The 58,442-nt window shown below is 47.5% G+C and overlaps 2 protein-coding genes and 1 pseudogene across 2 annotated transcripts; 1 reads left to right on the plus strand and 2 right to left on the minus strand.

Moving 5' to 3' along the window:
• Positions 1-532: 532 nt before the first annotated feature.
• Positions 533-22,651, minus strand: LOC149362647 (solute carrier family 2, facilitated glucose transporter member 8-like). The gene is made up of 3 exons (XM_089573141.1): positions 22,517-22,651; positions 20,844-21,026; positions 533-3,487 (listed from the first exon to the last, which is right to left on the minus strand). The coding sequence occupies exons 1-3, from the start codon at positions 22,631-22,633 to the stop codon at positions 3,077-3,079; spliced, it is 711 nt and encodes a 236-aa protein (XP_089429267.1). The 5' UTR covers positions 22,634-22,651; the 3' UTR covers positions 533-3,076.
• Positions 22,652-24,051: 1,400 nt separating this feature from the next.
• LOC149362648 (solute carrier family 2, facilitated glucose transporter member 8-like) lies at positions 24,052-31,528 on the minus strand. The gene is made up of 3 exons (XM_089568351.1): positions 31,155-31,528; positions 29,183-29,444; positions 24,052-24,324 (listed from the first exon to the last, which is right to left on the minus strand). Exons 1-3 carry the CDS (start codon positions 31,526-31,528, stop codon positions 24,052-24,054), a joined length of 909 nt encoding a protein of 302 aa, XP_089424477.1.
• Positions 31,529-47,723: 16,195 nt separating this feature from the next.
• Positions 47,724-49,394, plus strand: LOC149362649 (uncharacterized; annotated as a pseudogene).
• The last annotated feature ends 9,048 nt before the right edge of the window (positions 49,395-58,442 follow it).

The following is a 58,442-nucleotide window of genomic DNA, read 5'->3' on the forward strand; positions in this document are numbered from 1 at the left end:
GACCTTGTCCTCCCGTCTGTGCTATATACAACACGCAAGATCTCTGCTCATTTTACGCCTAAACAACTTAACGACTTAAACAATACACTGTAGACAAGTCATAATTTTTATTTTTAGCTGTTGCTGCACTTGTTTTATGTAACTCAGTTTTTCTCATAATTCCCGGCAAACGCAGAGAGAACGGCCGAATGCATTAGTGATAGCATCCAGTGCTATCTTTATCTATTACAAAAGTTACGCTCTCATGTGTTTACGTTAAAATAAAAATGATAGGAGTAACGTTAAGGGACAGGAAGAGGGCACAGTGGGTTAGAGAATAAACGCGGGTTAATGACATCCTAGTCGAAACCAAGAGGAAGAAATTACCAGAAGGCTTCGCTTGGTTAAGCATGGCTGATTGCGAAAGCAATAACACCTGGGTGCGCTTGGTTCTGCTGGTAGTTCGACATGGTTTCCCGTACAGTGAAACTCTGGCCACGACTTGGTTTTGCTAATATGGTTACTCGTATGGATTCACTCTGGACACAACATGGGTCTACTGTAAATGTACTTTATTTATTCCGATGAACACGCTTTGGTGATCCGTAAAGAAATGGCTTTTGGTCTGTACCCGCACCAGCAGCAAGCCGGCGTGCTCGCCATTCTGCAACATACGCACGTTGCTTCGACAACCGTTGTTCCCTTCGTCTGTTTCTTCGGCACGGCGCCGTCGCTTGGCCGCGGCACACCGTTCCAGCATCGCCTTGTACGCATCCTCCGCATAGCACAGCACTGCGAGGAGTACAGCCGCAGCCCCGTTTTATCCGTCTAGCGAGCGCCCTCACTCGGCAGCTGCGCCGGAGCGAAGGATGAGCCTCCATCGATGAGACGAGTTGGGCCCCCAGCTCTCCTTGACGTCACGCTGTCACGTGGTAGCGCGCCGCAGCTCCGCCGGAGCGAAGGATGAGGCTCCATCGATGAGACGAGTTGGGCCCCCAGCTTTCCTCTTGTCGTGACGTCACGCGGTCACGTGGTAGCGCGCCGCAGCTACGCCGGAGCGAAGGATGAACTTCCATCGATGGCAGAAAAGTGCAAGCAGTATTGCTTTCGCAATAAAATGGGCTTGGGCAGGGCATGCAGTGCGAAGGCAAGTTAATCGCTGGTCCTTAAGGGTAACGGAGTGGATTCCAAGAGAAGGCAAGCGCGGCAGGGGGCGACAGAATGTTAGGTGGGCGGATGAGATTAAGAGTTTGTGAGGACATGGTGGGCGCAGCTGGCGAAGGACAGGGTTAACTGCAGAGACGTGGGAGAGGCTTTTGCCCTGCAGTGGGCGTAGTCGTGATGATGTAAGTTTAGGTTGTCCGTTTTCTTGTTTCCCCTTTGTTCATTTCTTCTAGATGTTCTTGCTCAAACTAGGTCTTTTATAAAACTAGTCTTCTTTGTATCTGTATTCACAAGGAACGTGTATATTTGCTTTTCATTCTGCGCAGCATGCATGTATATTTCTTATAGCTGGTATCGCGTTCATATTAGGTCATTTTATTTTTTTCTCATCTAACCTAGGCGTCAAAATTGCTCCAACAAATCGGGTGACTGGACCTAGTGAAGCTGTAGTTCAGCAGCTTCTTGCCTCGTTCACGATTCCTGAGCTGTGTATGCATAAGTTAATATTTAGTACGTGGCGGTTGCTTCTAGAGACCGGCCACGCGATGGCCTCGAGAAAAGAGATACTTGCTCATTAAGCTGAATCTGGGAACTGATCTTCCACCAAGGCTGCCGGCACCCATGTAGCAGCATCTCAAGATATTTCTAAGAGTGAAATCTACTACCAACGAGTGAAGTACAGTTGCACGTAGCCACCATAACATGCACCACTATTCCCTAGTGATGAGCTTAAGTCTACGGAGACCTATTACAGCCTTTTAGGCGTACTTATTCTTTACGATGATTCAAAGTGTGGACATTTCTCAAATATGTTTTGGTCGAATATTGTGTGCAAAGCTACTTGGTGAGTTAGTTATATGGGGTTTTATGGTGCATAAGCAACTATGGCTATCATGCGCCAAACACAAGGTTAGATGATGTTATGTCAACAAAGCTACTTGGAGTAGTCCTTTTGTTTCTGCAAAACTGCAAAGTCACCATCTGTACCTAATCAAGGGCTTATGCCACCTTAAATGCATACTCCACTAATGACATTCGAACAGTGACGACGGCCGGTACAGGACTCCTCTACAAGTTAGCGCTCCAAAAGTTTTCAGTAGAATAAAACACGCGGGGCATCACAGCACGCTTCATACTCGCTTTAATTCTCATTGCCATGCGGTCTTGATAACTTGCACGTCTGACCACAGTGTATTCGTAAGAGGGCAACCGCCAACGCTACTTTCCAGAAGACGCTACGCATCTTTCCGTGAAGACGTCGACTTTACACAAACGGTAATGCTAAACACAGAAGTAATGTTTTCGACTGCTTCCTATGCATCTGAAACGCGAATACTGAAAACTAGCTACTCCCACAATACAGAACGCATTTATTCTAATCACAAAAAAGGCACTGGTAAGGAATTTCAAAAGCAGAAGGCGTGTGAGGAAGACCACATAGGACGGCGGCCGCAGGCTTCCTGTCATGCGCGAAACCAGCCAGGTCAGTCACAGATAAAACTAAAAAGTTTGACTTCAACTCGTCTGTGCATAGGCGGAGAAAAACAGAATGAAGAAAGAGTGACAGACGTGGTAAATAGAGGCGGCGTCTTTGAAACACTGATCACAGCATTCGTCACCACGCGAGCGCGACATCGCACTCGTACAGCAAAAAGACGTGCTGGTTGCTGGTGGTTTATAATTGTACGGCGAGGGACGGAACATAGACGAAGACAATAAAAAATGGCCCAGTTTATGAACATCGATCATAAGATAGTTTTTCAGCGGCACTCTTCACTGTGCAAGAGCCTTCCGATTTAGTGCCCACGGTCTAACTGTGAAACACGCTGCCATAGCCACCGCTGTCTTCCCCTTCATCATCAGTGTTCCGCTCAGTTTGCGCCTTAGAGTCTGCTTTCACCTATGGAGCAGTTCGCCGTGGGCTCGGACTTCTCTAATGCTTGCTTCCACTTTGTTCTTTCTGCTCGCCGCGGGTCGAGTCCTTGCGCCGCGGTGATGAGCGCGAGGCGGCCGAATGTCGAGCGTCCGACGACCTCCTTGATTTCTGCCCTTGCCCGGAGACGAGGATGAACTCCAGACTGACGCGGCGCGTATCCGGGAGCTTGTTGACAGCGATGACGCCTCCGCCAAAGGCAATGGCGCTGGAAAGGAGTATGAGCATCGCTAGCCGCGCCGTCGTGGTTCCGAAGATGCTGAACATGCTCGTGATGGCCAACGCCGATGCCCAGTGGAAGGCGCACACGCTGCCGAACTCGAAGCCCTTCCCGCGCAGCGGTGACAACTCGGCAGCGAGGCACCAGGGAGCGGGACCGAGTCCGGCGGAGAAGCCGACGATGAAGACCATCTGCGACCGGCCATGCACGTAGCACCGTCAGTGCACAAAAATATTTCCATAATAGACACTGAACACCACGTACTACATACTTGTACTGCCAAGAGTTGCTGAGTAACCATAAAAGAGCGGGATTTCCCTTATAAAAATGGTCTATAGACTTTCTATAGACTTTTTATAGACTCTATAGCCATCCTATAGACTTTCATTTTTGTCTATAGACAGTCTATAGAAAATCTATAGACAAAAGTCTATAGCTGCTTCAATTTCCTTTTGTCTATAGACGGTCTATAGACTCTCTATAGACTAAGGTCTATAGCTGCTTCAATTTCCTTTTGTCTATAGACGGTCTATAGACTCTCTATAGACTAAGGTCTATAGCTGCTTCAATTTCCTTTTGTCTATAGACGGTCTATAGACTCTCTATAGACTAAGGTCTATAGCTGCTTCAATTTCCTTTTGTCTATAGACGGTCTATAGACTCTCTATAGACTAAGGTCTATAGCTGTCTCAATTTCCTTTTGTCTATAGACGGTCTATAGACTCTCTATAGACTGAAGTCTATAACTACCTCCATTTCCTTTTGTCTATAGACTGTCTATAGACACTTTATAGACTAAAGTCTATAGCTGGCTCAATTTCCTTTTGTCTGTAGATGGTCTATAGACTCTCTATAGACTAAGGTCTATAGCTGTCTCAATTTTCTTTTGTCTATAGACGTTCTATAGACTCTCTATAGACTGAAGTCTATAATTACCTCCATTTCCTTTCGTCTATAGACGGTCTATAGACTCGCTATAGCCTAAGGTCTATAGCTGCCCAATTTCCTCTTGTCTATAGACTCTCTATAGACTAATGTCTATAACTGCTTCAATTTCCTTTCGTCTAAAGACGGTCTATAGACTCGCTATAGACTAAGGTCTATAGCTGCCTCAATTTTCTTTTGTCTATAGACTGTCTATAGACTAAAGTCTACAACTGCTTCAATTTCCTTTTGTCTATAGACGGTCTATAGACTCTGTATAGACTAAGGTCTATAGCTGCCACAATTTCTTTTCGTCTATAGACGGACTATAGACTCTCTGTAGACCAAGGTCTATAGCTGCCTCAATTTCTTTTTGTCTATAGACTGTCTATTGACTAAGGTCTATAGATGCCTCAATTCGCTTTCGTCTATAGACGGTCTATAGACTCTCTAGACTACGGTCTATAGCTGCTTCAATTTCCTTTCGTCTATAGACGATCTATAGACTCTCTATAGACAACAGTCTACAACTACCTCAATTTCCTTTCTTCTATAGACTGTACACTATAGGTAGTCTACTGTCTATAGACCAGTCTATAACAATCCTAATTTTATCTAACAATGTTCGATACACTGACTTTCGACTAAGTCCAGAACAATGTCGATTTCTTTTTGCACTGCATGCTGAGGGGACCTGCATCTGGTGACCGCAGCTATGTCGGGAGTCCTCCACCTCCTTCGCTATTACGGAAATTAAAAAGTATTGCGTGAGGACATTACAACACCCTCCTGTATATTGTTTTCAGGAGCCTTGACAAGCTCCTTTTCGTTATACCGTGACGTATATTGTCAATATATTTAAATATTTAATGCTAACAAGTAAGCCGAGGAAAGGCAGCCGTTCTTGAAGTAAGGGCGCCCGTAAACTGTTCTAAATCGAACGAATACGCTGTCCCTTAAATGAATCGCTCGACTCAATTCCATTCCATCTTTCGATCGTTACTGTCCAACGCGCTGAAATCAGAAACATTTCATCAACTGTTCTACATTTCTCTTTAAAACGTCCTGAAAATAAAGGGGGAAAGACGGGTGTGAGAATTCAAGGAAGCGCCCATCCCTTAGAAACACCTTAGAATAGTCTCAAAGAGCCTGGTCCTCTGTGCGATTAACATATCTGCCATTTATACCTTTGCAGTTTGTATTCACATGAATAAGTGCTGCGACGCAATAATCACAAAGCCAGTATTTTTTTCGTTCCTACCCTTGCACCTGTTGCTTCGGTGCCTATGGCACGCTGATGTCACGCAGATCAGTTTTCTAAACACGAACACATGCAAAAACGACGTTATGCTATGCAACTTCATAATTATTATTTGAGAATTGTACCACACACTATTCGGTGGGAGATGCGGCGCGTATACGGACAAGAAGTTAGATTTCGGTTTTGTTTTCACGAAAACAATAAAATTTTTATAGGGTAAGCGAAGAATTTAAGCTTATAAACCAATTGCCTTCTGTGGTCGTGGATATCCGATCAAGCTGCACACGGCAAGAGTGCGAGCAATAAAGATACGACCGTGAAATGGGTTTCTGTTTCACGTTTTACCATTTTACCGCGAGACGAAGGAAAATCATTCGGGCTGCAAACAACCCTGTGCGTGGCTGCAGCAATGGCGTTAGCGTGTTTCTGGCGGGTTGCGTTTTCTTCAAAATCCAGCTTCATCGTCCTCCTACGGTAAGTCTACACGTTTATATTTTATTCATTTGGTCTCCTAAACCACTCTAAGCAGAGCTGTGTGTGGAGAACAGATTTTGCGCGCAGTGACAAACGTCCTATCTTCGTTTCTAAGGCGGAAGCCATCGGGTTCTCGACTAATGCCGCTTATCTCTGTGCCGCTGTCTTTACTAACGCGCGGAAAGGCAGTCTGTGCGATGCCCTTGATGATAAGCCGCTCCTCGCGGGCTGTCTACTAGATTTTTCGTGTTTCAAGGTAGATGCGCGGCCAGAAATGTCGTTTAGCCTGTGAATGACGGCCGAAATGGAACTGTGCGTTAGTTAGCGCCGTGTGAGCCGACAACGTACTTACTTACACTCTCGTTCTGTGGTGGATTACATTTATTTTCTAATCATTGTGTTATCGCCTGTCTGGACCATGGAGTGCTGTTCTTTTTGAGGTGTGCATTGCTTGCTACGTATGGACGCTCGCTCGGTGCGCGTCGTGGACGCCGACGTTTCAGCAAAGGTGTATTGTAACGCTATAGACTGGAGCGCGAGACTTTTGTCAAAGTTGTAGTCAAGCGGCGCTGGGGGAATGCTTGTAGTGTGATGGGTAAATAAAATTCGTTGCCTGCGCGAATGGCCGGCGTGCTAAAATACCGCCAAGAACCCACGAGCTCCATCCCATCTCCCCTTCGTTGCACACGTATGGATTCGTCCGTGTCTGTCATCGGAGCCGTTGGCCGCCGCCGCTGGCTTGCGGGCACTTCATATTAAAGCTGGGTAAAGGTCGGCTCGACAAGAGGTGGCTTACATTTCGTTCCGAGTGGTTCGTTCATGAATCCCGCTCACGCGTGCACAGATTTCTCGAATACCAATTGCGCTAGAGGCAAAGTATGTGCTTCTGATTTAAGACTTCTACGTTACGAAAGCGCCGATGTGACTCGCCGCTTATTTACGCCTAAAATTAAATTAAGCTCTCGTGTTATTATAGCTGCGCCTTTTGAAGGCGTTAATTGTTTCATTGAAATACTTCCTACTTTGAGCACGTTCAATGCTTTCGCTGATTTTTCTAGCAGCGTTGGGTTAGGCTACCTCCCTGCAAGAAACACACCTCTTTACTTCGTTGTTGGGGCTGCACTTGAAGGAAAAACTAAGTGAATTTCCGTCGCTATTTTATCGTGACAATAATTTGTTGTCTCAACCTCGCGACTGCTTTTGAAACGGCGCAGCTGCAGCCTCTGTGTACTGTATAGTTTTCTGAATAATGAGCGCGGCATGGAAGCGCTGCAACCCGTTTGTTTCTAAGAGTGCGCGCAGATGTATGAGTATGCTGTTCCGTCTTTGTGCTTCAAGCTATAGGCGCAAATCTGTGGTGAACTGGTTGCTTCTGCCTGCTGGTTATGTATAGCTTGTGCCCGTTTGAGTATCGGCTTACGTACACCCGGCGAAATCTTTAACTGGCTCTGAGAGGGAGAAAGGAATTTTAATGAGGGAAAGGTGGAGAGGTCGGCCGGTGGTAACATGGCCCTGGCCTGCTACTCCACACTGGTGTTGCATCGCTAACTGCACCTTGTAAAAAGGTGCCTTTTGGCTACACTGCTGGCCTATTCATATTGTAATTTGACGCGTGAGATGGCATTTCATAGTTTCTTTTTGTTAATATAATGTTTGAGTGGAGTACTTGCGTGTTTACATCAAAGTTATCAGAAATATTCATCGTCTGCCACTACGAAGAGCCGAAACAAGTGGAATACGCAGCAGTGATTCTGGTGGCGCATTTGCACTTAATCTGGGTGAACGACTTGTCCGCCATGAAAGGAGTGGTACCTTACCCAGAGGATGAGGTCATGTGGACCAGATCCATTGCTGCGTATGCCGCTTGTTTCAGCTGTTCGTAGTGGCAGACGAATGTTTCTGATAACGTTGATCTAAACACGCAAGTACTACACTCAAACATTATATGAACAAAAAGGAACCATGAAATGACATTTCACTCGTGAAATTGCAGCATGAATATGCCAGCAGTGTAGCCGAAAGGCGCCTTTTTTACCAGGTGCATTTAGCGATGCAACACCCGAGCCAGTTAAAAATTTGGCCAGGTGTACCAGGCTTCACGCAGGGTATTTTGAAGCGCTTCTTCTATAGCAGTTATAAGAATATATGCTGCAATATTCTCCTTTTTGGATCCCTGTGTAAGCTGCACTGAATCTGTATTTTATGGAGGTGGCATTCTTAGCAGCTACTTGCGAGTCAATGCAGATATGTGGCACAATTGTTCGAAGTCTTCTATTACAAATAATGTAAAACGATTGCCATACAGAGATCAGTATTGGCTGTAACAGTATTGCCATACAGAAATCAGTATCAGTACTGGATTCCGAGTAGAGTGCTCCACGGATTATGGGTCTTTGTTACAATGTTTTATGACGACACTTATAATCTGTCGTGTATTTACTGAAATGATTGAGCCGGCGTGTTAGCTCAGTGGCTATCATGTTCGCCTGGCGACCTGAAAGATGCAGGTTCGAATCCGGCCTAGGCGGTCGCATTTTAATAGAGGCAAAATGCTAAAGGCCTGTGTGCTCTGCACAGGTGGCCGAAATTATTCCGCAGCCTTTCACTTCAGCGTCTCGTAGCCTGTGTCGCCTTGGGTCTTTGAACCCCATAAAACCAAACCAAAAGATCAAGATTGCCTTTCTAGAATGGCATAGCCAGGATATCCCTTGCATTGTAAAGCACATGTGTAGAGATGGAATGGGAATTTTTTTTCAGTTCCTCTGTTATTTTTTCCTTTGTGCTGTACAGGTGAATATGCCCAGATGATTGACTGCAGACAAGAGGCTGCAAGAATGCTTCTGAGGAAACTAGCTGGACTGTTACTTTCAACATTTATGTTACTGTGGTGCATTGTTATGGTCCATGTAATGCATATTCCCAGCCTGGATAGCTTGGAAATAAAACTAACTTTGTAAGTATATTGATTGTGTTATTTGTGAACTCTGTCTGGTGACCGTTTTCAACGGTTGTAGACTGTCTATAGGCAGTTTATAGATAATGGTCTACTAATAGTTTAGTAGACAGAGGTCTATAGACCGTCTATAGACAATGATCTATAGCACTGCCAGGCCACACACCTATGGAATGTCTATAGACAGTCTATAGACATATGTCTACTGGACCAGTAGACTTTTGTCTGTAGACTGTCTATAGACAGTAATCTACAGGAAGTCTATGGACATAAGTCTATAGGTCGTCTATAGTCCGTCTATAGACAAGTGTCTAAAGACAACTCTATAGGAAATGTATGACCATAAGTCTATAGATCGTCTATAGACTGTCTATAGACCTCTGTCTATAGACTTCCTATAGACCTATAGACTTTCAGTAGACATTTGTCTATAGACTGTCTATAGACAAAAGTCTACTAAAAGTGTATGGCCATAAATCTATAGACTGTCTATAGACCAGTCTAAAGGATTTGTCTATAGACAGTCTATAGACTTCATAGACTAAAGTCTATAGACAGTCTATGGACTTTCTATAGAAATTTTTATAAGGGTTATTAAGTGAAGCGATTGTGTTCATCGTTAATTTTGAAAAGTGCCTCAACAGTGCACGTAAAAAACAAAAACTCAATGTATTTCTCAATGACTTTGCTACGGTTTTTGTTCGCTTAGTGTTATACCTTGAAATTGCTAACAGTGATCACCAAATTACTTTCAGTTCTGTATGCTTACTGTACCAATATATGACGGAAGCCAACAACCGCCGATACCAAGGGGCATACTTGTTTTTTTTATATGTGATGCTCATCACTGGGAGATAATAAGGTAGCAATTTCAAGTTAATCGATTAGAAAGCATTAGAAAAAACAACCTGCCGTCAGTGGGATCCGAACCCCCGACCACCGAATTCGCCACCCGGTGCCCTGCCAACTGAGCTAGGGTGACAGCTGTTCAAGCTTCTACTTTCGGAGATATTTACGTGTAGTGTAACTTAACCTTGAGTGCTCACCAGCGCCACCCTCGTCCATAGTGGCGGACGTAGGTATTACCGCGAGTGCCAAGTGAAACGTGACCGAACGGTAAGGGCGGAAGCTGTGCAATAGCCCTCTTGTACAACCGGCTTGTACTGTGAAACATCAAAACAAGTTCACACGGTGCAGGACGCGGGTTGTTAACCAGATTGTTAAATTGGCCAAGCTGGTCGATGTTTTAATAAGCGCGCCAGCGAGCACTGCCGGAATCTGCGAAATAACGAAGGAAGCTTCCTAATGGATCACTGAAAAGCCTGCAGGGATTGCCGTCCGGAGTTCGGGAAAATTATTTTTGTGAGGAGTGGGAAGGACAGATTTGAGAGAGAGGTAGTCGAGGCCTTTTACATCAGGAAAGAAGGGAGCCCTTATAAAAATTTCTATAGAAAGTCCATAGACTGTCTATAGACTTTAGTCTATGAAGTCTATAGTCTGTCTATAGACAAATCCTTTAGACTGGTCTATAGACAGTCTATAGATTTATGGCCATACACTTTTAGTAGACTTTTGTCTATAGACAGTCTATAGACAAATGTCTACTGAAAGTCTATAGATCTATAGGAAGTCTATAGACACAGGTCTATAGACAGTCTATAGACGATCTATAGACTTATGGTCATACATTTCCTATAGAGTTGTCTATAGACCGTCTATAGACACTTGTCTATAGACGACCTATAGACCTATGGCCATAGACTTCCTGTAGATTACTGTCTATAGACAGTCTACAGACAAGTCTGCTGGTCCAGTAGAAATATGTCTATAGACTGTCTATAAACATTCCACAGGTGTGTGGCCTGGCAGTGCATAGACCATTGTCTATAGACAGTCTATAGACCTCTGTCTACTAAACTATTAGTAGACCATTATCTATAAACTGCCTATAGACAGTCTACAACCGTTGAAAAAGGTCAGCAGAGAGAGTTCACAAATGACACAATCAATATACTTACAAATTTAGTTTTATTTCCAAGCTATCCAGGCTGGGAATATGCAATACATGGACCATAAGAATGCACCACAGTAACATAAATGTTGAAAGTAACAGTCCGGCTAGTTTCCTCAGAAGCATTCTTGCGGCCTGTTGTATGCAGTCAATCATCCGGGCATGTTCACCTGTACAGCACAAAGGAAAAAAATTACAGAGGAACTGAAAAAAAATTACCATTCCATCTCTACACGTGCTTTACAATGCAAGGCATATCCTGGCTATGCCATTCTAGAAAGGCAATCTTGATCTTTTGGTTTGGTTTTATGCGGTTCAAAGACCCAAGGCGACACAGGCTACGAGACGCTGAAGTGAAAGGCTGCGGAATAATTTCGGCCTCCTATGCAGAGTACAGAGGCCTTTAGCATTTTGCCTCTATTAAAATGGGACCACCTAGGCCGGAATCGAACCTGCATCTTTCAGGTCGCCAGACGAACATGATAGCCACTGAGCTATTATGCCGGCGCATTCATTTCAGTAAATACACGACAGATTATAAGTGTCTTCATAAAACATTGTGACAAAGACCCATAATCCCTGGAGCACTCTACTCTGAATCCAGTCCTGATACTGATTTCTGTATGGCAATCCTTTTACATTATTTGTAACAGAATACTTCGAACAATTGTGCCACATATCTGCATTGACTCGCAAGGAGCTGTTAAGAATGCCACCCCCATAAAATACAGATTCAGTGCACCTTACACAGGGATCCAAAAAGGAGAATATTGCAGCATTTATTCTTATAACCGCTATAGAAGAAGCGCTTCAAAATACCCTGCGTGAAGCCTGGTATACCCGGCCAAATTTTTGACTGGCTTGGGTGTTGCATCGCTAAATGCACCTTGTAAAAAACGTGCCTTTCGGCTACACTGATTGCATATTCATGCTGTAATTTGACGAGTGAAATGTCATTTCGTGGTTCCTTTTTGTTCATATAATGTTTAATGCAGTACTTGCGTGTTTAGATCAACGTTATCAGAAATATTCGTCTGCCACTACGAACAGCCGAAACAAGCGGCAGACGCAGCAATGAATCTGGTCCATATGGCCTCATCCTCTGGGTAAACTACCACTCCTTTCATGGCGGACAAGTCGTTTACCCAGAGTAAGTGCAAATGCGCCACCAGAAACATTCCTGCGTATCTCGCTTGTTTCGGCTGTTCGTAGCGGCAGACGATGAATATTTCTGATAACTTTGATCTAAACACGCAAGTACTCCACTCAAACGTTATATTAACAGAAAGAAACTATGAAATGCCATCTCACGTGTCAAATTACAACATGAATATGCCAGCAGTGTAGCCAAAAGGCACCTTTTTTACAAGGTGCATTTATCGATGCAACCCCAGAGCCAGTTAAAGATTTGGTCGGGTGTACGTAAGCCGATACTCAAACGGGCACAAGCTATACAAAACCAGCAGGCAGAAGCAACCAGTTGACCACAGATTTGCGCCTATAACTTGAAGCACAGAGATGGAACAGCATACTCATACATCTGCGCGCTCTTAGAAACAAGCGGGTTGCAGCGCTTCCATGCCGCGCTCATTATTCAGAAAACTCATACAGCACACAGAGGCTGCAGCTACGCCGTTTCAAAAGCAGTCGCGAGTTTTAGACAACAAATTACTGTCACGATAAAATACGGTCTGAAATTCACTTAGTTTTTCCTTCAAGTGCAGACCCAACAGCGCAGTAAATAGGTGTGTTTCTTGAATTGAGGTAGCCTAACCCAACGCTGCTAGAAAAATCAACTAAAGCATTGAACGCGCTCAAAGTAGGAAGTATTTCAATGAAACAAGTAACACCTTCAACAGGCGCAGCTATAATAACACGAGAGCTTAATTTAATTTTAGGCGCAAATAAGCGGCGAATTACATCGGCGCTTTCGTAGCGTAGCAGTCTGAAATCAGAAACACATACTATGCCTCTCGCGCAAATGGTATTCTAGAAATCTGTGCAAGCGTGAGCGGGATTCATGAACGAACCACTCGGAACGAAATGTAAGCCACCTCTTGTCGAGCCGACCTTTACCCAGCTTTCAAAATGAAGTGCCCGCAGGCCAGCGGCGGCGGCCAACGGCTCTAATGACAGACGTGGAGGAATCCGTACGTGTGCAACGAAGGGGAGACGGGATGGAGCTCGTGGGTTCTTCGCGGTGTTTGAGCACTCGCGCCGGCAATGAATTTTATACCATCACACTATAAGCATTCCTCCAGCGCCGCTTGTCTACAACTTTGACAAACGTCAAGCGCTCCAGTCTGTAGCGTTACAAGACACCTTTGCTGAAACGTCGGCGTCCACGACGCGCACCGAGCGAGCGTCCATACGTAGCAAGAAATGCACACCTCAAAAAGAACAGCACTCCAAGGTCCACACAGGCGATAATACAAAGATTAGAAAATAAATGTAATCCACCACAGAACGAGAGTGTATGTAAGTACGTTTTCGGAGGTGCAAAGTAAATTGAGCTCACACGGCCATGGGCGTCCGGAGGGGGGGGCAAGGGGGGGCGGCTGCACCCCCCTGGAAAATCACTCACTCGAACCGTGAGTGATGGCCGCACGCCAGGGGCGGTGGTGCGCTCAGTCAAAAGGGTAAAAGCAGCCCCGCATGGTCACATCTGCGAAATGCCGCGTCCGGGCGTGCATCGTTCCGCCGTTTTCAAACCACGCCATCGTTAGCTCTACTGAAGGGCGACCTGTTCCAGACATACAGCGGCACCGGCGAGCATGTGTTTCGAGCCGCCTTGAGATGGGTGTCTGTTTCTTTGATCTCTAGAGAGATAGCGACACGGAGGCAGACAGTGCACGGGGCATCTTGTTTTCGCCTATCGTTACGCCGGTCACCGATGAATTCTTAAGGAGGGAAGGTAAAATCAGCCGTGTCCACCCCCGCTTTGTCGGGCTGCTCAGGGGCAAGCGGGCGATGAGTTGGCGCCGCCGCCGCTCGCTGTCTCCTCCGATCCACGGGTAGCGCAGTTCGGTAGAAGCGCCGCTTTCAGAATCTCCGGCAAAGGGGATTAGCTGCTTTTGTTCACGGCGACGCAGTCTCCCGAGGCGCCCCCACACCAGCGTTCTTTGCGTCTTCTGCGAAAACCAGCGCCTTTGGTCAACGCAGCCCGATGGCGCCTGCCTGGCTCGCCTGTCACCTCTGGCTGGGCCTCAAATCACAACAGCGCCCATGTACTGTGCGTGTCAGTGCATGGTAAAGAGACCCAGGTGGTCGACATTACCCGGAACTCTGTACTACTCCATCCCTCATAGCCTGACTCGTTTTGGGGCTCTGAACCCCATAAAAACACAAAAACAAATTTTCCGACTGGAGTGGCGAGTGTCCCTTCCCCTCGGAAGTTGGGCGGCGTTCCTTTCACCCCCAAAGTGCGCATTCGGGGATACTGCGGCAAGTAAGCCCTTGCACGTGTGCGCGCCTCTGTGTTTGTGCTTGGGTGTTTTTAGTGGCCGGTTGTCAGCGAAGCTGAGAACAACCAAGACAGCGGACGAGAAAACGACGAGCGGAGAGCAGTGTGTGTGCGGTTGCTCGACTGTGCGGATGCGCAAGCAAGATGGAGCGAGGTGTATGAAGCTGCGAGCGTGCATTTATCTTGTAAATAAGTTTTCGTTGTATATATAGTCATCTTTTGTTTTCAACGTACGCGTTCAACAGTTTTTCCAATCAATGTGTATGATGAGTGTGCACCGAGAGCGTGTAATGAAGCACAGAAGTGAATTTATCACACGTGTAATTACGCAATTCGCCCAGAAAAATCCGAGGCGCCTACAGTTGCTGTTCAAGGAAGACTGACTGAGTGACTGTAGTTGCGTGTTTGTGAACATATTGTGCTGTGTGCTGGTCATCAATCCGGGTGAGTCGAGAACCCGTATGCAGCAAGACTGAGCACTCTTCTCCACGAAGTGATATAGCATCTTTTTGCATTTTTATTAATTTTAGTTGTTTCTTCGTTGATAAACTCCAATGTACCTCTCCTAGCCGCGCTTTAATTTGCTGTTTGTAATTTTTCTTTCATGTGTGCATTTTGTTTAATTTTTATTTATATATAAATAAATAAATTTACTCCGCAAATAGCGCCTTTCTGCTACGAACATACCCCCCCCCCCCCCCGGGGCACCAACGGGGCCCCCCCCCTGCAAAAAATTCTGCGGACGCCCTGCACACGGCGCTAACTAACGCACAGTTCCATTTCGGCAGTCATTCACAGGCTAAACGACATTTCTGGCCGCGCAACTATACTTGAAACACGAAAAATCTAGTAGACAGCTCGCGAGGAGCGGCTTATCAAGGGCATCGCACAGACTGCCTTTCCGCGCGTTAGTAAAGACAGCGGCACAGAGATAAGCGGCATTAGTCGAGAACCCGACGGCTTCCGCCTTAGAAACGAAGATAGGACGTTTGTAACTGCGCACATAATCTGTTCTGCACACACAGCTCTGCTTAGAGTGGTTTAGGAGACCAAATGAATAAAATATAAACGTATAGACTTACCGTAAGCGGACGATGAAGCTGGATTTTGAAGAAAACGTAATCCGCGAAAAAAACGCCGACGCCACCGACCATCCATGCCACCGACGCAGCCACGCACAGGGTCGTTTGCAGCCCGAATGATTTTCCGCCGTCTCGCGGTAAAACGGTAAAACGTGAAACAGAAACCCATTTCACTGTCGTATCTTTATCGCTCGCACTCTTGCCGTGTGCAGCTTGATCTGATATCCAAGACTGCAGAAGGCAATTGGTTTATAAGCGTAAATTCTTCGCTTACCCTCTAAAAACCTTATTGTTTTCGTGAAAACAGAACCGAAATCTAACTGCTTGACCGTATACGCGCTGCATCTCCCACCGAATAGTATGTGGTACAATTATCACATAATAATTATAATGTTTCATAGAATAACGTCTTTTTAGCGTGTGTTCGTGTTTAGAAAACTGATATGCTCGACATCAGCGTCTCATCGGCTCCGAAGCAACAGGCGTAAGGGTAGGAACGAAAAAATACTGGCTTTGTGATTGTTGCGTCGGTGCACTTGTGATTGTTGCGTCGGTGAATAGAAACTGCAAAGGTATAAATGGGAGATGCTAATCGCACAAAGGACCAGGCTCTTTGAGACTATTCTGAGGTGTTTCTAAGGGATGGGCGCTTCCTTGAATTCTCACACCCGTCTTTCTCTCTTTATTTTCAGCACGTTTTAAAGAGAAATGTAGAAGCGTTGATGAAATGTTTCTGATTTCAGCGCGTTGGACAGTAGCAATCGAAAGATGGAATGGAATTGTGTCGAGCGATTCCTTTAAGGGACAGCGTATTCATTCGATGTAGTACAGTTTGCGGCGCCCTTACTCCAAGAACGGCTGCCTTTCCTCGGCTTACTTGTTAGCATTAAATATTTAATTGTATTGACAATATACGTCACGATATAACGAAATGGAGCTTGTCAAGGCTCCTGAAGACTATATACAGGAGGGTGTTGTAATGTCCTCACGCAATACTTCCTTAATTTCCGTAATAGCGAAGGAGGTGGAGGACACCAGACATAGTTGCGGTCACCAGATGCAGGTCCCCACAGCATGCAGTGCAAAAATAAATTGACATTGTTCTATACTTAGTCGAAAGTCAGTGTATCGAACATTGTTAGATATAATTAGGATTGTCATAGACTGGTCTATAGACAGCAGACTATCTATAGTGTACAGTGTATAGACGAAAGGAAATTGAGGTAGTTGTAGACTGTAGCCTATAGGGAGTCTATAGACCGGCTATAGACGAAAGGAAATTGAAGCAGCTATAGACCGTAGTCTATATAGAGTCTATAGACCGTCTACAGACGAAAGCAAATTGAGGCAGCTATAGACCTCAGTCAATAGACAGTCTATAGACCATCTATAGACGAAAGAAAATTGAGCCAGCTATAGACTTTGGTCTATAGAACGTCTATACACAAAAAGAAATTGAGGCAACTATAGACCTTGGTCTATAGAGAGTCTATAGACCGTCTATAGACAAAAGGAAATTGTGGCAGCTATAGACCTTAGTCTATAGCGAGTCTATAGACCGTCTATAGACGAAAGGAAATTGAAGCAGTTATAGACTTTCGTCTATAGAGAGTCTATAGACAAAAGGAAATTGAGGCAGCTATAGACCTTAGGCTATAGCGACTCTATGGACCGTCTATAGACGAAAGGAAATGAAGGTAGTTATAGACTTCAGTCTATAGGGAGTCTATAGACCGTCTATAGACGAACGGAAATTGAGACAGCTATAGACCTTAGTCTATAGATAGTCTATAGACCGTCTATAGACAAAAGGAAATTGAGCCAGCTATAGACTTTAGTCTACAGAGTGTCTATAGACCGTCTATAGACGAAAGGAAATTGAGGTAGTTATAGACTTAAGTCTATAGAGAATCTATAGGCCGTCTATAGACTAAAGGAAATTGAGGCAGCTATAGACTTTAGTCTATAGAGAGTCTATAGACAGTCTATAGACAAAAGGAAATTGAGACAGCTATAGACTTTAGTCTATAGATTTTCTATAGACTGTCTATAGACTAAAGTAAAAGTCTATAGGATGTCTATAGAGTCTATAAAAAGTCTATAGACAGTCTATAGACCATTTATATAAGGGAGCAGATGCGTCAGCAAGCCATCTATTACGCTTAGCAACGAGGAGTACACCTTTCTAGAAAGTTTTGTGTAGGCTGTTCGTTTTGTTTTGTTGTGCACGCTCTTCCCTTTGGCATTGGGTGCAGTTTTTTGACTATGTGCGGTTGTTTGCGCGGATTCATGTTCTCGTTTTTACACCTTTGACGCTGACCTTGGTCTGAGCTCCGCGTTCATCCTTTTTCATGTTTCTGGTTGTTCATCGGTTATCATTGATATCGCTGCTGGTTGTTCGTTTCCAATTTTTTCTCGTTTTTATACCTTTGACGCTGACTTTGGTCTGAGCTCCGCGTTCATCCTTTTTCATGTTTCTGGTTGGTCATCGGTTATCATTGATATCGCTGCTGGTTGTTCGTTTCCAATTTTTTCTCGTTTTTATACCTTTGACGCTGACTTTGGTCTCAGCTCCGCGTTCATCCTTTTTCATGTTTCTGGTTGGTCATCGGTTATCATTGATATCGCTGCTGGTTGTTCGTTTCCAATTTTTTCTCGTTTTTATACCTTTGACGCTGACTTTGGTCTCAGCTCCGCGTTCATCCTTTTTCATGTTTCTGGTTGTTCATCGGTTATCATTGATATCGCTGCTGGTTGTTCGTTTCCAATTTTTTCTCGTTTTTATACCTTTGACGCTGACTTTGGTCTGAGCTCCGCGTTCATCCTTTTTCATGTTTCTGGTTGGTCATCGGTTATCATTGATATCGCTGCTGGTTGTTCGTTTCCAATTTTTTCTCGTTTTTATACCTTTGACGCTGACTTTGGTCTGAGCTCCGCGTTCATCCTTTTTCATGTTTCTGGTTGTTCATCGGTTATCATTGATATCGCTGCTGGTTGTTCGTTTCCAATTTTTTCTCGTTTTTATACCTTTGACGCTGACTTTGGTCTGAGCTCTGCGTTCATCCTTTTTCATGTTTCTGGTTGGTCATCGGTTATCATTGATATCGCTGCTGGTTGTTCGTTTCCAATTTTTTCTCGTTTTTATACCTTTGACGCTGACTTTGGTCTCAGCTCCGCGTTCATCCTTTTTCATGTTTCTGGTTGGTCATCGGTTATCATTGATATCGCTGCTGGTTGTTCGTTTCCAATTTTTTCTCGTTTTTATACCTTTGACGCTGACTTTGGTCTCAGCTCCGCGTTCATCCTTTTTCATGTTTCTGGTTGGTCATCGGTTATCATTGATATCGCTGCTGGTTGTTCGTTTCCAATTTTTTCTCGTTTTTATACCTTTGACGCTGACTTTGGTCTGAGCTCCGCGTTCATCCTTTTTCATGTTTCTGGTTGTTCATCGGTTATCATTGATATCGCTGCTGGTTGTTCGTTTCCAATTTTTTCTCGTTTTTATACCTTTGACGCTGACTTTGGTCTGAGCTCCGCGTTCATCCTTTTTCATGTTTCTGGTTGGTCATCGGTTATCATTGATATCGCTGCTGGTTGTTCGTTTCCAATTTTTTCTCGTTTTTATACCTTTGACGCTGACTTTGGTCTGAGCTCCGCGTTCATCCTTTTTCATGTTTCTGGTTGTTCATCGGTTATCATTGATATCGCTGCTGGTTGTTCGTTTCCAATTTTTTCTCGTTTTTATACCTTTGACGCTGACTTTGGTCTGAGCTCCGCGTTCATCCTTTTTCATGTTTCTGGTTGGTCATCGGTTATCATTGATATCGCTGCTGGTTGTTCGTTTCCAATTTTTTCTCGTTTTTATACCTTTGACGCTGACTTTGGTCTCAGCTCCGCGTTCATCCTTTTTCATGTTTCTGGTTGGTCATCGGTTATCACTCATGTGGCTCTGGTTGTGCGTTTCCAATTTTTAAGGCTTGCAGTCATCATTCATTTCAACCTTTTTTTTTTGCCTTTGGCACTACTTCGGTCTTAACGCTTCATTCTTCACCTTTTTTCCACGTTTCTTGTTGGTCATCTCGTATCACTCATGCGTTTGTATCGTTTTCGGTGTTTAAGAGTTGCTTGGTCAAGATCGTTTTTGTGTTGTTTGCTATACTTTTGTTGGGTTTTTTTTTCGGATAGCCATGATAGCATGTTACGTGGTTGCTATCGCGCTTCATGAGTTAGATATCTTACAATAATCTGTTCTACTGCTTGTGCGTGATTACACGGATGTTACGGCGTGTTGGCTTACATAAAGGCGGGTTTGTTGCGAAATAAAATTCTGTTGCAAGTTGGCGCTGGTCCTGTCGTGCTTGTCTATCTTTTGTCCACGTTTTTTTGCGCCGTTTTCCTCCTGAATCATGAACCAACTAGCCCAAACTAGAGTTCTTCTTGAGCCCTCTTACGCCACCTATGGAATCAAGACTGCCAGAAGTCTTTATGGCACATGCCAGGGGTAGAGTAAAAGGGCTATCGCACAGCTTCCGCCCTTACCGTCGGTCACGTTTCACGTGGCACTCGTGGTAATACCTAGGTCTGCCACTATGAACGAGGGTGGCGCTGGTGAACACTCAAGGTGGTCACACTGCACGTAAATATCCCCGGAAGTAGAAGTTTGGACAGCAGTCGCCCTAGCTCAGTTGGTAGGGCACCGGACGACAAACTCGGTGGTCGTGGGTACGGATCCCACCGACGGCATGTTTTTTCTAATGCTTTCTAATCAATTAACTTGAAATAATTACCATATTAATCGCCCATCCGTGAAGACAACAAATAAAAACCTACAGCAATAGTTTGGCGTGATCCACAAGCTGCTTTCCCCTTTTCTTCTCGTTCGGACCAAAGCAAGCTCGCAGTAAAATTTGAATAAAAGCTAAATCTATTCGATGTAGTCTAACGCGGCACTTTGCTATAGTTGTTGGGACAAAGCGAAGAGAACAAACAGCGCGGGAGAGGCGGTGTATACATCTCACCGTGTACCGTCCCTCGCGCTGTTTCTCTTCGCTCTTCGGAATCGTTGACCAAAAATAGCCACTGCATTTAAAATCGTGGGAATAATATTTGGTTAAACAGCAGGAAGAGGAAGCGTGCAGATGCACTTTCGGCATGGCGTGACCGGATAAAGCTTCATCGAAGAGTATGTGAGTTGCTCTAGTTCCTGCCAGAACGACATAGTGCAAACCACGCTAAGGGATCAGAACAGAACACCGCTGCAATAAATAAAACGACTGTGGTTGCTTTTAGGTACAGCTTCTTCTCTACGACTCCGTATTTCACTCATGCGTCGCTAATACCACTCATTGGTATCGTACATAAATGTGCAAGTCCACGCACCTTGCAGAATGAGGCGAGCCAAGCCGCGAAGTGCACATCCGCGGACGGGGCCCCGGGCGAGACACCGTAGTACACGCTTGCCAGGGCCATCACACTCCCGGTGCTCACGACAACGGACACGGCCAGTGGCTTCAGCCGGCCCAGGGCGTCTAGCATATGGGCTGCCGTCGCCGTCACCACCAACTGAACCATGCAAAATTAAATTATCATGCACACAACAACGCTACAAAGATTCGACTGCGAGGCTAAAGTCCTACTTGCCAGCGTTCCCGTCCGCAGAAGCGCTAACTTTTAGAGGGTTGACGACGAAGTTCCCCTCACCTTGAATAGATTTAGGAAACTGGGGAAGCATAGTGCGTAACCAAAACAGTTTGTCTGCGTAATTCTGACAGCAGTTTTACGTCCCCTCGTCTATAATCTTCCTTGTCAACGCTCTGCGAGGCACGAAGTTTATTATGTCTTAAAATCATACAAATCATAAAATTGCACTGAGGATGCCTCTGAGTGTAACTTTCAATGACATATCACTTTCAGTCCGTTTCGACCACTGGCTTTGTAGAAAAAAAGTGGTAGCCACTTGCACCAATGACTTCGTAAAAAACTGCAAATGTGGAACATATCTGCGCAGATATCGTCTCGGCGTTAAAAAAACAACTTCTAATAGAACTAAAGTTACTTTACAAACATCATGAGGCAGTTCAGTAATGGAACAGTGCGAAAAGCTCAGACCTTTTTCGGGCGTCGGCCTGTGCACGTGCACTAGTAAAAACGCAGAGAACACCAAGGACGCCTATTCGCGGAAGATAAAAACACGTTGAATTGCTTGTTGGTATAATTCGGTGGCTTTAACCACGCAATTATATGTACTTAGAAGCACCACTGTCCGTTTGTTGAACCAAGTGGGAAAGATCTTCCTTGCTGTCCTGCCACAGACAGAACTCACGACCATCCTTGTGAAAATAAGCACGTTCAACAGTGACAAGGGCCGTTTTCGACCTCAGTTCTCTGAGCACGCTTACGAGAATCCCAGCATATCATATGAAGTTAATATGCTGGCACCGCTGCCCAATTTCTCCCTGTATTGATTTCAGGAAGGAGGAGCAGACTGGTACGGAAGAAACGCAAGGCGCCATGGACATGTAACTCATCTTGTGTACTTTTCGTGTTAAATAAACGGAGCGAACACGCTTCCGATTAAGCAGAAAGGATGACGACCTTAGAGAATACACACGGCAACGCAGCGTGACTGTCTGAAAACGTTGTTTATTCTTGGTACTTGCGGGCATAGCACGCGAAAAGAAAGTCTAAGCTGGCTGGTATGGGCACAGTGCTAAACTTCAATTCGACGTTACTTCAGTGCAGTAATGAGCACCAACTGTACCATCATCACGATAATACGTACGTCCACAGCGGGACAAAGGCTTCTCCCATAGTTCTCAAAATTAACTCGGGCGTCCACCAGCCGCGCCATCCTATCCCTGCAAACGCCCAAATCTTATCCACAAACCTCATGCTGCTTCCTTCTGTTGCGGTTGCCTAGCCTTGAAATCCAGTTCGTTCGTCAAGGTGAATATCGCTTACCTGCTGCCCGTACTCTCGTGCAACTTTCGTTGTGTTCTTCAGGCACAACACATCCTACCAATATACGCCTCCATGTACAGCTCACCACTCACGTGTGTAGAAGCAAGCAAGATGACTCCCTCGTATGATGTGGATGCGATGCCAACGTAGACCGGCCCGCTCCCGAATATGAGGACAGTGTTGATGCCGGAGAACTGCTGGATGACCATTACCAACACGGCCAGCACGTAGTGATTGAGGGGCGTCGGTGTGTTCTTGAAGATGGCCTCTATCTCCTGTGAACGCCGCAAAAGTCACGGTGACTTAGACCTTGCGGAGGGTTGGCCGATGGGGCGAGTGGGTAAGGATCCGCTAGGCTGGGTAGCACGACAAACGCAAAGACGGCAGGAAGTCAAGGAGTACATATGGGCTGCATCGATTAAGCATCCTATTTTGCCAGGTTTATGGGGCTTAAGAAAACCAAATTAGCGCGCCTAGTTTTGAGCGCCTTCGCCTCTTATACATCGTCCTCGCGTAATTCCTGACGATGAGTGCGGCAAAGGGTATTCACGAGGTGGGTCGATGAACAACGACCGCAGCTGCAATGGTGTCGGAGGAACGTTGAGTGGTGGGCTCCGGATTAGTTTCGGTCACTTCGCGATCGTCGGCGGGAACTGCCATCGCCCACCGCACCGGCGTTATAGCATTTCATCTCCAGCATCATGCAGTCATCACGGTCGGTCTCATATCCCGCGACCCTGCGCTCAGCATGGAAACTAGTTACAGCCGCTGGGCCACACCACGGCGGGTTCAGTCAAAGGAAGCTGGTCCTCGCATCCAAGCAACAAAGCAGGTGTGGAAAGTTCCAGAAAAATAGACGCCCAATGCGAGTAATTAAGAACATGTGTCAGGAAAACAGCAACCACCATTTTAGAGCGCGGACATGTTAAAACTTCCAATCATGACTGCTAATTATCCGCGTTCTTTACCATGCTCTGGGAGCGGGTGATTGTTTGCTCGACACCGCATATGCCGACGTCCCAGGATGAAGGCAACTGATAAGGTGCTTCCTCAGCATTGTACTGCTTTTATGGAATGCACGATTAATTCGTACCCAGAAACTTAGCTTCCAGTCGTCACCTCAAGGGACCAATAGGATGTTGGAAGACGTGACGGTCTATCCAAAGATGTAAAATGCACCGTACATTCCGGATGAGCTTCCGCCGAATCGTGCAGGTTTAGCTGGCACGCAGGACAGTTATAGCAGCGGAAAAAGAAAAGCGCCGCATGACAGAAAAAGGCGCAGCCATTCTCTACTGCTTTTTGTACAAACATACACTGCGACATAACTATGCGCCCATCCTGTAAGTCCACTTCTTCATGACCTCGTTGTATGTCGCGTCCAACATTCGTTCCAGTAAGCAATAAACGTACCGCCCCCAGTGCGCATGCGTAAATCGCCCTGAGGGCGCTAGATGGCGCCACGCTCCCGTCCACCGCTAAAGCCTTAGTCCACTGCGTGCCCGCCTGTCACGTCTAGACCAATCGGCGAGTGTGCGGTGGGGGGCGCGGTACACAGTAAATGGTATCGGAAAGGGCTATGCTAAAAGTATTTCTCCATGCTTACAGGGCAGCATGTCGATTATTTTTAGAGGTTATATGCTTCGCATTGCGAGATCACCTCAAATTCGGCGTCGGCTTGCGCCGTGGTCTCGCGCAAAATCCTCAGCGTCTTCAGAGCCTCCTCGCGCTTGTCGTGCAGAATCAGCCAGCGCGGAGAATCGACCGCCATAGACAGCAGCAGCACCGCTAGGGCCGGTGGCATCGCGCAGAAAACTGCGAGCCCTGGCCACTCGACGTAGTGGCCCAATACATAGATGAGCAGGACGCCCGCAGCTATGCCAGTCTGGTGGGCACCACACTGCGATATAAAGGGAGTTTTCGGAAAAACAAGGACGGAGTGCAATGCCAGCGCCGTTAAGGCCGTCAGACTTCCTTCTTCCCATTTTCACTGTCTGGCAGAACGAAGTCGTATACCTTGCGCTCCTGCGCGCCCGGTGTGAAAAAGAAGAGGAAGGCTTACCGGGACGGTACAAACAACACCCCTTCGCACCTATTTCAAGTTGAGGTGGTAGTCAACAGAATTTGACCACTTTTGTCGTTACACTCAGGTGAATCCAGAACGTTTCTTTACTTTGTGACCCCGACAAAGGCCCCACATTCATTCACACGCGGGTCAATGGGGTCATATGCGCAGACAGCGTCGTATGCATCAGCTGAAGTATTGCTTTCCTTCGCAGATATACAACAAGGGATCGTTCTGAAGAGCCGTTTGTCAAAAGTGTTTCTTAACTACACCGACAGGGACCGCCAGTCGACGTGGCTATAAGCTTTGCTGTTATCCGTTGATAAAAGGCACTTTCATAAAAAAAAAACCATGCCTTTTGCTTCTTTAGAGGAACTTTTTTCACTTGTTTCGCTTTTAGCACACGCATCGCGGGGCTCTCTCGGCCGCACCTAGCGGTTTGGGCAACTTCTGTAATTTAATGCCTGTAACTTAAAGTAATATCTAAATAACAGAAAATAGGTGATACGTTTGCCTAATAGAAAAATCAGCCCTTTTATGTCTTTGCAAATTTTCTTCTAGTTTTTAACCCAGAATTGTCAACTTCAAATGTATGCTAAACCCAAAGCCGGTAAAAAGAACGTTCGGTTTTCGCCAAGCGTACGGAGCCGGAGCTCGGACCTTTAGCACAAAGCAAGGATAGAGGCAACCCGTTAAATAGTGTAGTAATAAAGGAAAAACATCCGAAAAAGTTCCAATTTATTTGTAGCTAGTCAAGTGCTCACAAACAGGTGTGCATGAAGAAACTAGCTTAAAAACACGCATTCGTAGGCTGCTTATGGGAGTGATCATTTCAGTGTAAGCTATATAAGCTATAAGTTCTAAAGAAACTTGCTGGGCCGCCAGTGCAGCACTAAAAAAATCTTGCCGCGAATAACTTTAAATCCTTTTGAAAACAGTACGCCCTATCGAACAGACTAAGATTCCTGAAATCGCGGAGAAATTTATTAACTCACCTAGTCATGTTATCAGTTTTATTAATACTGGCAATTTAGGTCATGTATCGAAGTATTGGCGATAAAGTGTCCAGTACCTATTCGCAAAACAAGTTCGGTTCTGAATCTTGCATCGGTATCGAAAATAATATTTTTCAAGGTATCTGTATCGAATAGAATATACATATTTAAAGAATAGTGCCCAGCCCTACTTGACAGCCTTAAACCTCCTTTAACACCTTGTATTAATTATGCGGCTTAATTTTTGGGTAAATTCAAAAGGAAGTTTTAGAAGAGAGCAGCTCAAACGCGGCCATTGACCACACATCTTATTGGCATCATTCTATCAATTGTTACGAACGCAAACGATGGCCTGCCAGTGGAATCTTGTACGTTTAAAATGGTCGTTGTGAGGTTGAATCAATGTTTTCGCAGTATAAATATACATGTCATTTTTGCAAGGGGTGCAAGTGGCGCGCAGTAAATACTTATAAATACTTATAGACACACACCATGTGGTAGATGTCCGAAGACTTCTCCGCACAATGCGGACAGCTGCCCGGGAAAGAAGGGTCGAAGTGTTTGAGAGCTGCTGGGCACAGCAAAGTGTTAGTATGCAGGCGAAGCAGAAGCCGCTCCTCCGCCTTTGAGAGACCTTCACACGGGCGGGGATAAAGACCGTGGCCAGATTGATAAAGTAAAACAATGTCTTTGAAGGTGTAAGCTGGAGTGAATTCGAGTTCCTGATCGTCGCGGTCGGAAGGGAATGTCCGGTGAGAGAGCGCACGGCCGGCAGCGTCAGCTGCCTCATTTCCCTCAAGGCCCACGTGAGCAGGAGCCCAAACGATACACCGGTGAGCGGGGTCCCCGGTGTAGACGCTGTTTTGGAGAATGCTGTAGGTACGGTACCCAGCCCAGCTCGACGTTGTGACAGGCCCTTCGCGAGTCGGAAATAATTGTTTTTGAAGTGGGATCAGATGCAGCCAAAGCAATGGCGACCTCCTCCGCTTGTATTATATCACGGGCTCTGGAGGTAAGGCCGTTCACTGTTTTGTATTGGTGGGGGACTGCGGCCGCGTACCATCCCTCATGGTGGGAGCCGGAGGCATCCACGTAGAATACGCCGAGTTTCGGTCCATAGTGGCGGGCTAGGGCTTCCGCCAGCGCCAGGCGCCAGCCATTATAGTCCTCACGGTTCATGTTCGCGGGAAGAGGGCGCACGTGGAGGGCACATCTCCACTGGGATGGAATACGTACGCGCTCTTCCATGAGAGTGGTGTGTTGATCTGTAGTCGGGCAAGGAGGCGGCGACCCGACGATGTCTTCGAGAGACGTGTGTATTGGTTGGTCAAGTGGGCTTCCGGGAGCTTCCGAAATGTGTTCACCATGCCCAGCCCCAGGAGGCGCTTGTTGGAGGTGTTCTCGGGGAGGTCCAGAGCCCGCTTAATTTTGCCCAGGATGACTTCGAGTAAATCCTCGTCTTGCTTCCGCATGTGGAGGTATGGAGTCGAATATGGAATTCGACTGGTTACAAATGCATGCGCTAGCCGCAAAGCGTCCTTACATCGTAACTCCCGCGCTTGCTAGAAACCCGGCGGACGGAGTGGCCCACCTGGTCCCCCACCTGACGGAGTTTGGTCAATGTTGTTTCTGACCGTATGTCTTGATGTATAAAGAGCCCCAGTACCCGGACTTCGATATTTTCAGGGATTGGACCTGTCTAAAGAGACAATAAAATTTTGGCTGTACACTTTGGTGATGGGCGTATGTGCACAAATTCAGACTTTTGAGTGGAGCATTGGAGGCCACAGCGGCGAGCATAACGGTCCACTGTGGTCACCGCCTACTGCAGATTGGCCTCAATGTCTCCGAGGGAACCCTGTGTGGCATACAGGGTGATGTCATTGGCGTACAGCGCATGCTGCACACCGACGACACTGCCCAGCTAGCCCGGTAAGTGCACCATAGCCAGATTGAATAACAGGGGAGAGAGCACCGCGCCCTGCGGTGTACTCTTTGTTTCTGGGCCATGTTCCTTATCCTGGATTCGAATGTAAGATTGTCTGTCGGTCAAAAATTGCCGAATGTATTGAAACGCATTTCTGCCGCAGTTAATTTGAGAGATTGGTTTGGTTTGGTTTATTGGAGTTTAACGTCCCAAAGCGACTGTGGCTATGAGAGACGCCGTAGTGAAGGGCTCCGGAAATTTCGACCACCTGGGGTTCTTTAACGTGCACTGACATCGCAAAGCACACGGGCCTCTAGAATTTCGCCTCCATCGAAATTCAGCCGCCGCGGCCGGGATCGAACCCGCGTCTTTCGGGTCAGCAGCCGAGCGCCGTAACCACTGAGCCACCGCGGCGGGGCTTAATTTGAGAGAGGTGGGTGAGAATGATCTCGTGGGTAACGTTGTCGAATGCTCCCTTCAAATCCAAGGCAAGTACGACCTTGTCATTGTGAGGGTCGAGGATAGCCCGGCTGTGTTGTAGCAGGCCATCCTGTGCAGATCTGTGAGGGCGAAACCCGAACATGGTGTCTGCGAAAAGGTGCTTGGATTCCATGAATTCGGACAACCTGTCGCGTAACATCGTCTCCATGAGTTTGCCCACACAGGAAGTCGGAGAGATGGGGCGGAGGTTGTCCGTGTTGATGGCCTTGCCAGCTTTAGGGATGAAGCTGACCAGGGCGGTCTTCCAGTCGATGGGGAGTGGCACTTCCCCAAGCTAGATTGACTTAATGTAATTCAATAAAGACAGGTATGCCGGGTGGGGGAGGATGGCTAACAATTAGACTAATTTTGTCCCGACCCGGAGCGATGCCACGCTTCATATTTGCCAGGGCCACCCTCAGGTCATGGAGCTGGAACGGTTGATCCAGCTCAACGTTCTCAGAGCGTGCATAAGAGTACGCCGGCCCGCGGGGGTCCTGGGTGGTGCAGACGAAACGCAAGAGGCGCCCGTGTGCTGTGCGATGTCAGTGCACGTTAAAGATCCCAAGGTGGTCGAAATTATTCCGGAGCTCTCCACTACGGCACCTCTTTCTCTCTTCTTTCACTCCCACCTTCCTCCCTTCCCTTACGGTGCGGTTCAGGTGTCCGCAGAGATATGAGATAGATACTGCTCTGTTTCCTTTCCTCAAAAACCAATTTACCAATTTACCAGGCATAAAAACGCTCCACGTATCCCGGTTTTACAGCGTCTTGCAACGCTGCCAGGCAGTCCACAGAACCAACGTTCCTAGAACCAACTAGTAACGTTTCACAGAACGCCACCACCCGTTCGGTGCGATGCCTTGCCCTTTGAACGCTACGCTTTTCGAGGAAAGGAAATGGCGTAGTAATTCTGTCATCTCGTTGTCACCTGAACCGCACCGTACAGGAAGGGAGGAAGTCGGAGTGAAAGAAGAAAGAGAGGCCGTGATGAAGAAAATGAAAATTGTAGTTGAGGAAAGGAAATTAGGCAGTAACAGTCTCGCATTCGCTCCTCGCGCATGCGCAGTTGGGGCTCTATGGGGATCCGCAAAATCGCTCAAACCTAGCGTAGTGTTGCTTCTGCAACAATAGAATCCTCCTAGGTCCAGGCCATCCACAGTGTACCTTTACCACTTACCCACTCATTGGACGTCACAGCGACCGCAAAGCTTCTCGATACTATCAGAAATGCTTGACTATGTGCGCGGTATCAAGTTTCTGAGCTCAGATACAAAGCAGCAACACATACCATCTTTCCCCTGTCCTTGGCTGCTGCCGTCTCAGCGAGGTACGCGGGTGCCGCCAGCGATATCATGCCGGTGCAGAGGCCACCCACCACCCTTGCCATGAACAAGTACCACGAGTCGGCGGAGGCCCCGCCAATGGCGAGCCACGATGCGAGCAAGCCCACGCACGCTACCATCAGTGTGCGTCGGCGCCCGATATAGTATGTCACTAAGCATCCGCACATGGAACCGAACACGGCGCCCAGGAGAAGCAGCGAGTCGAACCTGGCAGGAAAAAAAGTCAATCATGTTTCCCTCTCAAGATTGTACCGTGTTCTCATAACAAACAATCTGGTTACGCTGAAAACAGAGAATTTATAAACTTGAAAACAGCAAGTAAACGAAAGTGGTGTGCCCAACACAGGCCATTCTCACAACCTAACAGTGGTAGGCGACGCGAGGTGCCATTATATTGCGAATCTGTCAGGCTGTACTACTGTGCTCGATCGCCTTTTTCCTGCCGCGACCATACAAAATACCACCAAAATAACGAATTTTAACCACAGCGACAGAAAAAATTGTAGGAGACAATTAGGCTCCGCCTTAAAGGAATGACGTTAATGGGTTAATGCGAGTATATGAGGAAATGGTCATTCCCTGCATTCATAAATCCTTGGGAGTCCTGATACCACAGCTTGCAGAGTGGCGCAGCGGTTAAGCGATGCGCCACTGACCTGCGATGGCCGGTGGTACCATTGGTGGAGCTGGTAACCTCTCGCGACCAGTCATTAATTGAACTCCCATCTGATTTGTTAGGCAGTTTCCTCATACTCCGGTGGGCAGATTTTAATGACGCCACAATGTCACCTGACCTGGGATGAGGTGACAAGGTAACGAGATCGGCCATTTTTTGGCCATGGCGGGTTACGCGGAGCCGCGGGCACAACCTTGCGCCCAAGATTGGAGGTACGGTGGCCAACCTAGGTGGACAATGTGGCACGTGGGCATCCCTGCCCCGGGCCGATTTTTTTCTCAACACGCCGACGGCGCCGGATTTTTTGCAGAACGAGAGCATTGCCGGTATCGCGTTAAGAGGTAATCGAACTTCAAAGGCCAATTCCTCAGCAGTTAATGCCTCTTTTGTTAGAAAATAATTACGCCAACACAGCCAAAGAAAGCCCAACTGTCAGATTTTACCAAAAACGAACATTTGCTGGCGTTGTCTTCAGTGTCCCTTGAACACGGGAAAACATTTGGCCGAATGAACTCGGAATTTTGCCCTAATTTGCTCAGTAGCATCTACCCAACCACAGCCATAAGGCTACAAAGGAAAGCTATGCGATCTTCACAGTTCTCTAAGCTCGCGCTGCGACTGCCCAGTGGAGGCAGTGGCCGCGGGCTCCATCGCCCGACAAGGGCGAATTTTTCATGCGAAAAGCTTCACTACGCTAGTCAACACCGGGCTTCGCGTGAGCCGGCGTATGTCGGAGCACGAGTGACGTCACGCGCGGCGCAGGCTACTGCTCATGTGGGCCGCTGCTTCTCCTCCTCGCCACGCCACCGTTTGGCCTTTCGCCGCAGCCGTGCGCAGTGCGCATTTGAAAGGGGGGGGGGGAGTATATAAGGCGCGCTTGCCCTTAGAACAGGCGCACGCTGCCGCGCGCTATGCGTCATCATTTGACGTTCGCCGCAAGCGCGTGTTTATCGCGGATCACCGCAGCTTTTCGCTTCGAGATATCCAGGCTTAACCTTAGCTAAGCCCTAGCTAATTTTTTATTCAGCTACGATATTTCTGTCAAAGCTGCATAGCTTCCCTTTGTAGCCGTACGGCTGTGCTTGGGTGGATGCTGAGGGGTGATTAATTGCTCATTTTCTAATTTTACCCTGAGAAATAAATAAATAAATAAATAAAATAAATCTGAGGGATTGCACAAATATTGACCTAAATATAGCAGAGCTCTACCAACTCCCTCCACGACACCAGAAGGCCCTCACCAGAAGACTTCCCGGTCGCTGATTTGGTAGTGGTCCTCCTGGTCCCTGCTTCGCATGAGGCTCTGGCCAGCAGGCAGCGAGTACCCGATGGCAGCGCCGACGCTGGCTGAACTCGCCCAGGGGGCCGCCATGGAGGCGAAGTGCATGCCAGGTGCTGCCAGCTCGTCCTGCTCGGTCGGCGACAGCAAAGCGACGTGAGTGCGCGATATCGTGATGTCAGAGGCGGTGAGTCCCATTGCGCCGCCGCCTCCGCCTGGCCCGCCGGGTTTCCGAGGCTTGCCAGTAACCGCTGCCGACACCGCCCACGTCGACGTCGGTCCCACCGTACCCCCTAAGGTCGTGGTCTGCTGAGACGGTGCGGCCGACCTGCTCATATTCGTTCTTCTTCTTTCTTCTCCGCACGCGGACCTGCCACGTGCCCGAGGGCCATGGCCTGCTGAGACGATGATGATGATGATGATGACGGTGCGGCCGACCTGCTCATATTCATTCTTCTGGCCTACAGGCCGACCCCACACTATATTTAAACCAAACCCCATTACCGTTCAAACAAGAGCACAAATTTCTAGGGATAACTTTCGATAAAAAACTCACTTTCTTGCCACATATAAACAGCTTAAAGAAAAAAGCTTCCCAAGCCCTCAATGTGCTGAAAATACTATCAAGAAAACACTGGGGGTCTGATAGAGCTTCCCTGTTACACATATATCGTTCTCTGGTTCGCTCTAAGTTAGACTATGGGTCCATAGTATATGGCTCAGCAAGACCGTCCTACATAAAACGACTCGATCCTGTCCACAATCTTGGTTTAAGGCTGTCTTCCGGTGCTTACAGAACTTCCCCAATAGCAAGTCTGTATGTGGAAACTAATGAACCTTCCTTAGAAGATCGAAGAACTGCACTAACTTGTACATACATCCTAAAATTCCTTTCACAGCCCAAACATCTCTGTTACCCAATTGTCACGAAATGCCCATCCCGAATGCTCTTCAACAACAAGCCCCATGCGATTAAGCCGTTGCTCTTGCGCTTCAAAGAAAAATGTCAAACTCTGAACATACTAAATGAAATAAAAAAAATTGCCCCAAAACACGAAGCACTTCCACCGTGGTACACTCTCCCCACAGTGTGTGACGTCACACTAACACGCCTCAGTAAAACCTGTACGCCACACGACCATATAATACAAGAATATCTAGCACTACAAGAAAAATACAGAAATTACACTGCATTTTATACTGACGGGTCAAAAACTCATGCTCATGTAGGAAGCGCAGTAATACAAGGAAAAAATGAAAATGCAGTACGACTGCCCTCATGTGCTACAGTTTTCACCGCGGAGTGTTATGCCATTTGTGTTGCGGTACAGAAAATAGCAAATGAAAACATCAAAAAGAGCATCATTTATACAGATTCACTGAGCGTCCTTACAGCATTAAACTCCAAAAATGCCACGGAGCCACTGATTGGAAGCATCATACACAATATAGTAAAGGTCACAGCACAAAAACATGTTATAAAATTCTGCTGGGTTCCCAGTCACGTTGGCATTAGGGATAATGAGAGAGCCGACACGTGTGCTGCACAAGCCAGAGCCATGGAGGTGAAACATGTGGGCCTGCCTCCGAGGGATTACATGAAGTTAGTGCATAGCAAACTAAGAGCCAAATGGCAAGCTTCTTGGGAAAATGAAAGAAACAACAAGCTGCATACTGTAAAGCCGATTTTGAAAGAATGGAAATCATGCCGTCATAAAGAACGTTTTATCGAAGTAATTTTATGTCGTTTACGTATAGGCCACACACACATCACCCATAACTTCTTATTAACAAAAAAAGACAAACCTATGTGTGAAATCTGTGGTGAGGAGCTCACAGTGAATCACATTTTAATCTCTTGTTCGCATCTCGAAGAACTTGGAAAAAAAATTTTTACGGTATTTTACAATGAACACATTCCATTTCATCCCGCATTGCTTTTAGGCGAGCAAACACTCGTCGAGTTTTCACTTGTTTGTAAGTTTCTAAAGAAAGCCAATGTTTTAAATTTAATATAATGTAACTTCTATACACTTAACATAACATCATATAACCTTGTGTTTGGCGCATGATAGCCATAGTTGCTTATGCGCCATAAAACCCCATATAACTAACTAACTAATATTAATTCTTCTTCGCCGCACGCGGGCCTGCCACCTGCCCGAGGGTCGTGGCCTGCTCAGACGATGATGATGATGACGGTGCGGCCAACCTGCTCATTCTTCTTTCTTCTCCGCACTCGGGCCTGTCACGTGCCCGCGAACCGCCTGGAAAGCCGCACTATCGCCATAGCAATTACAAAAACCACATACAAATATAAACAGCTGTTGCTAGCAGCAACTCATGGCCTGTAATGTGCTCTATTAAGGCGAAAGCCTTTAATGCCTCATCGTTGTCGAAAGAAGGTTTTCAGCAGAGGTGTCACGTTTTTCTAGTCATACCAGAAAAAAATCTTTGTGCACGATGGGATTCGAACCACCATCCTTCCGTTCCGCAGCCGAGAGTGCTAAAAGGAAGTAGCGTAGCTAATGGCTACGCTACTTCCTTTTCTTTCTTTATTGCATTTTCACAACGGGTACAAAGAAGTAAAACTTGTCAGCAACACTTGCACTGACACGGCAGGTTAAAATTTTTTCAGTTCAACCAAGTCATCCAACACATTTAACCAAGTTGGCTGATCAGGCAGTGCCTGATACACTTCCCTCAGACGTATGACACCTTCAATGAAATGTTCGCGTGGACATCTCACTACTTCCCACCAACGCATATGTTTGGTTTGGTTTTTGCGGTTTAACGTCCCAAAGCAACTCAGACTATAAAGGACGCCGTAGTGAAGGGCTCAGGAAATTTCGACCACCTGGGGCAACGTTACTAGATTACCTGGTCAGTTTGCAAACTCCGCTGCAGTTCGGCGGCCAAACGTGGCCCCAATCGGTTCCCTCTCGTGAGGTGGCGCTTTCGATGCTGTTGGCCCGTTCCGGCCGGTCTCTCGTCACACGAACTATCGCTATGAGACGAGCGCGCCGTGTTTAACGCCACTTTACGCCGGTGATTCGTGTTTAACGAAGATTTTTTCAAGATAGTGCACAAATATTTTTCTGAATGCGCAATACAGTGGCTGCGCGAGCGGTCCTGGGCTGCACAGGTACGATCGGGATGTCTGAATCATTAGTTATTTCGATGAGACATCTGGTTCTTGGTCGGGTATAGTTTTTTGTTTCATTTACTTCCCTACAAACTAAATGACTCTGCTTACGGCGAGCCACGACACGGTAAATGAGTCGCATGTTGCAGAAAATAACGAAACCTAAGGCAAAGTGCCATCGCTTTGAAGCAAGACAGTTAATGCTGCATACGGGCTTTTTAAAACAGAGATGCAGGACTGCCACCGTGAAACTTCGACGTTATTAAGGTCATAAAATGCGAAAAATGACGGTAATAGCACAGGTCAGATTGAAAGCAGTTTATTCAATTCATATAGGAAAAAAAATCTATACATCTTAATGGGAGCCACTTTTAAAGGGCCAAACAGTTACAAGAGACGTGCTTTTACAAGAGACAAGAGACGTGCTAGAAAAAAAGTGCATTCTGGTAGCAATAACAAAGTTCAGTATCTGACATGTGAATGCCGACACGTGCTCAGCACAACACAAGCGAGCAAGGCTGCACTTCTCTAGCTCTTCCAGCCCTTTCCAGAAAATGTTTGCAGCCTTGGCGATGGTCAGTGTGAATTGCGGTCGCACACTACGTAGAATGCTTATCTTGCCTTGGTTTGGGAGCAGACAGGTCGACAGCTCGGCCGCACCGACTCACGGACGCATAGCTCGGGTGCACCGACGCTGTTGCGCTTCTGTGTTGCGTTGCAGCCGGAGCCAACGCCGCACGAGCTGCGTCGCTCGAAACGCACTTATATAAATCTGGCGAAGACACAGAGCAGGAGTGATCAACTTGCAGCGCAGTTTAACCCAACAAAGGAGCGCCTGGCACAAAAACGCTTCGCTGTAGTCTTCGCTGAAGTGGTCAGCGCGGCTTCTGTGCCGAGAAGCCGGTCAACCAGCGACGAGAGCGCCGCCGTTCGGCGGTACAGGCAAGGGTGACATCCGCGGCATCGGAGTTTGCAAACTGAAGAAGTAATCTAGTAACGTTGCACCTGGAGTTCTTTAACTTGCACTGACATCGCACAGTACACGGGCCTCTAGAATTTCGCCTTCATCGAAATTTGGTCGCCAACGCATATGTAGTTCTCCTTGTCTAGGACGCTGGAGAGTGTTTGTAAAAGGCGTCGAATCAGACGGATGCCTCCCAAACGCCCTCCAGTTTCTCGAGCACCTAAGACACCAAACAATTATGTACTTAATTAACATCTTATAACCACACATTAGTGACACAAGCCGCAACACCGCGCTAAAGGCTTTCGCCTCACCGCTATATACGGCAGTAAACGAAATCAACATTTCAATTCTTGATTTCATTAACTAACTTCTCCGTTTATAATTTCGTCCTGTGATTAGCATCTGCTTGGTGACACAAATAAAACAAAGCTATGATATTTATAATTACAAAACAATTTTAATCAAATATATAGATAGATGGAGACTTCGTATTGAGGGGAAAGTTTCGCACAAGTTCACATTCCAGCTTCTTTAGGCACGGTTAACCTCTGCAAAACTCTTGATTCCATGGCCACTGAAAGTAGTGCACTGAGGCGAAGATGGATTTGTAGCCACAACTGGCATAGACAGCAATTAGCATTTTACTAATTGGTTCATATTAAGCCATGCATGTTTTCAGAAAGGTTCGGTCTATTTTTTCAAGGTATGCTAGTAGAGAACGAAGCCGTGACTGCATGGTGAAAATTTGCTGGCTAGCATTGCTGGCTTCTCTACTCCACGACCTCTAAGCTGACCCCTTCTCCATAGAAGTATCATCAGGCGGCAATTCTTGCGTTTTTAAGGGAGGGTGTCGTCCACTTCTGGTGAAGAATCTTGCGGTGCTGCTTCGTCAATGAATAATGCTGGGACATGCGCACTTCGTTCCTTTGGTGGCCTTCGCACTTACGAAGTTCTGCAAGGAGATAAATAAAAAAATTAAAATGCGCATTACATGCCCATAAATAAAAGAGTGACGCGAATAGAAGACGCGTCAAAACATTTACTATGTATGAGCCTAATCATTTCCAGACACCACTTTTAAAAATGCAAGAAATAAGGCGATAGGCAGTACTGTACCAATTACCAGGGTTAGGAGGCACCTCGCGCTTGAATGGGAACATAGTTGGCACAGCATTCATTCGGCTTGAGCTTCTACCACCCATCCGGGCAGTTCTGTTCGAAGCTGTACTCTTCGAAGTGAGAATGCAGACTAATTTGAGGCTGAAATTAGCGCTCGTTTCCAGCACGAAAACGAGAAAGAACATAGTAGTCAAAATATCAGGTGAATTTCTAGAATGAGCATCTGAACCTTTACACAGCAATATATTCTTTTACCTGAATCAGTGACTAAATGCGTTGTCGAAGGACGAAGCCCCGGGCTTGGAGGCAGCGCTAGCTAACAAAAACCGCATAGATGTCAAAAGTAACACGATAAAACGGTAAATAATTTATCCAAATTGTTGCCTACCCAACCCAGTAACAAATTAATTGCCGCAGCTTACTTGTCCATACTTGCCCTCACGCTCCTCGCCTTGATACAACGTTTGGTCGTCGTCCGTGGTTCGCCGGCTAGCGCTTTGTAAAGGCGGAAACACATTTTACACGCATTACCGAGCGTTAGCATTGTACTGTATAACCTCGGACGCAAGCAAGCACGCGGACGAGAATGGCCAATTCGTACGGTAGTCCAACTTCATTACTTTGTTATTCTTTCAGTCAGCCTTTTGTTTCACGCCGCGAAAGACTAATAGGGCAGATAAGACTTGTGACCAGTACTAACACTGGACGACATTTACCTATCCACGCGCAAAATGAACAAATCGCAATAACCATATCACTGAACCAACATGTGGCACTTACCCTGCAAACAAACGAAGAGTTAGCCGGTCGCCACCAACCTAACTGGCAGCAGGACCATGAAATTTTGAGCCAATAACATTCAGCAGGCTTGCAGCATGAATTGCTGTTCACAAAAGCTTTAGGCTATCTACCCTGCTACTTACCATGCTGCCCAGCTCAAGTGGTTGAGGTGCTGGCAGTGCCGCTTCGCGTGAGATGATGGCTGGACGCTCGTTCTCCCGTCCAGTGACTCTGCTGAATGATGGCTGTGCTGCAACCGTTGCAGCTGCTACCGCATTTGGTAGCTGGTCATCCTGTGACCTGTGACTTAGCACGGGCACCTGTACGTCAAAATATGGCATTGCTTCTGATAGCAAGGTCACTGCATGATTACTGAGTCAAAATAATAAAGTACGGATCTAAGAATATGAAAAATCAAACTTAAGTGTACATCTCACATTGCTACAAACAATTTTGATCATTGCGAGAGATACCACAGTCCTGCCTTCCAAGTCATCAATTCTCTCCATTAGCTGCAACAGCCTCTGCTGCAGCTTGCAGTTGTTGAGGTCTTGTAGAGTGGACAACTCTCTGTCCTGCAGCCTCACTTTTGCCTCAAGCATTGCTACCTTTTGTGATTAATGCCCAGGATTTTGACGTACGGTTTTTTCTTGAGGCTGTCGGGCTGCACACATGCTCTTTTTTTTTCAGAATTTCCAAGAGCTCTTTATGGGGAGGTTCTTTTCTTTTGTGCTGAAAAGCAAAACGCAACAGCCAGAATGCTGAGTTAATTTCCTGACATGAAATTAAGTGTAAGGAATACATCTGAGAACAGTCCTGACCAACCTCCAACCAGCAGAATCCTGGCGCGGTAGTAGTCGGATGTGCCAGTACTGTCGTCCGTCTACTTGCCCAGGTAGAACATTGACGAAAAATCGTCAGTAGGCTTGAATCCCTTGATGTCGCTTACTTTTACGACTCCAAATCTGCGATCGTCTTCGTAACGTATGTACGCGTGAGTCATCTTTGTTAAAATATGCACGCACGTGTGCCGCTTACTGAAAATGTGCGCCACGGCGATCAATGTTGAAATGAGAGAAAGCACGTGTATGTACGCTGCAGCACAAGGATACCATGTCCATCACCTGCGGTAACCATAACAACGCTGGCTCATGGTTGCCACCTCAAGGCATGCTAGAGTTTTAATTGATGCATACAAACAGAAAAAGAAACTGAAAAGTAATTTATTTTAGCTGCATATTAAAGTGAATATTTATATAGTATGCTTTCAGTGCACGGCTTCAGAAAACTTTTAAACTTGTATGCCTGTAAAATATTGTGTGACAGCATGCAGTTCAAATTCAAATGGTAACCTGGCAACACTGCCGACACTGCTACCATTAGTGAAATTCATGGAGGCAAAATCTGGTAAGATTTGCCTGCACACTACATCCATGCATTCACTTGTTCAGCCATAGCCTCCTTTGTCAGCGCAAATTCAGTTTAGGGAGTACAGCAAGAGTGATCACAATAGATTCTCAGGAGCGAAAAAAAAAACGAGTTAGATACAAAGGGTACCTGAACCCAGGCGCGAGTTTTGTCCTACCAAGGAGGACAGTCAAGAGGTACAAACAAGACCTTGAGGGTGCTGAAAACGTAAGTAAATGTCGCCCTCGCGATATATATCGCTTTGTTGCCGCTCGCTATCGCGTTGTTAAGCAGTAACTGCATGAAGTGATTGATACACGTGACGTACGTAACGCACAATGGCGAACCCGTCGCCTACCGATGCCGCTCTCGACTAGGGGCGCCACCAGCGCCACCGTGATCGGCTGTGCGCACACCGAGCTCCAGCAAAATCACGTCTACGTCCAGGTTCCTGACCTCGGATCGCCACCAACCGGTCTACAGGAGTGCTACTTCATCGCCTGTACGCCTGGTAATCAAAATTCCAAGCGTTCTGCGCCGTCTTCTGGCACATCAGCATCTGGCTGGCCGCCCATGCCGGGCGCGCTAAGCCAAGCCATAGCCTATGGCCAAGCCTACATCTGCACCGCCGGCAAAACGCCCCCCGCGCTCGCCAGCATGCTCGCAGCCGGAACGGCGGGGAGCTCGCCTAGCCAGTCAGCAGCCCAGGCGCTGAATCACAAGCACTCTGCTCCCGCGGCGCCCCGGCAAGCCACCGCAGCCACGATCGTCATGAAATTTGCGAACCACCTCAACCTCGGCAACACTTTATTCCCTGTGCTCTGTCGGTCCGTCATGGATTCCGCCCGCCTAACCAAGACTGATCGTGACAATACCTACATCAAACTCCGCACCTCGCAAAACATCCTGGCCATCGATACCCACCGCCCAGCCGCTGCTGACAAGCTGCTCCAACTCAAGCAAGTTTCACTGAACAACACCCAGTACGAAGTCACCTCGTACGTAGCTAACGACCCCCTTAACGCCCGTGGTGTTATACAGGGCATCACCATGGACATTACCGAAGACGACTTTGCCGCTAACCTTCGTGTTGACGGCACCCGACTCCTAAGCGCCCGCCGTCTCGGACGTACCAACACACTTCTGCTCACCGTCGAAGGGCCCCGTCTACAACGCTATGCCGTCTTCTACAGCGGAGTGTACCGCGTCTACCCGCAAAAGCCCCACAGCAAACAATGCACGCATTGTCACGCCATAGGGCAGCGTGCCGACGTCTGTCCTAACAAGCCTAGCCTTGTTCGGTGCGAGATTTGCAGCCAACCGTTTCCTCCTGACCAAGACCCAACCACTACCCCACATGAATGTGAACCACACTGCTGGAACTGCAAGGGCGACCACACACCGTCTCATCCTGAGTGCCCCGCAAGGAAAGACGCCGACGCTGCAGTCCTAAAGTGGCACCGCGCCCAACGACGCCATCGCGCCCGCGCCGCCCCTCCACCCCCTAAAGCCGACGCGACCATCTGGCCGCCCCTGCCTACCTCGAACCGCTACGAGGCCCTTCAGCTCTCCTGCAGCAGCAGCAGCAACAGCCCGGGGCACGAGACCGCGCACAGAAGTCAATCTCGAACCAAGCCCTCTGCCAAGCGGCCACCGTCCACCACTTCTGGTGCGGCAACCAGCACCTCCACCTCCTCTACTAAACCGCAAGCTTCCGTGATGCAGTCAGACTCCACCAAGCCACCAGGTGAGCGGTCCATCTCCCACATCCATCGCATCCCCTCCCCCGTCCTTCAAACACCGGTTTTACTCACGTCCCTCCACACCTACTTCACTTTCACCCCTCCCTACCGACAACGCTATTGCTCTCATACAGCAATCCTTTGCTCCCGTCCTATTGGCCTTACAACAACTGACGGCTCGCGTCGAGCAACTAGAGCACCCTCTCCTCTCCCTCGCGTCCTCTGCCCCATCCCATGCTCTCCCGACACAGACTCCAATGCTCCCCCTCGAAAGCGTGCAAGCGCCCCTCCAGTGCCTAACCTCGACACAATGGAGGAAGACCCGCATGATGAGTGATATCATGCGACACACATCGCCACCCCAAAACCCTCTAATTATTTGGCAGTGGAACTGCCGCGGTTTTCGTCGCAAGAAAAATGCCCTCTTACAACACATGCGGATTACTGGCGTTAACCCAGACGTCATCGCACTGCAAGAAACGCACGGTGCCTTTTCTCTGCCAGGTTACGACCATTTTACTCAGCCAAGTATAGTCATGAAAAGAAAAGGACATCAAACGCCCCCTCCTCCGCCGATTTTGACGGTTACATACAAACGGCGCACGATACCCACCATTCAGGAAGATACATCCCACCTCAACTCCGGGACGAAAGAGCATGTCCTGACACACTCCACCTATCAGGGTCACCGTATCACGATTTTAAACTGCTACTGGACTCCCTCCGACTCTAAAACCAGCATCCCACCTTTGCATACGGCCCTCACTGCCTCTAATGCCCCTACTACTTTCGTCCTTCTTGGTGACTTCAACTGCCCACACCCTGGATGGGGATACGACTGTACTTCAGCCTCCGGACGAAAACTCGACCGCTTCGCCAGTATTCATCACCTCACCATCCTGAATGACACGTTCATGCCTACACGTCTAGGATGTGGAGCACAATCCGACACAAACGCCGCCGCGGTGGCTCAGTGGCTATGGTGCTCGGCTGCTGACCCAAAAGACGCGGGTTCGATCCCGGCCGCGGCGGCTAGAATTTCTTTGGAGGAGAAATTCTAGAGGCCCGTGTACTGTGCGATGTCAGTGCACGTTAAAGAACCCCAGGTGGTCGAAATTTCCGGAGCCCTTCACTACGGCGTCTCTCATAGCCTCAGTCGCTTTGGGACGTTAAACCCCACAAAACCAAACCAAACCAAACCGACACAAACCCCGACCTTGCATGGATTCGCAGTGATCTCCGCGCTTCGTGGAGTAATACGGGTGACACGATGGGGAGTGATCACTGTATTCTTCAGATAACGCTCACGTCCCAGCGACCCTCCAGACCACCCGGAACACATCTACCTCCCACTATGCTCGTAGACTGGCCAAAGGCTCGGCAGGCCCTCGACTCCTTATCAGTCTCACTCGAGGGCCCCGAAAAATGGTGCAGCGCCATTATGGAGACCGTCTCCCAACACACCAAACATATCCACCGATCTCCCGACTATCCATACATTGACACACACCTACTTGGGTTATGGAAACAACGTCGCCAGGCCATAAAAGCTTGGCGCAACTGTAGATCTAGCCACGCATTGAAAAGAAAAGTTGCTGAACTAACGCAAGCAGCCCAAGAATACGCTGACCAACTAGCCACGAACAACTGGCTTCAGCTCTGCGATGAAATGGTCGAGACACTCCACACTCCAAAAATCTGGCACATTATGCGCACCCTACTTGGACAGGGTAAACCTCGTAACACACTTCAAAAGCTACAGTTGGCCCTCTCCGTCTCACAAGAAGAGCTGGTTGAGCAAATCCGAAATCAATTTTACCCATCCTCGACTTCTCCTGCCCGCTCCCCGTCATACCCTTACACCGAAGAAGAAGCAGACGAGCAAGGAATGAATTCCGACTTCACATTCGCCGAACTTCAGGCTGCTCTACACTCCCTTAAGCGAAACACAGCACCCGGCCCAGATAAAATTACCTATGGTATACTCCGTAACCTCCCCGATTCAAAACTAGACGAACTTATTCAGATCATTAATATTGTTTGGTGCTCCGGGAAAATTCCCGCTGCATGGAAAGAGGCACACGTAATTATGATTCCGAAACCAGGAAAATCCTCTGCGCTCATCACCAACCTCCGACCTATATCCATGACTTCTTGCCTAGGGAAGCTGATGGAGAAGATGGCCCTTACCCGCCTCGCATGGCACCTGCATACCAATCGCTGTCTTGCTCCCACTATGGTCGGATTCCGCGCCCACGTATGCACACAAGACATTGGACGGAAAATCTATGAGGATTTGTACGCCTTCCCAAGCAGCGCACAGCTTCGAGTTTTGACCGGCGTGGATATCAAAAAGGCTTTTGATAATGTCGCCCACTCCGCAATTCTCACCAACCTGGCAGACACTCGCCCTGGGGCCCGCATGTTCAACTACATCAAAGCTTTCTTACAGACAGGACCCTCCGAATCATTGGCCCCGACGGCACACCTTCCGCCCCCTTTCCCCTCACCGCAGGTACACCACAGGGATCCATTCTTTCACCTATGCTTTTCAACTTGGCAATGAAAGAAATGCCCCGAAAACTCGCTGAAATTCCTGGCCTACGCCACGCTATATATGCGGATGATATCTCTCTCTGGTCTACCACAGGAAACGCCGGGGAACTAGAATCCACTTTGTAGCAAGGCCTCGACGTCGTTCAGGAGCATGCACGCCGCATAGGTATGAGTTGTTCCGAAGAAAAATTGGAATACATCTCCGTTTCTAAACTTCCTCAAAGAACCGCTTCTTCCTACCGCGAACTCATTCCATTCTCTCTCGCGCAAACCCCTATTCCCCGACGGAGCCACATCAAGATCCTTGGCTTCACTTTTCAACAAGATGGCAAGTGCAACGCGTGGCTTAGCCAACTCTTGCAACAACTGAACCAAATTCGCCACATGCTGTCCCGTATATCTCGTCAAAAGCATGGACTCAGAGAACACGAACTCCGTCGAGTTATAGAAGCACTCGTTTATTCGAGGGTCATGTACGCCTACCCCTATCAACGCCTCACATCCTCTCAAGTAAGCAAACTGGAAGCCTCTCTGCGTCGCTTCACTCGATTAGCCATGGGAGTTCCCATCTACGCCGCAAATGCTCTGATCGCAGACGCCGCCATTTTCAACTCCCTCGAAGAACGCGCAGCAGCACACCACCGAGCCCAGATACACCGTCTCTCTACCTCCGAGCAAGGCAGAGACCTCCTCAGCCTTTTCGGACACACCATTTCCCAACTACCCCCGCTTCAACCATCTGCTCCCCCGTGGAAAAGCCTCCCGCGTCTTACTGTAAAACCTATTCCACGCCACATGTCTCCAACGATAAATCCCGGGCGGCGTGAAGCACTGGCGAACCATTTACCCGCACTGGGCCACGACACTTACTATACCGATGCCCATATCCTCGAGCACCAAGTAGTTACTGCAGTAGTCGGCCCTCGAAGCACCTCCACACATCTCCACACAGGAGTGCCCTCCTCAACCGACGCAGAAACTCTGGCCATAGCAGAGGCGATTACGCTCCACGACCACCTTTCCGCCACCATCACCATACGTGCAGACTCTCAGGCTGCCATACGCTCATTCGAATCTCAAAAACTCCCTCCCCATATCCTAGACACTTTGCTGCAATACCTAACAGCCCATCCTACGCTCCATGTCCGCCTTGAATGGATTCCTGGTCATCAAGGTATACCGGAGAATGAGATTGCTCACGCTCTGGCCCGTGAAAAAATACCACCGGGCCCTCCGACTGCCTGGCCAGCCCATTATAATCCCAAGGCAGACCCCGCTACACACCGACAGGACCGCCGCGAACACCTTCGCAATTTGCGGCACATGCGACGAACCCTTCCGTCACCCTCCCATTTCTTTTGCCGTGCTGACGCCACTCTAATTCGACAGGCACAGACTAACTCCCTTCCCTGCGAACTGTATTCCCACTATATCCTTCATAAACCGGGCAAACCCGCCTGTCTCGTGTGCGGAGAGCACACTAACTCTCCCACCATACCTTCCTCGCATACCTTGCCTCCCCCCTTTCACCTCACGTGGGCCCGATGGACCGCTCCACCAACCTCTCTGCAGCCCACCCTCTGGCCTATCCTCGCCGCCCACATCCGACGCATCCAAGGGACACGTGGCCCAACTGTGCCACCGCCGATCAATAGCGCCCACCAAACGGGCAACTAAGAAGGCTCGGACTTGAGCTGAAAAATAAAAGTTATCTCTCTCTCTCTCGACTACTGCACGAAACGGTGGCACTTCGCGGCAGAGCGGCGCGTCTAATCAGTTCTGCCATGATGATGATGATGATGTCCTCAGGCTTAATGGCACATACCCACAGTAGGGGATTGGCCATGGTAGGTCGCGTTCTTGTTCTTCCCCTCTTTTCGGTCAGTTTATCGCTACATGCAGGATGTTAGAAGCGACATGTGGAAATCCTTTGGCAATGCATGGTATTTAAAAGTAGACAGTACCGTCTATAGTTAAATAGTTTGTGTGCTGAGACTTTTAACAATAAATGAGCACTAATGCTTCCATTCCTGTTTTGGATTAACCACTCACTGAACGATTTCGATGAACGAGTGAATACAAAGCGAGCGTCGGCAGCTTTTTCGCTGAAACTGCGCAGAAACAGATCGGAAGTCGCCGATCCATCACTCGAGCCCTACCGGGCGATGAGTGAAATTTTCTACAAATTTAGAAAATGAGCGACTCGATGCACGGAGTTGTTAGGGTGCCCCGAGCTCACCGTGCGCTGTCGTCGCGAGAATTTTTGCCACATGCAGTTACTGCTTTAGTGTACACTGCTTTTTTGATTTGAAGAAAATAGCGCCAGAGCATTGTCTGATTCTTTAAAAATTTGCTCATAGGTGCCTTCGGACGATTCTGGAAAATTTGCTTCAGTGAGTGAGAATGAGGCTGCACAAGGACCTTTCGACCTCTCACTTCTGCTGCTAGAAGATGTCGGCTCAAACCACATAGACAGTGCAGTGCCAGAATCGCCACTCAACAACAGACTGCACATCAGAGAGGATGAAACACCTGTTCCTGAATCCGCCGACAACGTACCTCTGCTTGACTTCACCGTTGTTTCCCTGGCTCTCTTAGAAGATTGGTTTGGTTTTGTGGGGTTTAACGTCCCAAGGCGACTAAGGCTATGAGGGACGCCGTAGTGAAGGGCTCCGGAAATTTCGACCACCTGGGGTTCTTTAACGTGCACTGACATCGCACAGCACACGGGCCTCTAGAATTTCTCCTCCAAAGAAATTATAGCCGCCGCGGCCGGGATCGAACCCGCGTCTTTTGGGCCAGCAGCCGAGCACCATAGCCACTGAGCCACCGCGGCGGCAAAATTACTGCATCGCATGTAAACAACTTGACTGAATGCATGCAGCGTGTAACTCATAGAGCGAAATAAACAACGATGAGCCTGTTGTACAAGATGAGTGCAGCTGTCACAAATGAATATGCTGATCTTCGTGCTTACAAGTCCTAAGTAACATCATTTTGACGTCTCGAACTTCGAATGAGAAAGGTGTGCACACGGCATGACTTTCGGAGTCGACTTGGAGCCGACGGATGCCCTTGCCTGAATCCACTTCCTTATGTGTAACGTGCCGATTTGGTACGGCATGCAAAGCACCTGGTCATTCAGCGATACTGAATGATGGGTCGTAAAATTTGTATCATCTGATATAAGTCCCTCTCCCATCTGACGAGAGTGAAAGCTGACTTTCGCAGGTTGCTTGGACCTGGATAGTGCTCGTGCTTCTCCTGGTTCGTCTGTGTCCATGTCGCATGGGAATTATACATCAAGATTTAAACACAAGTCAAGTGCACTTTTTTGTCTAATGGAATAATCATGCCATTTCTTATATCGGAACCACCCATAAAGAGCAGCACGCACATATTGTGTGCAAGAAGCGAGTGAATTCTATTTAGCGCTCTCATAAAGGGACTGCACATCAGGCAAAACATTGCTGACACCATGTGGTGTTTTAGTATGAGCGTAACAGCATCAGTGCGCCCTACAGGGAAAAATGTGGGCAAAAGGAAAAATGGGTTAATAACAAAGGTTCTTTGCTGACAGTGCAAACATTCTGGAGGTGGCTTTTTGTCATGCTATAGTAAGATACAACTTAAAAAAACACAGCAGTTGCTAACACTGGGCCACGGTCCACGGCGTCCTATATTACTCCGCCGGCCAATCGCAACTCTAAACAAAATCAGCTTTTTAACGTTTGACTACATCAAACAGTCTACGTATCACAATTCTAGAGCTCCTCATTTTTTTCTTGTGATAAGCTGTTTTTTTACGCAACAAGAAACGTTTAAGCAGCGAACTACTTTTTCGTCGTGGAGGAATTCTGTGCGCGGAGGCTGAATGTGGGCGGAGCTTCGCTGCAGAATTAAGTTGTATCCAACTATAGAACCATGCTTTTACCGTCCAAATTCCAAAAATTGTTCAGCGCAGTGCATATAGGTAGCTGCTGTCAGCGCCGTCAACATAACCACGGCAATTTGAAGAATGCACGCTCCCACTGAGGCGCAAAACTCCCATCGAGTGCATTACCTCTTCCATTTAGAGCTCATGACGTGCGCAAGTGCTGAGCCTTACTTTATTACTGCCTGTGAATACCATTTGCTTCTTTTTGAGGTTAATGATTTGTTTGTAATTTTTGAAAATCATTTAAGGTTCTAAACCAAATCTTCATGAGACCTTGTGCACATATCTATTTCAAGTGCAACAAATTCAGGCCTATAAACATTGAGGGGTTTGTTATGCAAGCACCTCAATATTACCACTTTCTTGTCTGCAGGAACATTTTGGCTTGACTGATGGAGCAGCAAAGGACGGAACTAAGTGTGGACTTTCTGATTTCTTCAGTGAGGTGCTGCAACAGAAAGTAAAACTTTCTAAAGGTGACATTTCAATGAAGGTGCTAAGTACTCATTACACAACAACCTGTCATTCACTGGTCTCATAGGCCTCATTAAAATGATTAATTCGTTTTTTGAATGCCCTGTCCTGCCCGAGACAAAACACAGTATCAATAAGGTGTTCGAAAAAAGTGACGCCAGCATGACCTTTCATTTTTTTTTCCGCAGTGTGTGATATATGTTGGGTCTTGTGCACCGCACTCAGTGTTGAAATGCATTCAGTGTGGTCAATCTTGCGGGTCATCTGCTATGGCAGATGCCCGATTTTTTGTTCTTTGGGACCTGCCATTGCAGTTGCGCAAAGTACTGAAGGTCTCTGAGCTCTGCAATCTCACAGAGTCACTTCAGAGCACCGAGACATTATCAGACATGGTAGATGGTAGCATGTACCGCAAATTTGTTGCTGCAACAGAAGGGGCTGGCCACAGAATCAGCTTCACACTAAATGCAGACGGCAGCTGTCTTCAAGCCGAGTGGCACATCAATCTGGTCCATTCAGCTTATTATTAATGAATTGCCACCGGCTGATAGAATGAAAAAAATTGATATTAGCAGGCTTTTGGTTTAGTAGGGACAAACCTCATATGAGCATATTCCAAGATGCCTTTGTAGAGGTTATGAACCAATTATCTGAAAAAAGTTTTACGTTTGAACATAAAGGAACCCAAAAAATTTTCAAAGCTTTCTGTATTTGCTGTGCAGTGGATTCTGTGGCCAGGACACCCATGCAGGGTGTGACCCCATTCAATGGGTATTATGGATGCAAGTGGTATTTACAGAAAGGTCAAAAGGTAGGTAGAGTGACCAAGTATTTAGTCGAAGCCGAAAATTGATGAGAGAAGTGAGGAGCAAATGGTGCAGGATATGGAGAGGGCTGTTTTAGAGAAAGTCCCCATACATGGAGTCAAGACGGTGTCCCCACTCATCGACATGCAGCAGTTCAATATAGTCTGGAGTTTTGTTCCAGACTATATGCACTGCGTGCTGTTGGGAGTGGGGCACCAGTTCCTAAGCTTATGGCTGGAGCGAGTGGGTGCACCATTTTACATAGGGCGACTGCAATCTACAATAGATGACAGAATAAAGTTCACTGCATCTCCTAGAGATGTTAAACGCATGCCCCGACCGACCACTGAAAGTAAATGGTGGAAGGCCAAAGAATTTGAAAACTGGCTGCTTTATTACAGTCTGCCAGTTCATGATGGCATTTTGGACAAAAGCTACCAGCAGCATTGGGCATGTCTCGTGGAGGCCCTTCACATTATGCTGAAGCCAAGAATTTCATTTTCTGGCCTTGCTGCCGCAGAGGAACTGCTTTTGGACTTTCATGTCCGCACTCAAATCCTCTATGGAGAAGAAAGCATAACATACAATGTGCACCAACTTCTCCATATTGGTAAAAGGGTGCGACATTGGGGTCCATTGTGGTCTCACTCTTCATTTCCTTTCGAGGCAGGGAATGGAACTCTTAAACAAGCTGTGAAGGCTGCCAATGGCATTCCCCACCAGGTATGTCGTGTGCTGCAGGTGGAAGGCGTGGTCCACGAGTACCTCAAGCAGGCTACCACTCCACGTGTCATTCATTATTGCGCAGCACTGGACACAGCAGTAACACAGAACAGTGTTTGCATCTCTGCGGCGGTGCGCTTCTTCGGTCGAGCTGAACCCTATTTGCCAAAGACTTGACGATAAAAAACATTGAAAGTGAACTCAAATGCCATTGAATATCCGCGCCTGTGCCAGAATGGCAGAATTTTGAGGGGCAGGGGCTATGCACACAAAAGGAAAACTAACAACTCTGTGGTGCAGATCTCTGATGGCACTTTAGCTATTATTGAAAGAATTTTAAGCTGTGGTTCTGCAATTGCTCTTGTTCGGCCCTTGAAATGTACAACAGCCAAATACTCCTCTGCTGAAGTCAGCCATCTGTTTAAGGTGCTTTCATATTCAAAGGAACTTGCAGTTGTGCCTTTTTCTTCTGTTCAGAATCTTTGTGTTTTCATGAACTTGAGTAACACGTTTATTTCACCCATACCATGCTCACTGTTACTGTAGCAAGTTTGCCGACGTTTGCCAATGTACGACAGCCATATGTTTTATAAAGAGATGTGCCTTTTATTCTCATCACTGAAACTGTGTTCACTGCAGGAAAAATGCCTCTCCCATATGCAAGCAAGTAACCCTCCTCTCCTTTGCCAACTGCAGCCAACTTACCCCTGCAAACTTCGAATGTCATTTAATCACCTGATTCTCTGCCATCCTCACTATGCTGACCGGTTCTGTTACGATAGTGGACCACTGATCATCCTGCCTTTGCACTGCATACCCTGACCATTTCTTCTTGATTTCAGCTAGGTTAACATTAACTTAGGTTTTTTTTTCTCTTATACATTATGTGATCTCCGTGTCTCTTAAGGTTGAACATATATTGTTTTCCATACCTCATAACATTAGCCTAAGTTTTAGTGCAACCCTTTTCGTTAGCCTCCATGTTTCTGATCAACAGGTTTGTAGCTTTTAGAGTCATTGGTGTCATTGGCTTTCTTCCAACATTTCGGTATTCTTGAGGTCACAATGCATTGTGTGAACAAGATGGCAAGGTTTTTTAACCAGTCGCTTGATAGTCCATTTAAAAATCTGCAGTTGCCTTACTCCCATCATTTGCTTTCCGCCTTCCTAATGCTTCCATAAGCTCCCCTTCAATACTAGCGGTATGCACAATTTCTACACTAAGTTGCCGGTGTCCTTAGCTTCTTGATCATTTTGGTAACTTTACTTGAGTTGCATAGAAGTCCTTGGCTGCTTCAACTACAACGAAAACTAGCTGCAATGGACCAAATATCTACTAGGATAATTAAAGAATATATTTCTGCCCTTATAGTGCATACGTCAGCTGGTCCACATAAATGGCCAGCACCTTATAACACGATAATGCTCATCTTTTTGTTCAGAGAGGTATGAATAAAAAGTGTGACTGCTGAAAATTTGCACTGAAAATGATGGTTTGGTTTGGTTTGGTTTATGGGGTTTAACGTCCCAAAGCGACTGAGGCTATGAGAGACGCCGTAGTGGAGGGCTCCGGAAATTTCGACCACCTGGGGTTCTTTAACGTGCACTGACATCGCACAGTACACGGGCCTCGAATTTCTCCTCCAAAGAAATTCAGCCGCCGCGACCGGGATCGAACCCGCGTCTTTCGGGCCAGCAGCCGAGCACCATAGCCACTGAGCCACCGCGGCGGGAGACTTTTCAATTGTTTAGCACATTCAAAACCATTTTCGAGTACTTGCTCAAGCCAAGAGCAGTGTAGAAGGTGTTTATGTTGAATTTAGAACATGACAAACATTATTGAAAGGCAGGCATTGTCAGAGTTTTGTTTTTTATTTTTATTTGTTCCTGTTTTCACGCTGCTGAAATAAGGGTATCCTTGTAGTTCGTGCCGCTGTGTCATCCCCAAAATTGTTGCGAGTGTGTATTCAAGTTTTCAGTGCACCACTTTATGCTTTCAATCACCTCAGTACCACTGGCGACTTCATTTCCTTCACACAACACAACCTCACAGCGAGCTGTATTGCACTCTGCTGGTGATCTCATAGCAAATTCCAGCGCTTGCAGCAGGGTAATTCCAGTCGGTTATTACAGGCAGCTGTTGTATCATGGCACTCCTTCATTGCCCACTTGAATGCGCTGGCCTAATACGCAGTTTTCCTTTTAGAGTTGGTTGTATTATTTCTATGCTGTGTGCATTCATTGGTTCCATTTTGTTGAGCTTTGTCAAAAAGTACTGCTGCTGGTGTCCTTTGTTTTTGCTTGGTTGTCATGTTATCAGTGCGGAATGTACCACGCTGTTAGTGAGAGACTGTAGTGAAGTCTACATTGCATTGATCTGCCAAGAGAGAAGATTTTCTGTTTACACTAATGTCTCTATAAAGGGACAGTTTGGCGTTCCATCATATTTAGCCATGGCAGCTGCACTCAGCATTTACCGTCTTACTTGATCTTGTGGAAAAAATGATAACCTCATTTATTTCCCATAGATAAACACGAAAAATTAAAAAACATCCTCTATGCTCCTTGGTTACAGTGACTGTTGCCTTCCGTCATTATACAGGGTGTTTCACGTAACATGAACCAAAGATTTAAAAAAGTGGCTGACCGGAGCTCGGCGAAACCAACGACATATTGTTTCCCGTCGTGTGGCGCTCCTCAGAGTATTTTGAAAATTCTGCTTAATTAGTTCATTAGCTAAGATTAACTATGCAAATTTGCTATTGTTCGCTTTAAGTTCATGTGCCTTCCCTTAAGTTATAGAGGGGGTTAAGAAAGAACCGATCCAGTTTTTTGCCGCATCGTATCTCCTATGTGGTCCTTTATTCCGGCGTTTAAAGAGCGCCCGCCAAATATGAAAAAAAAAACACGTGACTGCGCTCATGCACTACCATATTCCAGCGCTCCCAACCGTGTTTTGAACAAACTAAACGCGCGCGCTGACCGTGCCCAAGTGAGAGGCCGCCGCTCAGTTCGACGGGCTGTAAAATGATATAGATAAAAAAAATGAAGGCTACCTTGAAATACACGACCCCACTACTCTCCCTTCCTTTTTGTTTCGCCTATGCGATGGTTGAATAGAAGCGCCGTTTGAATTGGCTGTCGACGGCCTGCTTATCACTTATCACTGATCACGGCGCGCGCTTACCATGTTCAGAAAGAATGTGCTGACGCACTTAAAGGCAATGCTGAGAGCGGCGTCAGCCGCTCACTTCGAGACGGTGAGCACACACGCTTCGTTCACTCAGAACGCGCTTGGCAGCTCTACAATACGGTAGCGCAAGAGCGCAATCACGTGGGTTTTTTTTTTTTCATATTTCGCGGGCTTTCTTTAAATGCTGGAAAAAAGGACCACGTTGTAGCGCCCGGCGACGCTATAAAGCGCAGGCGCTGAGATCGGCGTTCCCGCGACAGAAGAAAATAAAGAACGACAGCGCGTGCTCGGAGCGCACGCCCGGCACACGCAGTTCGGAACTAGAAGCCTGCCACGCTGGTCGTCTCTCTCTGGTGCTCCGCTGCGACCCCGCAAATCCCCAACAGTGGTGACCCGGCGAACCATGCCTTCTATCTCAGCGGCGTCCTAGCATGGCGTACTGGCAGCACCCAAGTTTCGACCCGCCGCTCCCGGCGTTCCGGCCTGCAGGCGTCGGCGGGTGGTTCGCCCAGCTGGAGGCTGCGATGTACCTGAACGGCATCACCATCCAGCCGTTTAAACACGCAGTCCTTTGCGACATCCTCCCGCCCGACCTCCTGCGTCGGCTCACCTACTCTGCCTTCGGCTGCCGGCCATACGATGAGCTGCGGGCGGCCGTCTTGGCGGACTTCGGCGCGTACTACGTTCCGCCGCCGCTCTACGACGCCGCGGACCCGTTTTCGCCGCCGCCAGCCTCTGGCCCTGCACCGGCCTCGCTTGCGCCCACGCAGCCTTCATCAGAACCCGGCCCGCCTCAGCAGCCCCTCGCTGCCTCGCCGCCACTCCAGTCCAGCGTCTCCGGCCCGGCTTCTTTAGCACCGACCGCACCAGACGCTACCGCATCGCTTCCGGCAGCACATGCTGCTGCCCCGGTTACGCTAGCAGTACTGTGCGATGACTCCACGGCCCCAAGTCCGCAGTCATTCTCTCAGCAGCTCGGTGAGGTGCCTGGCCCACCGCCGTTTGCCACGTCAGCGCACTCAGCGACAGATGCGCCTCGCGCCACCATGTTCAGCGCCTCCGGCCATACCGCCTCCAATAAGGACGATACGGCGTCTTCGGCACAGCCCGGTGAGCAACTTCTCTCATCTCCAATAGTGCTGCCGTCCGTCGAGCTCTTCCTCGACGAGTGCCCCATTCCGCCAACTTTATCCTACGGCGTAGCATCGCTGCCAGCCGAAAGCTCACCTGCCGCCTCATCGCTCATTCCGCCAAAGCCGTCAGTCACTGACCTGAGCGATCGTGCTAAAGGCGAAGTGAGATTGCCGGCACCGCAGCATCTGTCATATACCAGCCCCACTACCCCGGCGGCCACACCGCCTGCCCAAGACGCCGCAGCCCAAGCCCTGAGTACTGTCACCCGCTTCTCGGAGTCTGACCCTGGCAGCTCGACACTGTCGCATCAAGCGTCTGTTTTGGTGCCTGACTTGAGCCACCTTCAGCAGCAAATGGTCGAGCTATCCACACCGAGTAGTGCAGCAACTGTCCATCCACCAGCTGTGTCTCTTGCTGCCAGCCAGCCGTCTGATGTAGCAGTCTCAGCTCCCCGGCCTGTCACTGGCACAACCTTCTTGCAGCCACCCACAGCCGACCATGCCCACACGCACATCACCACTGGCCAGTCGCTCCGGACTGTCACTCCAGCTTCACCCAAGCACCTTGCATTGAGCCTAGCAACTTCCTCCGGCATCGTCACAGCTGTCACCGTTGTGTCGATGGTCAAAACACAGCTGCTGTCACTCCACGGAGCCGTTTCGCCCACTCCAGCGCTTGTGACGACGTACTCGGCGCGCCAGATTCCCACCGACACCAGCTCCAACGTCCCCACACCGACGACACTTGTGTCCGCGGGCAGCGCTACAGTCGGTGACGGCCCGACCATGGCCTCCCCTGCTCCCATGTCCGTTGTCAGCTCGGCACCCTGCATCATTCGCCCCTTGCGCAGCAGCCAAGCTCGTCCACCTGAGCCGGCGCACTCCACCCGACTGCTCTTCCCGGCCCCTGACCTGAACTTACCGGACCTTGTAGCGACCCCGTGGGGACACTGTTACTCTAGCTGCCTGCTTGCCTGCCGTGGCTACTCCATCTCTGCCCCGTCGGCACGTACCTTCCGACGTTCCGTCTAGGCGGGGGGCCCTGTAGCGCCCGGCGACGCTATAAAGCGCAGGCGCTGAGATCGGCGTTCCCGCGACAGAAGAAAATAAAGAACCACAGCGCGTGCTCGGAGCGCACGCCCGGCACACGCAGTCCGGAACTAGAAGCCTGCCACGCTGGTCGTCTCTCTCTGGTGCTCCGCTGCGACCCCGCAAATCCCTCAACAACGTAAAAGATATGTTACTACAAAAAACTGGATCGGTTGTTTCGTAACCCCTACTAGAGTTTAATGAAACGCACGCGACCCTAAAGTGAATGTTAAAAATTTTGCGAAACTAATCTTAGCTAATTAACTAATTAATCAGAATTTTAAAAAATACTCTGAGGAGCGCGACATGACTGGAAACAATATGCATTTGGTTTCGACAACCTCTGGGGCTCCACTTTTTTTTTAATCCTTGGTTCAAGTTACGTGAAACACCCTATACAAAAGTAGTCTCTTAATGTACTGACAGGCAAAAAATGTGTATATGAGTTCCAGTAGGCCTTCCTTTTGCAGTGAGTGGCTTTCTAGACATTTTTCCTCCTTTTACTTTTCAGGTTTATCTTTTTTTTTTAAGGAAGAGAGGAATGCTGTGCTCATGACTGATGAGCTCCAAATCTCCGAAGGTCTAGACTTCAACTCATCGACCGGCTGGATCATCGGTATGCCATCAGTTCCGCTTGGAAATGGTGCACTTCCTGAAGACTGTGTGGCAATGCACGGCCTAGTAATGATGCTCAGACGGCTAACACGATGGAAGCAGACAGTTGCTATGAATTTACAGAGAACAGCTTCCATGCTCTGATGACTAAAATGAAGATTGAAGCTATAGTAGCAGCATGTGAAAACATCGGCATAAAAGCGCATGCCATTTTTGGCGACATGGGCCCCTGCAAAGAGGCATCATGGCGGTGATTTGGCGTGGGCAAATGCACGCTGCGGAAGTGTTACACGAAGCATCAGCAGGATGCTGCACGACGCCGGTACTTCATGGCAATGTGCCTCATCTGCTGAAAAACTCATCTTACAAAAGGCCAGAGGATATATCTGCCAGATGAAATTAAACTCATCTTACAAAAGGCCAGAGGATATATCTGCCAGATGAAATTGCTGAGGCAAACCAACTCCCTGCATAGAAGTGTCCCTCAACCCCACGAAGGAGCAGATAGAACTTGGGTAAGGCAATTTTAAAGCAGCACCAAGACCCAAAAAGGCATGCATCAGTACAGGCCAGTGCAGTATTGTTAAATTACATTTCTAGTTCCTTGGGCTCTGTTTCATGTTTACCTTTCGACTTTAATAACCCAGCGGTACTGTGTCAGCGCTCGTGTCGTCTACTCTTTCTGTCCTTGTGTGTCGCGCTAAATTTTTCAAGATGTATGTTAACCAACTCGCCCAATCTGCAGTATTGTTAAATTACATTTCTAGTTCCTTGGGCTCTGTTTCATGTTTACCTTTCGACTTTAATAACCCAGCGGTACTGTGTCAGCGCTCGTGTCGTCTACTCTTTCTGTCCTTGTGTGTCGCGCTAAATTTTTCAAGATGTATGTTAACCAACTCGCCCAATCTGCAGTATTGTTAAATTACATTTCTAGTTCCTTGGGCTCTGTTTCATGTTTACCTTTCGACTTTAATAACCCAGCGGTACTGTGTCAGCGCTCGTGTCGTCTACTCTTTCTGTCCTTGTGTGTCGCGCTAAATTTTTCAAGAAGTACAGGCCACTTTGGCAAGATAAAAGTGGCGCCAGCATGCACTTTTTTCCATTATGATACTGCTGCAGCACTGCGATATCATGTGGAAATGGTGCATTTCGATAAAACAGCGGTCATAACTGCTTGGTTTGTCGACCAAGTGCAAAAGTTGTTTGCATTGATGACATCCAGAACAAAAAAAAAGCCTTACTGCACAGGAGACCAGATGGCATCTACTTTCCGGAGAGCATCATATGTCTATTCCAAAAAACCTCAATCGGCAACAAAGAGGATGCATGGAAGCCTGTTCATACCGGTGTTCTTTTGTCAACAAGATCAGCACTCGAAATTCAGGACGAACTTGAAAACCTCTTTTCAACAATTAGGCTCTGCAATCAAGTGTCAAAGCCAAAGGATTTCAAATGTGCACTGCGAAGTGCATCTTCAGCACATTTCCTGCGGCGAAGCCCTAATAGCAGCTATATTGCTGTCGATGGTGAAATGCTCATGGGTATGAAGGACAAACGCACAAAACCCCAGCCAACGGACACTATTTGTCTTAAAAAGGTAATGCTATAGTCCTTCACTGTAGATGAAGAAAGGGCCTTCGAGTACTTGTGTGGATATGTGATGTCCGAAGCGAAAAAAATTTTAAGACTGGGCGTTCCTGTGCTGATGCCATCTCTACAGACGAGCAAGCAAAGCATTGGAGCAAGCTAGTGCAATTGAAATCATTCCTGGCTGACCAAATTCTTGTAGCGACAGAAGCTGCATTCAGGCTCTTAAAAACAACGGAAGCATTCTTTTTTTGAAACAAAGAAGTACTTCTTCAGGATCGCGCCCGAGTTGTTCCTGTAAAGAAGGAGGTGCTTAAAGTTGTGCCTACCAGCATACCTGAGTGGCACAACGTTCCGAACAAGCTGCTCCATTGCTTTCTGCACACACGGGTGTACTTGTTCCTCACGAAAGATAATGGACGTATTTCTGCCGAAAAGCTATCTGCCAGGTGTGGCACCAAAAGCAGCAGATGTCATTGCTTAGATGTAGCAACAGCAAGTTCACTGGATGAGGCTGGAGTGGTATGGCTAAGTTAGCAAAACCATGAAATGTGCGAATGGATTTTCATTTGTGCGGTTCAACGCCACGAAGGGGCTCAAGCTATGAGGGACACCATAGTTGAAGACTGGAAAAACTGACCACCTGGGGTTCTTCGATGTGCACCGATGTCGTACAGTAAACTGACCACTTGAATTTGGCCTCTATCCACGTGCGGCCGCTGCAGCTGATATTAAACCTGCGATCAAGGAACTAGCAGCTGAGTGCCTTCACCAGTGAGCCACCGTGGCGAGGCGACGTGCAAATGTTGTTAGTTGTGGTGTGAGGAAAAAAGTGTAGTGAAAGACGATATTGAACTGTTTTTGCTATTGTGGAGCTTGATAAGTCTTGCTTCACAAACCATTTGGGTCACATGAGGCACCCCAACTGAGAAAAAACTACCAGCACTGGGACAGTTGTTCAGGATGGAACAGCAGTACTAGCCGCTGTTAATTTCAAGTTTATAGCACCTATTAACATTAATTTGTCTAGGACTTCTGCACACTCAAAAGCTATCTAGCAGGAAGTAGCAGGTCACTGTAATTGACCCAATGGAGGTGTCATTCCGGACCGTATACTAAGCAAAAGAACTGTTCTTGGAGTTTTTATTTGATAAAAAATGAGCAATGGTAATAATCTCACAATCTTGTGTGCTATGAAATTATTATGTTGTAAGTAAGAACATTGCCTAACAAATACATGCACTGCTTCTGCGCTCAGTCGGAGCTAGAGCCTGGTTGGTCAAACAGGGGCTGTAAGAACAGCTGATCGGTTTTAAGTGCGAGTTAATTTTGATGGGTGATCGACAGATCAATGGTGTTGATCTCAATGTCTTCTGATGGTTCGGTGATCCGGCGACACGTTGCGGAACAGACTGGACAACATCTTCAGGACTATGTACTTTATTGCACGGGCGCTCACCAGCGACAGGCCCTCCAATCTCTTAGACCTCGCCCGGTCTCTCCGGCCACTCTCTATCTCCTCCTTACTGAGAATGTTATGCGTACACTAGCTGTACGCACAACACCAAGCGCGTTACAACCATGTACAAACGCGGAGGGACATACGAAACACAAAATATGAAAAGAAGCACACCGAAAATACACACAACTACAAGTTATAACAACAGCAACTCTAGTCTAAACGACAGTCCCGATAATTTTCGTGCAAACTCATAACCGCAAAATACACACACAACAGTTTTGAGGCATCCGTACAGTGCGATGAAATATGACAGGGCACTGAATCACGGTCCCTTGTAAATACCGTTTAACTTGACGCATACAAATGCAGCGAATTCCACTGACGTGCGAACACAAAACGGGGAATAATCAATTACAGTCAATCACGCACGCACACACAAGGAAGGACCCTGTCCTGCTAGCACTCAGTCCGCCAAGTCGATCACTCTCCTTTCTCTATCCTTGAGGCTTCAATGA

The sequence above is a fragment of the Amblyomma mixtum genome, chromosome 2, assembly GCF_055824585.1.
Source record: "Amblyomma mixtum isolate Tamu chromosome 2, ASM5582458v1, whole genome shotgun sequence".
Lineage (NCBI taxonomy): Eukaryota > Metazoa > Arthropoda > Arachnida > Ixodida > Ixodidae > Amblyomma > Amblyomma mixtum.

What these genes read in the sequence shown, in the direction of transcription:
- LOC149362647 (XM_089573141.1), bottom strand. Translation starts at nt 22,633, where the DNA reads ATGGTCATCCAGCAGTTCTCCGGCATCAACACTGTCCTCATATTCGGG. An exon ending in TCTTGCTTGCTTCTACACAC is followed by an intron (nt 21,027 to 22,516) that starts GTGAGTGGTGAG and finishes TGCATGGTTCAG; the next exon opens with TTGGTGGTGACGGCGACGGC. An exon ending in GGCTCGCCTCATTCTGCAAG is followed by an intron (nt 3,488 to 20,843) that starts GTGCGTGGACTT and finishes GGCCGGTCGCAG; the next exon opens with ATGGTCTTCATCGTCGGCTT.
- LOC149362648 (XM_089568351.1), bottom strand. Translation starts at nt 31,528, where the DNA reads ATGAGCAGGTCGGCCGCACCGTCTCAGCAGACCACGACCTTAGGGGGT. An exon ending in AGCGACCGGGAAGTCTTCTG is followed by an intron (nt 29,445 to 31,154) that starts GTGAGGGCCTTC and finishes TTTTCCTGCCAG; the next exon opens with GTTCGACTCGCTGCTTCTCC. An exon ending in CCAAGGACAGGGGAAAGATG is followed by an intron (nt 24,325 to 29,182) that starts GTATGTGTTGCT and finishes TTTATATCGCAG; the next exon opens with TGTGGTGCCCACCAGACTGG.